Source organism: Erithacus rubecula, assembly GCF_903797595.1.
Source record: "Erithacus rubecula genome assembly, chromosome: 1".
NCBI lineage: Eukaryota > Metazoa > Chordata > Aves > Passeriformes > Muscicapidae > Erithacus > Erithacus rubecula.
Window position 1 is genome coordinate 70,136,627 of NC_136658.1, and position 60,948 is coordinate 70,197,574.

General features: G+C 39.0%; 1 protein-coding gene across 1 annotated transcript; it reads left to right on the forward strand.

Annotated features, from left to right (window-relative positions):
* The first annotated feature begins 17,476 nt into the window (after nt 1-17,476).
* Nucleotides 17,477-55,481, forward strand: RNASEH2B (ribonuclease H2 subunit B). Its single transcript, XM_079313815.1, is given in 12 exon segments — nt 17,477-17,585; nt 28,563-28,576; nt 28,578-28,635; nt 31,549-31,656; nt 33,913-33,989; nt 36,545-36,665; nt 43,052-43,116; nt 44,330-44,435; nt 47,495-47,573; nt 48,340-48,382; nt 53,324-53,404; nt 55,355-55,481. Coding segments are annotated over 12 exon segments (921 nt in total). The 5' UTR covers nt 17,477-17,524; the 3' UTR covers nt 55,463-55,481.
* Nucleotides 55,482-60,948: the final 5,467 nt, after the last annotated feature.

Sequence of the window (60,948 nt, forward strand, 5' to 3'; positions counted from 1 at the left end):
CTTTTCTGCAAGACAAAAGGGCACATGGAGTTACTGAGAGATGATGTCAGTGGATTTGCAGCTAATATTCACATGCTGTCTTTTCCCCATGGTAGCTTACCTCTAGTAGCAAGGCAAAGCTGCAATACAATTAAATCACTTACGGGAGAAATCTCCCCCAGACCCCTACACAAGTTACAGTGGCCCTCAGCTGCCTCTCAACATAGACTCTATTGTTTCATTCTTTCTGGAAAAAATAGCCTAGCAGTTTGACTCTTATAGTTGGTTTCCTGCAAAACCTTCCAATTCATTTGCCCAGAAAAAAAACCAAAACCAAACCAAACAAAAAAACCACCCCCCCCCAAATAAAACAAACAAAAAGAAAACAAAGAAAACAAAACCCCAAACCAAAACCCCCCAATTCACCAACCAACCAAAGAAACAAACAAACAAAAAACTTCTTTTTTTTAGCTCTAAATAAATATTCTGAAAGTACATGCCACCTAAACCTGTTCTCTGAAATCTCTACTGGGATAAATGCTGGTAATTTGTAGAGGATGGCATAATTTGGTAATAAATTAGAAAGACATGTAGATAAATGCCTGACTTCATACACTTTTAAGCTCATAATGATCAGAGATGGACAATACCGCCAGAACTCATGCTGCAAACAGCAATAACTATGTCCACAGAACAAAATAGTGGAAATAAAGGGACAAGGCACACACATGCTGAGAAATCATTGCTGAGACTAATGCCTAACACAGCAAATTAGGCATCCTGAAGTAATACACATGGAAAAATTAAAATGAGCAGAAAACAGAGAACTGACATATGTCAGGAATTGTATATTTTTCCCCATGCAGGTCACACACCTAGGAGCTATGTGCTTTACAGGAAACTGTCAGTTTAATGCCTTAATGCTGAGAGTTCTTATCTACACTCTGCCCAAATGTCTGGTGGTTCTGGTTTGCAGTTCATAAAAGCAGTTATTCTGAGAGCAACATTTTATTTGTGACCCATTGTCTTTCCAATTTCCATTGTTTTCCCACTGAAAACCCCTAAAAACACATTATGTCATTTTTTTGAGGGTGAAACTATAATAGCTCATCTTTTTTATGCATGTTCACTATCTTTTCTTATTGTTTGTCTCAGGGATCTTCTGTTAAATGAAAAATAACAACATAATGCAATTGAACAAATGCCACTAAATTCTTATTACTAAATACTCAAATTTTAAAAATTACAATGATTATACAGTTAAGGGTTAGACAGCATAGAAACCCTGTAGAATATGTGAGAAGTGAGGCTGGTTTAGTGCACACACTTACATAGCATGGCTTCCTCAATATTTGATTTGGAGCACTAGGGACATGGGATATGTACCTCCACAATAAAGATGGGCGATGAACATATTGTTCTTCAAAAGAGGGTTCAAAACCTCTCTTCCAGAAAGCTCCGACATTGGCATTTGGCATTCCAGTTAGGATCTGGATCCTAAAGATGACTATTTACTGGTATTTATCTGGGAGCATGTTGTGTAAGCTCTTGTTGCAGCCAGTTGAAATCTATTTACTACTGTCATTGGAGTTCCTAAATGAGAGTCCCTGGTTGCATAAAAAGGCATCTATATAGGCTGGCAGATGTGACAGAAAGTTAGGATAGGGCTTATGGCAAACCAAAACCCTGCAGCAGCAGCAAGATGCTACAAATGCTTTACTATCTGACTCCTGATGGTGTTTCAACAACTCAGTGAAGCCCAGTGACTTCTGGTTTTGGCTTCATTGTGACCATAATAATTGCACTTTTTGACATATTGTGCCTTTATTGAGTGACCTGGTCCTGATCCTGACATGCAGGATAATTCTGAAGCAGATGTATAAAACACTTTCAAAGGGTAATGATACCCTATGATGAACAGCAACTAAAAAACCAAACAAAAACCAAAAAACAAAAAAAAACCACCCCAAAACAAAACAAAAAAAAAAAAAACCAAAAAAAACCAAAACTCCAAAACCCCAAACAAACAAATAAAAACCCCACAATGTTCTTTCAGACTAAGGGCTGCTCAAGCACTGGTGGCAATCCCACTTTGGGAGGGAGGTTACACTGCATGACCAGGAAATCTCTAGACATCTCTTCCAACTGAAATTTCTATGATGCTAAGGGCCTGAATTAGTCATTCCTACACAACAGAACATCTTTATAATCTCTTCACAAGATCTGTTCCAATCTTGAGTGGAACCTGAAGTCACTACTTACATTTTTCATGACTTTTTTTTAATCTGGCTTGGTTCAACAATTCCTCTGCCATGGGCTGTGTCTCTACATTTGTAAAGGGTCCAGCACACCCTCTGTGCCATGCAAATAACAGAGTCTCAAGATACTGCAACTATTCTTCAACTGGATCTAATTATTTGGAGGCCTTACATGGAGAAATATCTCATCAACTTAAGGAAAAGCAAAGTATGAACTTACAGCTGATCATATATTTAAGTGGTTTTCAGAACACAGGTAACCAGGAAAATAGCAAATATTGATTTTAACCAGACCAAGACCCATGTTCCATGAGCAGCAAATTCTTCCTGATTGTAACAATTAATTGTATTTATATAATCTTTTGACAAGTTTGAACTTTTAGGAAGTGTGACGGTGTGCTGCTGCAAATGGAAGGAGATAAGGCTGATCTTGAGAACAAGTTATCCCCACCTCTTTACTCCAGCTCCTTTCCTGCCTTAGCTCCAGATAGATCTCGTCAAAGCAAACATAAAAGAGAGAGGAGTAAGCAGGGTAAATGGGGGCACTGATTGCTTCTGAGCCTCTGTTATTTTGCAGTAGAAACAGCACTGCTGAGACAAGCCTAGAGCAGCTTGGGCTTAGAGGTTTCACAGATTTACCCAGAAACAGCAGGCAGCAGGGAAAAGGGGGAAGGGGGAAGGAAGGGTGGATAGTATCAGTGAAGTAGGTGTGTTAGTTAGAAAGCACCTCAAGGGTGTTCAGCTTTGGGGGGGCTCTATTGCATGGTGTTAGAACAGCTGCATCAGCAGCAATGCAACAAAATAGGACATTTATATGTCATTCAACCTTTTCACCTCAGAAATTAATTTCAGAACACAATGCAATAACTGGATGTAATTGAACAGACATCCAGATTAATATTTGTGTTTGCAACATTTGATACCTTTTTTTTTTTTTTTGGAGAACATGGTGTTGGATTCTCAGTTGACTCATTCATTGTGCAAGTATCCCCTAGATTTCCAACCACTGACATTTATTTCTTTTCACTTAAAGTCCACATTATTATTAATATGGTCAAAAACATTAGTAATGTTGGAAAAAATAAGTATTAAAGTATAAGAAAGAATATTCAAATCAATAATAACAAAAGAAAAGAAAAATATGCAGTACATATTAAAAATGAAAACAATTGTTATAAATATAATGGCCTTAAATGTTTGCTTTTATGTGACAGATGTTTTTAACAAAATGTCTATGTTGGCAGTTAGAGCACACTTATGATTTTAATTTGTGTAATATTCCCTTTTAGTATTGATGTCTATTTACAACATCTGTGAAGGGTCTGTAACCTGAATGTGACAGGGAAAAACTAACAGACTGCTATTGGAATCTTTCCACTGGGTCCATGTAACAGACTATTAACAAAAATCTTAAATAGCTATTCTAATCATCAACAGCAATCTTACACAAATTATATCAGACCCAAAGGACCCGATTAACTTTAAAATGCCTTACAGACCTGAAACATAAATTTTGCTCCTCCTACCTTCCTCTGTAGAGTCAAAATCAGATCATATCACAGGCACTGGGTTTAGCTAGGCACACACAAAATCAGTATGCAAGGCAGGCTGCAGACACGCAGGCAGGGTTCCACTTTCATGACAAGGAAAGCACATTTCTGAATATTAAAATTAAATTTAATCTTCTTTTTTTTTTTTTTTTTTTCCCCTGTTGCTGTTCTATAAATCTTCAACTGGAATTCCCATTCTGTAACAACTCTTTCAAACAGCTGGAACTTGGACAACATCCTGGCATGGGGAGGCATTAATATGTCATTGAAGTGATACCACTGATAGAGGCAGATACAGAATTTCTGCTGGAGGAAAGCCAAGTCTTACCAAGATGATTTCACATAACAGAAAAGTGTAAATGAGAGAACATGAGTTGGGGGTTTTTTGCTATTAATTTCTTAATATTTGCACCAAAATTTGAAATGCTAACTGTTATTGTTATGTCTCAGAGGTCTTTTCCACAGAGTTCTTGCTTGTTCACGCCTTTTGAGTCAGGAGCCAAGATTCCCCCACCTTTTGCCACTTAGGCGCTCTCTTTCCCTCCCCTCCCACACATACCCTTTGTTTGACCCCATCTATACTACAATAACTATTTAATTAACAACAGTTGTTAAATTTGTTTATGGCCTGACCTTGTAAGTTTGGCTGGCCAGTTAATATGGAGCCAAACTGTTTTATATCTCGGTTACAAAAAAAGCCTAGGTAGAGACCTCAGCTAAAGAGCTTTTTTTAATAAAAACTGAAAACCAAAATGCAAAAAAAAAGGTCATTCCATTTGTATTCCCCATTGGCCTCATCCACTGAGGCTGTCCAAGCTGCATTATAACCAGGTCTTTGACAACAGAGCCCAGCAGCCACTGACTGCTAAAGTTTTCTATTTCTCATGGAGTAGAGGAGAAGGGGGGCAGTCCTTTGAAAGTTTTTATTTAAGGCAAAGCTTTCTATTTAAGGTAAAATCTTTCTTCATCTCTAAGACTGTTTTACTTGGCATTTGGAAGTTGGGTCTAGTTTCTGTAAAGGTAGCCCTAGGGTCTAGGACAAATCTGGGTCTCTGCTGGGCACAGCTGCTTCTGTCTGAGCTGCTGATATGGTCGCATGGGTAGGAAATTTCAGGTGTTCCTTGCAGTTACACCTTCTTTCTCTCTCACTAGACATATTTCACTTCTCTGTTTCTATCTTTTTATCCTTCTTTGCCAAAATCCTCCTCATTTCTTGTGGGTTTATTTACAATTACTCTTCCCTTTTTCTGCTTATTGTCCCTCAGAATTTCCACATTAAATCACTTAAGAGTTGAGCATAGAAGTCTTAGTTTAACCAAAAAAAAAAAGGTGTTAGCTTTGTTTACCTCTCTTCTCCTAAGTGCATTACATGTAGAAATCCTGCGAGGCAGAACTAGGATAGCCTCCCCAAGGACTGATAGTGACCTAGAAGTGTTCTATGTAATGCACAAATTATATATTGCACAAATAAACCCAGTCAGCTTTCCCATATTTCTTAGGCTTTCTTCTTTTTCAGAAATATTCAGATAATAGTTTTAGCACTTCAGTATTTTTAATACCCCAGTGGAAATACCTCTCCCTGAGTCCAGGATGGTTCCCCAAGCATTCTGCTGCTTAAGCAAAATTCACTTGTAAAATTTTATTTCAACTCTGTGAAAAAAAATGTGACTGCAGATGGGTCTAGAGCCACACCATAGAAGGCTTAGAGAGTATTTTCATGGTGTAGAAAAAAAAAAGAAGCAAAGCCTGGCTGCAAGTGAAGGAACTCACCCATTTGCCCTCTGAAGGCAGTTTGGTTGATAGTAGCAAGGAGAACTGCTCTTCCTTGTGCCAGTGTCAGTGCTCACAGAAGAGGACACAGCACTCCTGTGGATTCTGTCCATGGAACAAAGCCAGCCCAAGTGATCAGAGATTTGTTAGCACTTTTCATGAATGCATACCTTGGCCAAACTGGCACTTAATTAAAAAAAGAAAAACAAAAAAACAACCAAACAAAAAGAGCATAGGTGGACAAACAGCCAGGCATTCCATACTGTGAACGTCAAGGTCTTATAGTAAAGTCTTCAGACATTCACTGAAGAAAACTAAGTGTTCTTCCTCCTAAACAGCTCAATTCTTCTGTTGTGCAACTGAACTCAAAACAGGTTTCCTGTGAGACCTCTTCTACTCCCAGTCAACTTGTGGTTGAGCCAGCACAGTGGAACTGCCATCAGAGTTCCCCTCACTCCTGCTTCACCCCAAGAGGACGAGAAGGCACAAACCTTCATTTTATAGTGTGCTCTTTGTTATCCAAATGTGCAAAATATTTCAGCTTGAAATCAGTCAGACTTTTTGACTACAAGGATCCACTGGTTTCTTCTTTTATTCAAACAAACTTATTTCAAATTCTGTCACTATCCCTTTGAACCTGCAGTTTTCCTGTGCCCTTTTGTGTAATGAGCTGTATGTGTTCCAAAATAGTCAAAGAGAATTAAATCATAAAACAGTAGATCTCTAATCCACCTGACTGTCAAGGAAAATTTTAAAAAGTGAAGAATAAGCTCTCCTACAGCAAAGTTTCTCTCTACAGTCAGTGGAGATGGGTTAATACCTTTGGATCTCTCTAGATCTTGTCTAGAAAAATTAGATGTCTAATCTCAGAAAGGCAGCAAAGGTCTATTGTTGCTTTGGTAGGGCAGAAGCACTGAAATAAGGCTGGCTCTCTGTCTTTCTTGAATTTAAGCTCAAGTTAGGTCCCTCAGTTAGGCAGGCTTGAGCCCCTCTCAGGCATCTATAAAACAATGAAGTTTTCCTGGAGGACAGAGGTGCTCAGGAAACTTGCCCTCACTGAGACACGGTGAGCTCAGCTATGGCAGGGCCTGGGGCCAACAGCACACCCCAGCTCCGAGTAAGCTGCTGCATGTGATGAGCCTCAGCTGGCTCAAAAAGTGCAGAGGACCTGGGTAGGGGAGCTGGGGTTATGATGAGGGAGGCTGAAGATCAAAGACAGAATTCCATAAGGAACAATTTGTTCCTTTCAGAATTTGTTTGCATTCATTAGTTCTGCCCCGCACAAAACAACTTATTCAAGTGTGTCAGTTGCTTTTGTTTACTCTCATAAATGCCAAATGCATTCCAAATTCAACTGCTGGAGTAATGGGTAAGCCTGTCCTTAACCATACCAATTGCTTTTCCAAATGAAAATCCTCTGCTGTAGGAATATATCTTTTGTGGGTGGATTTGCTGATATTGCAGTCCAAATGCCTAATTCTTACAGGAACATTCATTGCACTGACTATTGCTTACATTTTTAATCTTTCTTTGGCCCCTGGCCATATTCTAAATAAATGAAACATGCCTGTATTGTTCCATCCAGCAGACAGATGATAAAAGGTCTGTTTCAGACTATGGGCAAGTCAGTCCTCAGCCAGTCATTTCTAAAGATATGGAACAAGTACAGCAGTCTTTAAGCTTAATACAACCCTTTCACATTTTAAATCAATTTACAATCTTTCTTTGTAATCAGTTTGGTTACTTCCCAAATCCAGTACAGGGGATGATTTATTGCCAATTCTTCATTTCTGGTATGATGTTCTTGATAAGGGTTATGACAAAGACAACAATTCTTGATCTGTATAGAACCTTTGAAACAGCATCTCACATAGGTCCCTTGTTTCTATAAAGCTATGGATGGTACATAAACCTTAACAAGTTATTCTTCTAATTATCTGCCTTGAAGGTCACAAAATACTGTTAATGATGTTCCAAGTAACAGGGACTCTTTGCCTCACAGAATTTCCCTTGAGAACATACTTGGCTGAAATCAAATTTTATGTATATTAACAATATAATCTTTTTGCAGAGCTCACAAAATAAGACTTAGTTGCATTAGTGAAGACACAACACTTCATAAGCCAATACATAATTCAACTGAGAATACTGATTTGCAGTCTGAATTAAAGGTAACCTGAGAGTATAGCTAGTTTCAATATGATTAACACATGCAGCAAGCTAAAAATTCACCAAATACCTAATTGCCAGTAAGATTTATTTTGCACATGAATTCAGGAGACTTTTAAAAGATAAATAAAAAACTGTTGAGAAGTAAAAAGTTTTATATGGTATAGTAGCTGAAACCATTAACCCAGAAACAACTGAAAATCCTAAATTCTTAGGTATATCTTCACATTTCCACAGAAAAGACTCCTTTTTCTTCCTAAAAATTTCTACTGTCAGAAAAAAAAAACATGGTCAAGGATTCCTGCATGCCTGACTGTCCATTTGGAGCCATGGGAATCACTTTGCCTGGGCTGGTTGTTCTGGGTAAATGGGCATTGTGCATGTACCAATACCTGCACTCATCTGCAGTTGTTACACAGTCTATTTCACACAGATGCAGATCTACAGTAAGTTTTCTTCATGTGCAGTAAGTCTCACACTTCCACAAATGTCAAACTCACAGTGCATGAATGGGCCATGCCTATGAAATCTTCACCCACAAGTCCTAGAAATAGGTGAGCCTTGCAAGATTTATTTGACTACTGACCTGTTGTTCCTGCTTGCAGTAGTCCTATTTGGCAAAAATTCTCACTAGGCATGTTATGAGCCATAGTGAGGCATGGCTGTGTCTAAGCTAGTAAATAAATCAACTAGAGTGCCTTCCATGGACTCAAGGGAAGAAGCTTGATACTGACACTGTATTAATCTCCCAAAACAGGGTGACCCTGTGTGGTGGATTCACCCTGGCTGAGTGCCAGATGTCCAGCAAAGCCACTTTGTCACTCTCCTCATCAGCTGGGCAGGGTAAAGAAAATAAAAGGAAAGGCTTGTGGATAGAGATATGCCCAGGGAAAAATCACTCAACAATTACTGCAATGGGTAAAACAGATTCGACTTGGGAAAATTAATTTATTGCAAATCAAAACAGATCAGGGTAATGAGAAATTAAACCAAATCTTCAAACACACATCACTTGCTGTCTCTTCTTCCAGGCAGGGCTCAACTTCACTCACAATTTTTCTACCCCTGGCACGGGGGCATGGTGAATGGGGGCTGCAGTCAGTTCACTACAGATGGTCATCACACATCCTCAGCAGGATGATTCACTCTTCCCTGTTCCAACATAGTGACCCTTCCACAGGAACCAGTCCTTCACAAACTTCTCCAACATGAATCCTTCCCCTAGGCTGCAGTTCCTCACAAATTGCTCCTGTGTGGGTTCTTTTCATGGGGTGCAGTCCTTCAGGAAGAGGCTGTTCCACTGTGAGTCCTCATAGAGGCAAGATCCTGCCAGGAGCCTGCTCTGGCACAAGCTTCCCATGGGGTGGCAGCGTCCTTCGGGGCATTCTCCTGCTCTGGGTAGGCTCCTTCACAGGCTGTAGATGGATCTCTGCTCCACTGTAGATATCCATGGGCTGCACCAGGGGCTGTAGGGGAATCCCAGCTCTGGTGCCTGGAGCACCTCCTGCCCCTCCTTCCCCATTGACCTCGGTGTCTGTGGAACTGCTGCTCTCACATAGTCTCACACCTCCTTCTGTCTGCAACAGTGCCGTTTTTTTCTCCCTTCTTAACTCTGCTATCCCAGAGGCACTACCACTGTCACTGCTGGGTTCAGCCTTGGCCAGAGGAGGGTCAGTCCTGGAGCCAGCTGGCATTGGATCTCATGGACATGGGGAAAGCTTCTGGCAGATTTTCACAGAAGTGACTCCTGTAGACCCTCCTGCTACCAAAACCTTGCCATGTAAACCCAAGTCACACTGCTTACACTGCTTATTGGGCAAAGTCTTGTTGTCCCTGGCACTGTGCTGGTGTAGTGTCTGGTAAGTCTATTTCTTGGCACAGGGCTAAGCCTGGAGTTGCAATCTATTAGACAATGCAGAGGGTTTCTGGACAGCGTTCAAGGCCATGCTCCAACTCTGTGTATTTTACTTCTCCTGATATGACTCACAGATACAGTAAAGAAGCCACAACCAGGAATTATGCAAGAAGCAGAAGACATCTGTGTTCTGTGGGAATTGGCCACTCCAACAGTGGAAGAACCAATAACTTATCTTAAATATGTTTCTTTATTTGTGAGGGCAGAGTTTGTATTCTGCATTAAATGAGGCTGCTTGGACTTAAAACTCAGGTATCTCACACTTATAGAGTTGCTTGCTCTTTCTAAATCCACTCATACCTGTGCCTTCTGCTTGCAGCTCACCCTGCTTTCACTTATAGGCAAAGTTCAGTTCTCACACAACCACTACACTGCCCACACTTCTGTCCCCTTGAAGGGATTTCTATGCTTGACCACAGATGGGCATAAGCAGAAAACCCCTTCTAAAATAGTTGGGTTTTAGAACAACAAAAACAAAACAATGTTCCGAATTCACCAGTGAAGCTAAATTTCTAATGAATTTGAGTTCTGTAGGTGATTGAATTTTCCTTTGAATTGTAGCATAAATTCAAGGTCTTGTTAGACATCACACAATCCATGCACATGTTAGCCATTTTACAAATGCTATTATTCAAAGCTGGGAAGTCATTAGGAATATTCACACCTACATATGTTGTGGTTTAACCCCAGCTGGCAGCTGAACACCATTGCAGCTGCTCACTCACTCCCACCCTGCCAGGTCAGGAGGAGAATCAGAAAACCTTCAACTTCATAGGCAGAGGTAGGAACAGTTTAACAATTAAAAAAACCCTAAAATATATCATTAATACTAATAATATTAATTATTATAATAACAATATTCATAATGAAAAAGGAGACAAAGAAACATCCCCTAAAACCAAGCAACACACAGCACATTTGCTCACCACACACTGACTGAATGCCCAGCTGGTCCTCAAGCAGTGATCTGCTTCTTTTACCCAACTTCCCACAGTTTAAATACTGGCCATGATATTCTGCAGTATGGAATACCCCTTTGGCCAGCTTGGGTCAGCTGTCCTAACCAGGTGTCCTCCCAGGTTCTTGTGCACCTGTTGGCTGGCAAAGCATGGGGAACTGAAAAGCCCTTGATTTAGAGTAAGCACTACATAACAACAACTAAAATGTCAGTGTGTTGTCAACACTGAGATACATTCTCATTCCAACTTCAAAACACATCACTGTACCACATACTCAGAAGAAAATTAGCTCTATCCCAGTTAAAAGCATGACAACAAGAAAGAATAATCAAGAGAGAGAAATCTTGGCTATGATGTTAGCACTCCACTGCCTTATGGCATTTGAACTTAAAAATACTCATGACCAAGGCATTTAGAATTTGTGTTTATTTATCTCACAATCCTCTTCTTCCCTAGACTGATGTCACTGATGTCATCTGAAATACCCTGAGGTATCTGACACACGTACATGCAACTAGAAGTTATGACAAAAGACCTATGGGAGACAGTGCCCTACTGGACCAGAAGTAGGTGGCCACTCTGCAAACAAATTGAGCCTACAGTCAACAAATGCCATGACTTTTAGGGAGCTGATGGGCTGTCGAGAGACGGGTATCTGTTTTAGGGGGAGCTGAATGTCACCTGAAAGATGTTTCTTTCCTCAGCCTGGGTGTGCACTCTTATAAAATATGAACCTGCATCAAATGTGCTTGAAGTCAGTGACCACTTACTGAGGGAGGACTCAGACATGACACAAATAAACAATATGCTCCTCTAAGCCCCACTTCCTTCGGAGACTGGGCTATAAACACCACTCAGAGTTTCCATAATTATTTCACTGCTGCTGTTGGTTCCATCACCCACTCTATTGATGGTAGAGGACAGAGACCTTTCATGGCAGCCCCAATGACAGGAATTCAGTGTGTCTGCTGCAAGACTAAGTCTGGGTTTGAAGTGCACAAATGACCATCACTGGTGCACAAACTGACCATCATTTGTGCTTCCAGATTGGCACACAGTATTTGCTAGGAAAGAAATTTAGTCTGCATGGAATTATCTCTCTGAAGACAGCATTATAAATAGTTATGTTCTTCGAGATTCCACCTGGTGGGTTTTCTGCAAGAGCATAAGCATGTTGGTTTAGACTTGTATGTCTGAAATCAGAAGTTAACTATTTTAAGTTTCTTAATTAATTTTAAGTGACCTCTGTAACTCTGTCTTAGTTGTTACTGGATAGAAGAATTATGAATGTGTTGCTTTAATAATAGAACTGCTGTTAGTATGCAGCAGGGAGGGGAAAATGGCAGAAATAAAACCATTAATCACACAGTGGTTGTTCAGAGAGAACTCCTCAGAGAGAAGAAATAGAAACACCACAGATCAACAGAAATTATAGATGTTTAAAGATGTTTGAGGAGAAGAATAAGTGGCATTTTCTGAACTATATGGATAGTATCCTAGGATTAACAGTACATTAGGATATACTAGGATACTCTAGGATAAATAGTATTCTCACAAATGTCTGGAAAATTTAGACTTCCTCAGTATCAAAGGAATGTAGTCTCAATAGAACAACACACAAACATATGCATATAGATATTTTATATGGAAAAAAAATATGTATTTAAATGGTATTCACAGATACATGTACAGTGTATGTATCCATGTATATAAACTGTGGTAGTTTTTACCTTACAGATATTACATTTCTAACCATTGATACTCTGAAAGGAAAACTGCAGCATCAAGACTGTCAAAGTACTTTTGGCTAATAATAATAACAACAACAACAATATCAGCAAAGATGACAATAATAATGCCATCATACAGCACTTACAAGGTTCACTGTAACATTCAACCTCAAGTGTCACCTTCTTTCTTACCAACCTGGACAATTTGTTTCATTGCATTAATTCATGCTCTGCTTTTGAACTGAATGTTTGCTTTCTGAGAGTGTCCTAATGGGGCTGAGGAATTTGTTGAAATACATAGTAAAGGAAGGCAGGGTTAATGTGGCTGCTATAATACTTCTGATGCAACATATTAGAAATATTAGAAAAGTTTCATATGTTTGATGTTTAAAAAATAATCAGGGGCTTAGTAGGTTTGTTTTTTTCTTCGTTGGTTGGCTTTGGGGGTTTCTTTTTTGGGAGTGTTTTTTTGTTTTGTTTTGTTGTTGGTTGGTTGGGGGACGGGGGTTGTTTCTGGTTTGGGGGTTTTTTTGGGTGTGTTTTGGGTTTTTACCAGTGTCTGAGTCATAATGAGGATATTTTGCAGCAACGTACTGCAGTGGATAAATGCATCAAGCACATTAAACAAGTGTTGCTACTGTTCATTTCAAGCCAGCTCACAATCTGTATACTCATTCAACTTTTTTCTCTAAACAGTATACATCATTCTGAGCAGCTTCTATAAACAGACCAAAGTCTGCTTGCTATAGCAACACACCTCCAATAAGTGAATTTTCTGGTCGATTAAACAGAGGAACAACAACATTTCTTAGATCCAGCATACTTGTGTCAATTAATATCTACTTGTGCTAACCCCACTATAAGGTCCTCATCCATTCTTAGGGTGAGATGGATGCACCAAAAACAGAGAGAAAGGGAGAATGATAACAATGATCATAACTGTATGTAAACTGGGGCCTCTCCCAGTACAGACAGAAATAAACTAGTGGAAAAAAGTTCATCTGAGGTATCTTCAATTTGGATATCTATCTCTAGACAGATGGGCTAACTCTGACATAAACTTATGAAGTAGGCCAGATGGACACTGCTCTGTGTCCATTTAGTGTAAAACGACACTATGTAATCAGATTGAAACTACACATTTACAGTATAAAATTAGGCAATATGAATCCAATGGTTTCTGTGGGTGTGCCTAGATTTTCCCATCTAATTCTGCATTCTTCCTCTTCGCTCTCTTACTGCTATTTGACCTGACATACTGGCATACTTTGGAACTCAGTAGGTTATTTCTATAAAGACCAAAAATTTTGTTACTTACAGGTGCACAAGGTGATGCAACCTCATTTAGTACAAAGGACAAAGTGATTTCTGCTCAGAGTTGGTTAGAATATTTTTTGCCATTGCTTGAGTGCTTTTAAATGAATACTCTTATTATCCTTAAAACTATTTTCAATAAGAGAAGTACTTACTTAGACAAATGCTGTCATGAACAACTATTTAAAATAATTTTTTTTCAGCTTGACAGATTGACTTGAAATTTCAGTGAGAATTTCAAATGATGTTTTATAGTACATACTTTATATGTACATGTTTTATATGCACATACTTTGCAATGCCAGTATGTGTTCTTTCAGGTAAAAATGCCATCTCTGTGTCTGGCCTCCCCATTTTCAATTTGCTTCAACGCCACACATGCTTTTGAATAAAACCAAACAGAGCAACAATTTGGCCTGTGATTAACTTAGAACAGTGTTTTGAACTAGATAACTTAACATGAATCATAATTATCATGGTACATCAGCTAAAGCTACGTGTATCACTAGCCCTTTTACTGGGATTAAATGTAACCCTTGCATCCCTACATACAAGCGACCCTTAAATGTGCAGAGCAATGGAGTTAAAGCCATGCATGAAAATGTTTGAACCACTGAAGTACAAACTAGATAAACTTGGCCCATATTTGTTGAAATGGTGTAAAATGAAACATAATTATGTGAAAAGATTTTTGTCTTTTAAACAACAGACGTTACTTAACAATGAATCACACTTCTTTCTACACAGTCTCCTGTTTCTTACTCTGAGCAAAGTTTAAAAGTGCCTTCACTTAAAACTAGTGTGGAGGAGGAGGAAGGAGTAAATTCTGCAGCTGAAGGTAGACAAGAGGTAGCATTTCTTTGGCACCAAAAACTAAGTAATTTTTGTTTGGCAAAAAGGGATGCTTGCATTTGCACAGATATTTGCATTATGAGAAGCAGGCTTAGCAAAAATGAATGAACAGAGCACACAGGTAAAGTCTGAATGCAAATCAAACGGCTCTGAAATGAGGAAAACAATTGTCCTCAAATTGGGTTAGGGTTAGTCCCATACTGGATGCATTTAACTTTCTGGACTTAATGAGTCCTATGGATCCAAATGAGAATACCCATGTGCATGAAATTAAGATTTGAGTATTTAAAATGATATCACTGCAGCAGTTCAGATCAGTCCAGTGTTTTAAACGTCAGCATTTTCTTTCAGGGAGATACCACTACAGTTTAAAAGTGTTGGCAAGCCTGAAAGTAAAGGACTTAATTCTTAAGCAAATAAGATTTTAGTATCATCAGCTTTTGACAGAAATCCCTAATAAGTTTATCTTTTGCTTATAATAATATAGTATATCCTCTGTTTATAAAGGGGAATAATATATATCAAGTGTGCATGAGTAACAACAGAACGTTTTAAATATTTAATATGTATAAATTACTGCATTATTTTTATTCCAAGACTGATGTCATTCTAGAGCCTTTTCCAGGCCTATTTGAAAATTTCCATTTGGGGCATTTCAAAGTATCTGAGAAAAACATTTCTATCTGAAAAGTTCCTGGAAAAGGACATGACAGATCCCAGGGCAAATATACATCTAGAGATTGTGGGAGATGCTCATAAATCAAAATAAATGAACAGCTGAAATGTCCATTAAACTCAGTTGATGGTAGGAGTACTCAGCACCTCTGAAAATTAGCATGCTTACCAGGTGCCTAAATAAGGATGGATTGGTGCTTTGAAAAATATGAGCTTAATAAGTCAGTTTTGAAAACATACAGCAATGTTTGCTACAACATTTCCATCACACACAACAGTCAGGAAGGAAATAGGAGCTCTGGAACAACTGCAGCTTATGCTTCTAGACTTGATCCCGACACATGCTGCATCTGGAGGCTTGCAGACTTGGATTCCTGGCTTTTCCAGAACTTTGTTAATCTCAGTGGTGTACAACATGCTGAGATTCATTATTTTCAGGACTAGAAGCCAAATTTTATGGAGAACCCTTTTTTCCACATGGAAGGCTTTCCTTCTAGGAAGGTTTCAAACACAGCAACCAACTCTGTTCCGCTCTTCCAGTGGTATTGTACAGATTGCAGTGGAACTGGTGAGCTTCTTCCTCTTTGCTAACACGAGTAGTGAGGAGTTTTACAAGACCCATCAGCGAGTGCTGCAATCCAGGCATACACCATAGCAGATTGCAATCACTCTGAGAGCTAGTGATTTCTCTGGGGACTTCAAAACACATGGTGCAGTGCAGTCTTTGGCACTTAAATCTTGCCTTACTTCAATCAGTGGAAAAAAAAGTCAGAAAAATTAAAATAAAACTAATTTAGATTAATGTAATCTCAGTGATGAAGGTATATGCTCAAACTTCAGGAAATTATTTTTTTCAGCCTTACATCAGCTCAGCTGTTTCGCATATGCTGGCCTTGGTTAGTTCTGCTCTGTTTCAGGGAATAGATGCCAGTATGTTTTTAATATTTGTTTCATATCTCTGAGATTTACAATTGATATGTATACTTTAATACTTTTGATAACATAATATTTATTCCTAAATCTCTGGGAAGGTGGCCATCAATCCAGTCTTGTGTGTGTAAAGCCAAGTTTACGTACATGTATATACATGTGCATAAAAATATTCATTTAGTGTTGTGGCTATGGCTCCTCCAGTGCGATCTGGAGGTAAAGAACTTATTTACCAGGATCATGTTGTACACTGGGTAGGATGAGAGAATATGAGGGAAATGTGGCTCTGCCCTCGACCAGCCTTGCAGGACTGAGGTTCCATTGAATGGCCAAGAGTGGCAGGCACTCCTGCAGAGGGTCTGAGCAACACCCTGCTTGGTCTTTAGTAAGTCCACTGACAGAGACTCCATAGTCATTCAGGACAGCCTGCTCCACTAAATTCACATTTCCTTATGTTTAAATGGAATTTCCTTCAGTTTGTGCCATTTATGCCAAGTCCTGTCACATTATTATAAATAGCTAACTACCACAGTACTGACATGCCATGAGATAGAACTAGATGTGGCTGGAGAAGGGGGCCACACAGAGCTAGGGCAGCACTTTCCCTGGACAAACACCCGTGTTCTGCTTCCCGGAGATGAGTGTAACACAGTGTACACTTTTAGCACTGGAATGATGAAGCCAGGAAATGGGCATGGACTGCAGAGGGGGATTAAGACCACCCAAGCCCCCCAAAGCCCTTGGAAACGAATCTATACGGAAAATGAGAAACCTGTCTTCAGGGTGGAGAAAACTACCCCTCAAAGCCTGGGCAGTCGCCCCTAGGACCATGAGCTAGACCAATGCTGGAATCAGGACTGCTGATCTTTTTCCCCCTCTCTTTTCCTCTTTCTTCCTCTCTGCCCCTCTCTAATTCATCTTTTCCTTTCTCTCTTCCCTTTCACCCTACCCCTATATCCAAAACCCACTGCCGCGTGGCTACATAGTAGGCCAAGGACTAACGAAACAATTTCCACGCCAAGTGTGCAAATCACTAACAAAACTCTTGCGGTCCCCGTGACTTCTGTCGCTCCTTTGGACCGCGACCGTTTAAGAACCTCGGCCTCTGCCTTCTCCTGGCGAGTGGGACATCCCTCCCGCCCGAGTCCCGTGGGGCGGGACACAGGAGAGGCCTCCCCGCAAGCAGGCTGCGGCTGCACCGCCCGCTCCCTGCGAGCAATGGGAAGGGGAACAGGCGGAGCGTCCGAGCCAGGGCCGGGCCGGGCCGCGCCCCGCTCCGCCCGGCCCCTTCCCTTCCCTTCCCGGCCCGAGTCAGGGCCGCGCCCCGCTCCGCCCGGCCCCTTCCCTTCCCTTCGGGGCCCGCCCCGCCCGCCATGTTGCGGCGGCGGCGGCGGGAGCGGCGGCGGCGCGGGGCGCTCGGAGCATGCGGGGCGCAGGGAGCGAGCCGGGCGCGCACCCCGCGCAGTGGGTGCTCATTGCCCCAGGTAACCCGGCGGGGTCGCTCCGCGGACGGGCGGCTCTGCCGCAGCGCCGAGCGCTCCCGCCCCGCCGGCCGGCTGGGGCAGGAGGCGGGCGCCGCTCCGGGGCCTGGGGCGGGTGCCGGGGCTGCTGCGTGCGGCCGGGCCCGCCCGGCTGTGCCAAGGCCGGGTTGAGGCACGGCCTGCCCGCCAGGCCCGCACGGTACCCGCCCTCCCCTCTCCAGGGACCCCGTTTCCCGCGCTGGATCAGTGCGTCTCATTTATGTGTGTCAGTTTCGTTTTGCCACCGATGTTCCTGGTGGGGTCTCGCTGTCCCCTACCCGGAGCTGGCCTTGCCTCCCTCCTCTCAGTCCCTGTATTTTTTTTGAGGAAACCGTTCAGTGCCTTAAGCCACAGCTGTCAGACAGACTTCAGTCCTAAGCCAGAGATCTCCTCAGCTCTTTATTCTGAAGCAGCAGAGCTCCACATGGCAGCTCTGCAGGTGCAGATGTGTATATCCATACACGTATATCCTCCTTGTAGTGGAGGCTTGCTCTCTCCCCCGCAGCCCTGAATCCATGGGAGGATGCCTTAGCTCCTTTACGTGTATTTCTGCCTAGCATCGGGTTTAAACAAACAGATCACAACATGTTTAGCTCTCAGAGAGGATGAGTGAAACAGGATGTGTTCAGATGCCAAGACATTAAGAAGAAGGAGACATATGTGTCTTCTTCTGATTTGGTTTTTAAGGAAATGCGACTTCCATGATTATCTGTGGACTTTTATCACTGCTTTGTGTGGTGGCATTTTCTTACCTCACCCATAACTGAAAAGTGTTGGTAACCAAACCTGATAAAAATCAGGAGCACTGTGGAGTATTTTCTGAACTTTGCCTGTGATGATGTGAGAAATGCTGTAAATTGCACCACTGAAGGAAAGGTATAGCAAGAGATTCGTTCAGCAAAGATTGAAAATTAGGCAGGAAACTCAATCTTAAGGCATGCACCCATAAGAAACCAGGCTTCTCTAGTTATGTGAGAAACAAACAATTGTTAGGATTTCACTGATCCCTCTCTTCCTCTAGTTTTAACTTTTCAGTGCCACATTTTGCTATCTGACATGCTTGATGCCTACAAAAGGAATTTATAAAGTGAGGAATTCCTTTTTTTTAATATTGACTCTACTCAGACTAGGATTTAAAGCTGAATCTTGTATCAAATGACTGGCTATGCCAACAGATGTCCATACTGTGCAAATATTTACAAATATGCTTAGCTTATGCATGAGTAGTCAGTTCTGTGCAGTAAGTTAAATTCTCCAGTAAGTGTTTGCAGGATTGGAGCCAGAGCTTGTAACTTTCATGAAGCCAGACAGTTTGTATTACCAATTATGCCAGCACAGCTCTGACAAAATTTATGTAGTACTCCAGACCTGTAAGAAAGTTTATTAAGCCTTAGTTGAACTTCAAAGTGCATAGTGATTTTTTAAAAAAGTCTGTGGCTGATAAATTCAGAACTCCACAGCTGATGAGACTTGCCAGCCAAACGAAATATTTCATGATTTTATTTTTGTTTAAGCATTATTTTCAGAGAAGCTTTTTAAAGTTAATTTGTTACCACTTTTCAGAATTTTGCATTTCATAACTGCTGTGTTGAATGAGTCTCAGAAATTTTTCATTGGCTGTTTAGCAGAATGTGTAGTAGGAAGACCTGACTACTTTCAGGAATGAAGATGGTTGCAGTTGGATTTAGAGCAAAAATGTCCTTTGAGGGTAAAATTCTATTCATATGACAATCTCTATCTTCGTAATGCCTGTATGGCATTATGGTACATACATACATACATAAAACCAGCTGGTGCAAATAGGTACAGGATCTGTTTCTGGATGTGAGCTCAATGCCATTTGTTCCTGAATCTACTAAAAAAAACTTGTCTGCTTTAGTATTCAAAGTTAGGAAATTGCAACTAATTTCCTTGTTTAAGTACACATTTATATGCTGTTATATTGCATGGGCAATAAATTGCTGCTCTGCCATTCAGAGCATGTGTGATGACTGATGAGACAAATTTCAGTTTTATTTTTGGTTTTGTAGTTTTTATATTGGTTTCAGTGTTCTGAAAACAGCTCAGAAATGAGGAATCTCTTCTGTCAGGTAGAACTGCACATGCTCTGTGTTGAAGTCATGATTATAGCTAGAGGAATGCAGCCAAAGTTTGTTACCAATGGTGTGAACTGTTTTTAGAGGGATAGACTGTCATTTTCAGTAGCAAGTGATTAATTCTGTCATATTTTCAGTACTGTAAAAGTTTGGTAATTAGTGGTCTTCTCATGCCGGCACATCACAGCACAGAGTTACAAACCATATGCTCAGCAGTTGCTTTGGATGGTTTGTAGAGGTGAATGAAGGTGTGGAGGGGAAGCAGGGTTGACTGGGGCAGTCTTTGCCCTCACCAGCCCTTCTGCCACACCAGGACACTCGGGAGAATTGCACAAAGGGAAGTCCAAGTAGGAAGGGAAAAGGAGAGCATCATATCAGACAGTCATATCTGAGGTGACTTGCTAAACAGCTTCTGGGTGAGATAGCAAATTTTACCTTTAGAGATGGTAGCCTGCCCTTGACCTGGTGAGAGGTCTTGTGATGGTGTTTCTGCTCATACTTGCTTTTTTCCATGAAGACAAGACAGTTTGACATGCAAATAGAATCATGTCTTTATTTTGTTTTTGTAAGCATAAAGGTTCCTTGGCTAGGGATTGAATCACCAAGGGCAGGACAAAGTGGGAAGCCAGAAGTGTGGGAGAGGAGTTAGGAAGTGCTGCTCAGGGCGAGAAGAGGGTGGTAACCATGTTAATCACTCCAGAAAGGCTGGAAGCTGCTGATGTACATTGTGCAGCCTTACTGGGGATGTGTACTGAAAGGCTGAGAAATGTGAGTGGCCAGGAGAGAAAACAATGAACAAACAGGAAGAGAGTAGATGGAGGCATTGGTTGTTGTGGAGGAAGATGAAAGGACAGAGGTGAAAAGACAGAAAACTTGGTCATGTTGGTAGCAACAGAGCTGTGCATGCTGGGCTTGAAATAGAGTCAATTCCTTGTGCTGTTCCTGCAGTTGCAGATTAACTGTGCAGTGAATATATAGGCACCAGATTTAGCCTGGGGCAGGCTGGGCTCACAACTAGCAGTTTATTAGTTCAAGTGCTGTGCCATGTTAACACATCTCTGGTGTTTCCAGAACCAGCTTTGCAGTGCAGCTGCTTTCAGACAGTGTCTGAACTAATAAGTCCTGATGGACCAAGCTGGCTCTGTGTAGACCCACTTGGGTGTTTCTGTGCTGTGCACCATGTTCCAGGGGATTTTATTAGCTTGGCTGGAAATCTGGTCTGAGCTAGCTTTGTGCAGAGTAGTTGACATGCATGGTTAGGAGGACCTCCCGAATCTGGAGTTCTGGAGGAACCATGGTACAGAGACACCAAAGTGCTAATGACTCCTGAAGGACCACACGGGCTTCCTTGGTGGATGGCTGAGTTTCCAGATAGTGCTTTCCTGCATTTCTAGTGGTAGTTGGATAATCAAGGCTGCCACATTACCCATGTATCCAAACTCTTTACCCATGAGAATGTAGAAATTCCTGTACTGGCTTTGTGATGTTGGTCCAGCTACTGAACAGATACAAGAGAAAGAAAAGTAGTAGCTCTTGGGGATTAAAAATTGGCTCTCTCACAGCTACAAAGTTACTAATGATGTACTTTAATAGAGGAGATTCTGTCTATATTTACTGAGTATCCATGTACTTAAAAAAAAATAAATCCTGCTACTTTTTAATGTGAGTGTAGGAAAGTTCTCCCTGCCTTTTGAACTGGGCCCATGGAACTACCATTTTTATGTGTTCTCTAAAAATCATAAGAGCTAGCAGTTATTTTCTAGACTGAGAAATACTGTTGTGACCCAGTAGTATTTTACGGCTATTGGAATCTAAAGTTTTTTAATTTTAGGGCTATCTAAATCTAAAGGCAGGGCTTTGGAAAACTATCAAATACTGTGGTAAAGTCACTGTGTCCAACATAGGTGTGATCTGGGCTTTGTATAACAAATAAACATTCTTACGTAATGACTTCAAACCAGTCTTACCAAAATCACACCAGCTGCTTAACAGGATTGGTGTGAAGGACAGTCTCTTTTTCAGTATTCCTCAGGGATAGGTGTTATGTTAGAACTGGAGCTATTTATATCCTTCACTGGTTTTAGCAAAGAGGTCAGGAATTGAAGGCAGTTTTCAAAGTGTGGTGTTCCACTCTACATCTAAAGTTAAGACTGATGTATTTAATATGTTCTGTCTTTGTCTGTGTTAGGAAAATAATATGGGTTAGCTGTATGCTGAAAATTATTCTCAACCTTTATTTTTCTGAGCTAGACAAGTTTAGCTGAGCACATTTTTTCAGTCTGCTGTTTTCTTAAACAGTAAATTGATTAGCTCTTTTATTGTTTTATGGGAACTACCATATGCATAGAACTGGAAGGTTTGCAGTGGGGGAGGGAAATTTAACAATCCTATTATTTTTAGGAATTACTTATTAAAAAATAAAAGGAGCAGTTTCACATTAGACTTGGCAAATTGTTTGAACAAATCTCATATATGCCAAAAGTCAAATGGAGGCAGAAATAAATGGACTGTGATGCCAAACCATGGGGCATCAGCATGCATTAAATTAATCCTCCATCCTTTCAATTGAGACTAAGGAACTTTTGTCTCCATGCAGTAACCGAGGAAGTATTTGACTTGAAAATTTTGGGTCATAGTGAGAGAAGGTGTCATAGTGAAAGAAGCTGTGGAATACTTAATTTGTGAAAGTAGTTTGTAATAAAAGCAGAAGTAGACTGGTTTTGCATTAACATTTTTTCCATCCTTGCACTTTGATACATGCTTTCATTTAGTGTTAAAAAAAAAAAAAATCACTATCTGCTATGAAACAGATCACACTGCTGGGCTGCTAGGGTGCTTGAATGAAAAATTGTAATGAGTATCAAAATTGAGCAGAATAATTGAATACTAATACTTTCCAGAATAATCTAGGTAAAGAACTTGGAAATAATGTTTGCAATAAACAGATACAGGGGTTTTTTAGCAGCTGAGTCAAAACATCAGAAAGCCTATATAAAATACATGCACATGTTTATATACCTTTTTAATAAGGCATACGTGAATATGCTTATTTTAGAAGTTAGCACTCTGTGGGCATATTTTACTAAACCTTCCCCTAAACTGGCATTTGCATCTACTGAACAATGCCTTTTGCCTGCAGGTAATTTGCACTATTTCTTACATGTAATTTCCTAAAAGGCATACTGAGCTCTGCTGTGAATAAAGCAGATATAACTGGCAAGCTAAGGAGCCAGAAGGAAGCACAGCAAATAAAATAACTGAAAAGAGATGTTTTAATGTGTAACACCATCTCCCACTTCTGCTTTCTGCCATCTGGCTTGGAAGAGACCAACTTATGCCAACTTAGGCCTCTCTGCATATGGGAATAGGGCTGATTCAGCCAGTAATACAGCTGCACCAGTGCTGACCCTATAAATATTGAGAAGGGAAGTCTGTACTTTTTTATCCTTTCAAGTGATAACCAGTTGTTGAACTTCTCAAGACTGACCTCCCCTTTATTCGGCTGAAACTCTGCACATTCTGTCGAGCATCTAGACTCCAGTAATGGATGAATTAGTACTGTCCATTGCTGTTAGTGAGTCCCTGAACATGTTTTGGTGGTTGTTTTTTTTTTTTTTGTGGCTAAGAAGTGAATTGTGCCAGCATAAGGGGAAGCCAAAAGATGCACTCAGGTTGTAAGTCTTAAAATTTAGCTGTATTGCCTAGCTGTGTCCTGGAGCAAAAAACCATTCAAAGTGTCAAGAAGCATTTCTTTTTGAAGTTGTGGTCAAAATAGAAAACAGTGCCCTTTTGTAGATACTGTGGGTTTTTTTTTGTAGAATGTTCTAAATTATATCACACTGAACATTGTTTCCTTAGGGCCCCAAATAATAAATGCCACAATTACCAAACTGATAATAATTTTGTCCATTACAATAGGCATGGGAGTAACATGCACAGTAAAAGGGGTAAGGTGGTGAGGTAACATCAAATTTACATAACTGTATAACAATTAAGATTATTTCCAAAAAGCAAGTGTGGGCAAGTACAAACCCATACCTCTATGTAAGCACCTGCAAAATATTGGCTGTTTGCAGAGTTGAGTCAATTGCTCCCCTGAGTAATGTGAGCCAAGGAAGCAACAGTGTAGACCTGTGGCTCATCTCCTGCTTTCTCAACTCTGTAAATGAATGTATGGTCTGGTTTTCTATTTCCTGTGCACTGGTCAATGACATCTGTGTCACATGCGGAATAGGGTGTATTCTATACCATCAACTCCTGTTGTGGGTTCTGTTTCTGACTCCAGTGAGCTTACTGATAGGATTGAAAGTGATTTGCTTCTTCATTGTGGCTAGTTACTTCTCAGCTGGATGAGTGACCTGAGCTAACCTGCTGTGGGGCCATGAGGTTGCTAGTTGTGGTAGAAAAAAGCACCAGAGATGCAAAACAAGGGAGCAGTATTGGGGACACCAGGACTTTTCTATGGCTTGTGATCTCTGGATCTTTTGAAGCCATTTATGAAACTGTATCCTCAATCTGTGCATGCCAGAATTCATTTATTATGCTTGCAGTTAAATACCTTGTAACTTAGAAAAATTATCAAAAATTTGGGTGATACAAAGTACTGGATTTATTAATTATTTTCCACTGGGCTTTTTTCAGGGCATGCTGCACAACAAAGGACATGGACACTGAATTAAAACCATTTTCTTGAGGGTAGAGATTCTAAAAGGAGCACAAATAAAAGTTTATTAGATCTAACCTATCTGTACCCTTAGGCCACATAGTTTAAAGCCTTTCATAAAATGTCTGTTTAATGGGCTCCATTACAATATCTCCATCTGACACACCTTTCATGCACAGTTAGAAGTTAAGAAGGGAATGGAAAAGACTTGTGTAAGCGACGTATGGTTTAATATCTGTTTTTAAATAAAATCTTAACTTTATATTTCCAGACTTAAATAGTCCTTTTTCTTTGCAGGGTGGTGGTTGGGAAATTTATGCTCTCAGAGGGCTTTTTCCTCTTAAGCATTTGACAGATATTTACAACCTTTTTGCTTGCTTGGCTAGCAGCTTTTTGTGTGGGTATCTCATATAACTTGATATTAGTCTGTTATATATAGTATTCTATAAGCATTTTTTAAAAAGAGAAGTTGAATAAACTTTACATCATCCATAACAGTTTCATAGCTCTTAGTGGAAGTTTGTATGTTGTTTTTCTATTTATTTATGGTACTGTACCAGATAATGCTTTTTTTGTTTTAATGACGAGATTCATATCTATCCATTGTGGAAGAAACTATTGCCAGAAATCCTTTGAAAGAGAATTCATTTTCACTTCTTTGTGTTTATGTATTTTGTAGAATTTCCCTGGTTGTATGTCTGACCTCCCCAAAACAATAATATTTTCTCCTTTTCTTCAACTGCCTCCTGGAAGTGTCTGTCTTCTGTCTTCCCAGGCAGTTTAAAGAGTGACTTGCTGGCTGAGATGCCTCCTTGAGACAGAATTAATTGTTCCCCTCTGTACTTTTCTAGCAGTTTTTTATATCACTGTAGTGTATGGTGTCCTAGGAGAAAATTATGCTGTAATGGCACATGTTAGTAAGCTGACCTGACTGTGGGTCACTGTTGGTAGAGAGTATACTGTTCAGAAAGGTCTTACCTCTCTCCCTCCAAGTATTCTTGTAGATGAACAAGTTTTTCAGGGCTGGGCTATGTGAACTGTTATATTAAGCATAGTGGTAATTATCTGATGTTTTCCTTTAGAATTTAACAAAACAGCTCCTGCTGTAATGTTACTTTTTTCAGTTTATTTTTTGTAAGGTGATTTCTTACCTGGAGGTGAACTTTAAAACTGAAAAAGAAATTTCCAACCTAGTTTAACTTTCAGTTTTGCTAGAAAATGCTACAGTACTGCTTTTTAAGGAGTCTGTGTTTACTTAGCTATAAGAGATCCTTGCTGAAATGCAAGGACTGATAAATGTAATGGCATTAAAGAAATCCTGTTACCTTTCATGGCTAAAGTCCAGAACACAAATAAGTTAGGTTTGGACACCTAACATCAAAAATCCCTTGCTCAGCATTTTCCTAGTCATGAAGTATTTAAATTCAGATAAATAGGGCCTTCTTTGCCCTTAAGGCCATATTAATACTGCATCCAGTTTTCCAAGCAGGCATTCTCCCAATTGCCTCTTTTTTTGTCTGCCAACTTGACATGTAGTAAAGCCAATCTATAAAAAAAATATACTTCAGATGCCCCTGGAAATGGAGTAGAATACTGCCTACATTTTGAGGAAATTGAAAGTTAAACTCCAAGAAACCACTTTTGCCTTTGCCTGGTCCTTCCCTTCTCCTTGTGTGTGTTCATGTCCCTTCAGACAAACTATTTTCTGTGGCAGTTGTGTGGAGAGTGTGACAGACACTGATCCCATCACCATGACATACTGGGGCAGCAGCCTGCAGCTTGGACTGTTTGTTAGGGTTTGATCCCTGCTGCCCTCTGTGCAGTGGGGAACCCCTTGGAGCACCAAAGAGCTCTGTGGGCAGAGCTGTGCTGCTCTTCACAAGGGAACAGCTCCTGGCAGGGCCAGAGGGGCACAGTAGAGGATGCTGAGCCTGGCATAGCATGGGGCAGGCTGGGATGGATGAAGGAGAGTGGTTATCTGGGTTGGGAAAGTAGAGGATTGATGAGGAAGAGAAGGGATGCTCTATCCCTATAGTTGTCTCCCAGGCTTAGCAGAGATGGATAAATTCAGTGCATTACTAGCAGGTTAGGAAGAGAACACCTCAACCCAGTAAAGATGCAAATGTCATTAAAACCAGCAAAAAATTAGGAAGAATTGTCGACTTAATTGCTGACAAGATGCAACTTCAGGCTCAGCTGGACTCAATCCCAGTGTTCATCAATCTATGCAGGAAGAAAGCAGAGCAAGTGAGCGCTGAAAGTTCCTTTGGGGTTTTTTTTGTTTTGCTTTTTGTTTTAAATTTTGAAACTCACATTTACTGTGTATATTTTAATATGTTCATGTGAAACACATCAAAGTAAACACATGCAGTATGTTTCTTTCACTATCATTAATCACTTCAGTGTTTTAAAAAGTAACAAAAAATACACTAATGTTAAACTGTGGTCAAGATTGAAATATACACAGCTCTAGAAATTGGAAAGATGCCTTTGCCAGGGCAAATGTAGCTTGACAACCATGTGTTTATGTATCAGCATATGAAGCAAGTCTGGTTAGCAAATATGGACTTTTTCCATTAAAAGCTCTCAATTTATATTGAAACTTTTTGAAGCACTTTTTCAAGCCACCTGAAGGCTCAGTATTGAAGGGAAGAAAATTACTTTAAATTCTCTGAACAACTCTGAGAATTATTACCCTCCAACACTTTTATCACTAAACATAGTTGTTTTTTGTGTTCTGCATATGTCTTTATCTGGGCAAGTTCTGTTGGTGACACAGCTGAATAACGAGTGGATATGAAGATTGAGAGTTATTTGGGCTTTTTTTTTTTTTTTTTTTTTTTGTGGGGGGGGGGGGTTTGGGGTTTTTTTTTTGTTTTGCTCGTGAAGTGTTAGTGAACAGCCAAGTGTGAGAAGTCCACTTGTCCTTTTTAGATACGTTGGGGCTTTCAGCCAGGGTGGAGGACAGCTACTTTTGGTTGTTCCTACTTCCCTGTTTGCCAAAGAATTGTGCCAGTTCCCTCTTCCCAAACCTGCTTGATGTTACTGAAAGGGGAAGGACAGTGTGGCACTTCTGTTCCTTTGAATAATCATGCAGTCTGCCTCTTCTGCTCCTCTGTGTTTTCCTCAGCAGCACCATAACACAAACATCAGCCTGATCACTGTCAGTCCATTCTCTGGGGTCTGGATACTCATTATATATGTGAAATGTTTTAGTAATTTTCCTTGCTCTGATGAATGCCTGTAGGAAAGGAATTGGGGCAGAACTGGCAGTGTGCAAGCTAAGAAAGATGATGCTGTCATGGTGCTCTTTACTGAGATGTGGGAAGTTGTTTTCATAAATGCAAGTTAGACTTTCTCTGCAAAGATAACCTGGCTAGAATATAATTAACTGGGGATACTTATAGACTGGGGAAATGTATAGGCGTGTTTTTTTGTACTTGAGTCAGTGTCCTTGTGGTAGCTGTTTCCTTCTTTTTTCAGTTTCACAGAAAAAAATGGTACTTTTGTGGGTCTGCTTTTTGTCTTCTGTTTGTTCAAAGATACAGGAAAGAGAATAACTGTAAGGGGCTTCAGCCAGAGGTGCTGCATTCTCTCAGCTTTTTTTTCTTGTGGGGAGAATTAAATGCAGTTTATTTTTCAAGTTTACACATAAGAGATAAATAAGTGTGCATGTTTTTCACAGAAGTAACAACTAGAGTAGGCTAATTCCTAAATAATATGACTTAGTGAAGGCTTTAAAGGATAGTTTCTTCCCATGTGTATTTTACCTTTTGCACTTTTTTAATGTCCACATTGTGCTTGGCCTAACTAACCAAAGCATTCTCATTGTCTTTGTGACTAATCAGGGCAGCATATCAGTTCATCTTGCTTAACTGGGATGTCAAATTTAGGAGCTCTCTTGCCTGAATGCTCTCTAGAGGGAAGTGGTTTTCAAAATCTAAATCATCCCCAGGTGCGTATCTTTCCTGTGACAGATAGAGAGTGCCAGGAAGTCTGGAATTATAATTTAAGTGCCTTGATCAGGTAGGATGAATTTGGGCTGAGGCATATAATTTTTAGGCAGATGTGTGTGTGTGTTTTCAAAAAGTGTCAATCCAATTAATTCTGAATGTCTTGAAGAAGCAGATGTGAAATGCTTCACAATTTACATGTTCATGACTTTCTCCTCTCCCCCTACAGAGGCTGCTATTGACCCCCCCGACGACACCTGACAGCGAACCCTTGTTTACAAAACTGCGCAACCCAAGCACAGGCAAGTTCTGGAACTGTGACATGAGCCTGTTCAAATTCTGGTTCATTTTCTCCACCACCAGAAGATTCATATTTCACAAAGCTGAAATAATGATGATAGGTACAAGTCTTAAGTGCCAAAGATACTGCTGGTTATGCCAGATGGTTAATGCTGTGCAAACATTTAGGATTTCTTTTATAATTTTAATTGGTTGAACTGTTTATTCATCAGGAATGCTGGCAGCACAAAAAAGGGGTGTAATTTAAGTTCTGTTTTTAAGTGCATTAGTTTTGGGGAGCTTACAGTGTTGGGTGTTGAGTCCAGGCTTTTTTTTTTTAATCCAAATTTAGGCTTCTCAGCATTCATCTTATGCTATAAAATAAATAGAGTGAGAAGAAGTGATTCAGTTGTACTTACCAAGCTTTTTGGGTCTTTTCATTTTTAAATCTAATTTTCTTTTCCTGCCCAGGTCATGGTGTCTGTTTTCTCCTTAATGGAGGATGAGGCACTTTGAATTCAAAATACATTGGAAAAAACCAGCAAATGCAGCCAATACGATGACACTACCATCCCACATTTACTTTCTTCTAGTCAGATTGTTCTTTTTGTCAAGGATTTGTAATTATTCTTTGATTAATTAATAATTGCAGTGTGCAATTCTGCAACAGAAACTTGCAGTAAGCCTATATTAGGGTTAACATTCTGTTTGAAAAACATTTTTCATGCTGCATTTTTTTTTCTTTACCTAAGCTAATTTCTTTCCTGTAGATTAAAGTTTTATGGTTTTGGTCTGAAATTGACTGCTTGTATTTATATGTATTTACATATATGTGTATAACTGAGTCTTCAGATGCATTTTAGTGTCACAATATAGAAACTATTTTTGTTCTTGAAAGAGAAAAATTGTCAAAAATAATACTGCAGAATGTTAAATCACTTACTCATCATGTTACCTACTTCTTGATTGCTCAGATTTACAGTGGGAATATAAAGCCCCATCTATTTTCCACCTGTGTTACTATTTCCTGCTGTAGCATATTGGCTTTGTAATTTATGTTTTTAAAAGCATCGATGTTAATTTGTTTTTCTCTGTGTAAAAAGAGATCTGTTTACCTTGTAGAATCAGACATCTTGGGAAAGTTTTCTGGGGAAAACCTAAACTGCAGTGATTGCCTGGGTGTGTTCCTTTAGAATTTGCAGGACCTTATTTATAGGCCTACATAGACTTTGAATCATGTAGCCTATTATAAATACAAAGTCTGAAAATGGAAGAATTGAGAACACACTATTAATGTATTTTCCTTAGCTTCGGCTCTAACAGATGAATTGTTGATGCCAGATACCGTATAAGTAGGCACTGAAGGACTCAGCACACTGTAGAATCCATGCTAACCCCTTTATTAAATAAAAGCATGCTTCGTCCTTTATATAGAGAGGTAAAAAGCACAAATTTCTATCCCTTATGAAGACTATAAAGTAGGATCAGGCTGCAATTTGGAAGTACCACAGGCAGCATTGGTGAAGTTGTGAGCAGAGCTGCCCCAGTTCTCTCTTCATCCCCTGGAGTTCCTGTCTAACAATACTGTAGGCAACCTGTGGCCACTGTCCTTTTAGCATAATGACATAAATTAGGGAGCTGTACTTAGGTAATAAGAAGGGTAGTTTTCCCAAGATTTCATAGCTCACCACTGGATTTAGCTAGCACACTCACTGGTAGGACTCTTAAGTTGTTCAGTCAGCACTCTCTGAGTAGATTGATATGGTGCTGATCAAACTGTGGTGCAGACCCTTGTTGAGGATGCACATGGTAATGATTGAAACCTCTGCTCCCCCTTATGACTACTCGTTGCTCCTCTGCTCCCCTACCCAAAAGAAAAATTATCAGAGTGCTGAAATTATATCCTTAAGTGAGGTTAAACATCTGGTCAGCCTTTTGGATAAAGGGAAAAAAATGCATTATCAGTAATTTTTGGGATTTCATGTATCTGCCCATTTTTGCTGACCTCCCTCTGCACCTGGGGATGTCTGCAGACTGAGAAGAGCAGTGCTGATGTCAGCTTTCAGGGCTTGCACTGAGGCTTCTCTGAGCCAGCCCATGATCTGCTAGTCACTGCAGCTTTGCAATTTATGTGCTCTGAGCAGGACAGCCCTGCTGCAGTTGCTCTTGTTTCTTGTAGATGGATTGATAACAAAGATAGAAGCAGCCAACAGACTCAGCTGACCACATTTCAGTGGCTGCTTCTGTAGTTGTGGCAATTTGTCATTTCAGATATGGAAAATGCCAGTCCTGTTTGCAATGTGTTTGTCACCCTTTCATTGTAACCCAAAACTGATGTGAAATGGTAGAGCTGTGTTATGGGATGACCTAAAAAAAAGCTTTCCTTTTCCTTTCCCAACTATTAAGGTTCTGATGGGCATTTCAAACCAATTTCTTCTTGCTTCCTTGTTTACTTTATATGTCTACCCACACAGAATCATCACAATCCATTTTGGGGCACAAAAAATAAAGAGTATTTCGAATTGTCCATGAAAGGTTTGAGACTTTTGTTCCCCTAACCCAGAGTCTGATATCCTCAAGACAAACATGATGGAAGGAGAGAGAATTCTCTTGTTTTCCACCTTCCCCATTCACTGCAGAAAAAAGCTGATTTCTTGAGTGATTTTGATTTGGGTTTGGATCAAAGGCTTTGTGTTGTAAGATGAACTATTCACACATCTTATTTATTGATTCAAATTCAGTTTCGTTTATAGAGCTGGTAAATGAACATCTGTATATAATAGTGTTTTTTTGTCGAGCTCTCTTTGTAGTGAGTTTATGTAGACTGTGTGTATGTTTGTGTGTCTATGTATATAAGGCACATTCTTCAAACATATTGGGTATTCTTTTGATTTTTCTGAAAGCTTACAAACACAAACCAGATTTCTTTTCAACAGGAGAAGCAACCCTTTACTTATTCAATAGTGGTGCACAGCAGCTGTTTGAAGTAAAAGCTTTTCATGAGGAACGTCGTTCCTGGTTTATAGGTCAGAGTGTTCAACAGGGTGAGTTGGATAATGTGTCTTTCTCCCCTCTTTAACTAATGTTTGTGCACAGACCTTCCCTCTCTCTTCTAGTAAATTTACAGGTGTTTTTCCTAGTTGTTTGAGACATGCTGCATCACCACCTGATAGACTCATTTGCTGTGTGGATTTAACCAGGGCTGGGGGCTTTGTAATTTCTCTTTAAAAGGTTGCCTTTGGCAGCCTCAATTAGACAGATGTTCATTTGTCATTTTCTGAAGGGGGAAGGAGGGATGAGGAATTCAATTGTGTTTAAACTGAAGTGCTGTAAAATAGTTAGCTTTCCTTGTCAATCACACCAGCAAGTCCTCTGTGTAAGTTAATAGTATTGTCCTATGGGAAGGGAAGGAAAGGACTGGATGGCCTTAGCTAGCTGAGCAAAGTGGTGTGTTAGAGCTCCAAGCACTGCAATGTATGGTCTTGCATTCTTTAAATTACCTCTGTAGTCTCCAGCCTAAGTGCTGGGTTCTCAGGAGAGGCCTGCTGTCTGAAGCTGCCATTTCAGTGTTCTCTCTGAAGGGAGTTGGTCTGTACTATCCTGGACATTCTCTGATCCTGCTCACCTTTCTGAGAATGAGGAGGAAACTTGTGTAACTTGCTTGTGACGGCTTTCACAATCCCTTTTCAGTAAGGATGTTATTGTAGCAGTGTTTCTCTGCCAGCTTGTCCACAGACCAGCACGTCCTTAACTATTAATTCAGGAGATTAAGGTATATTTATTTTATTCCCTTTCATTAGAGAAAAGTCCATTTATAGTAATAAATAAAAGCAAACCTTCCAGACATACGCTTTCTTTAACAGTAATATCCCAAAGTGTGTGCTAACTTTTAAACATCCTCTGCAGGCACATAAAGCAATGCAAGCAGTATGTCTCTGAGCTTTTCCTTGCTCTGTCTTGGGGGTGAGCCAACAGACTGGGTCTGCTCCCTGCTCCCAATTATGTCCACATTGTATTCTCTCTCTCCCTTTCTAACCTTTATTTTGGCCCTTGGGAAACAGTTGCCTTAAGAAATCATGCCCTGAGTTTTCTTTAAAAAATACAGTGGAAAAATTGTTCCTGAATGTTAGGGCTGCTGTATCTCTGAAGCAGTCAGAAGAACAACAAAAAAATCAGTGTGTTTGCAGTTAAAACAAATTATCTGATTGTCTGCAGAGAAGGGCAGAGATCTTTATACACCTCTGGTGAGTCTGAATCTTTAGAACAAATAAAAATAACTCTTCTTGGAGGTTTGGTGGAAAGCTTGTAAATGGAAGCTTTGAGGAAGAGGCTAGTGCAGTTTTTTCCTTCCAATTTCAGTATCAAAGCTTTTGTGTTTGTAAGTAGTCCTGATGCTTGCTTTGCCTCATGTGGAGCTTCATGTTTTTAATACACATGGTAGGTTGGATATCAGCTTTGCCCAAACTACATTCTTCCCATGTGATCTTTTGTTAGTTTTAGGGTCATCATAATAAGATTTCCTTTTCTTTAATTATATTCATCATGTGATTTAAAACAAAGAAAAAAATTATTATTATTTGCTTTTGGTTTACTAATTACTGTCAAATTGTCATCAATTATTTGCTCTCTTTAGTGAATTTTCTTGATGTGACGTTGTTTCCAATTATTTGCAGTTATACAAAAAGCCTGACTAAGCCATTGTCCTGCAATGAACTCCAGATGGGCAGAGGTGTCTGTTTCAATGGGAGACCAAATTCTTCCTTTGTGTGTAACCTTGAATGCAACACATTGAGCCATGTTTTCTGATCTAAGTTTATTTTGTTCCATTAGTGGACTGCATCAGATTCTTCCTTTACAGATGAAGACAGCTCTCACCTACCTAGCCCTTGAAATTTTTTCTTCTCCTGCCTGTCTTCTGCCAGAGCAGTGTTGCCTTGCCCATTGTTAGTGGTGGAATATTGCTAAATATATCTGGTATCCCAAACCAATTTCTGTTGCCCCCAAATCTGCCAATAGAGGGCAGCTTCAATTTAGCTGATTTTAATGCAATCCAGAAAAAAGGCAAAACTCAGAGTACATGAAGCAGAAGTCCCAAAGTGGAGCTTTTGCTTTGATTTATCAGGGTAGAGAATTGAGTTATGTCTGTATTTTTAATATAAAATTACAAATAGAATTTTTCTGTTTGTTTTATTAAAATACTGGGTTACTTACTAAAAAAAATATTGTTCACTTTCCTAAAAAACTTCCTAAAGCTCCAAAAATATATTTTGTGAGCTTACTTTTGCATGTCTGTCACCTAGATGGGCGCCTGCTGTTTGTTACACCAATGGACCCCTTATTTCTGATACTTTACTACCTCATAAAGGCAGACAAAGAGGTAAGCCTGCTTTATTTTTTTTCTCTGGAATCCTCAGGAGAAAACATTATTTCTGACTTCAATTCTGCAGAAGTTATGTTAATTTTACAAGGAGTGGCTTCCATAATAATGGAAATTTGCATTTAAAGTAGAATTATCTTAATACCGAGAAGTATTTTTGTTTGCATCAAGTTTTTTGGTCGGTGAATTATGGTGCAAGTATCAGTTTTCAATCTCAACAAGCACTATTCACCTTAAGATAGGAGGATCTTTTATCTTTTTGTGAGAACCTGTCCTGGAACTATTGAATTTAAAATGCTGATATGTCATCAGATTAAAATAAAGTAGTGCCCTTTCTGAAGCATCATAATGTGGTTATTTTGGGAAAGAAGGGAAAAAGAAAGAAAATTTTGGATGCTATGGAGGAGGAAGGAGGAGCATTTCTATGGCAGTTTGAATTTGAAAGGAAACAATATTTTTAGAGATGCCATATCATAGACCAGTTATGGGATGATCGAATATCCAAAAGCTGGGTAACTATAAAATGGCTTCCTTGGTTTATCAGGGGTGTAACAAATCCTCTCTTAAATTTCTGACATACATCAAAATTCATAAGGGAATTTACTGATTTTTTTTTTATAAGCAGCCTGTGAGAAAAAGGACACAAAATAAAATGGAAATGTTGATTTTGTTGTTGTTGCTGTTATTGTTGTTGTTTTACTTGTTGTTTTTATTGTGGTTTCACTTTATGCATCCTAAGAGTTTTTGCTCTAAAAGTTTTACAAGGTTGCTTGCTGTTTTCTGCTTTAGATTGCAAGTGGAGAATGCAGGAGAACAATTTTTTTATTGTGAAGATACAAAGTTTTCCTGTACCTTTGCAATAGTAACTTAATGTTCTGTAATGAATTTTTTAATTATATAAGATATAGGGTGTGCAGATGTGTTCTCTGTTTCTGTGGTCAAGATGGTCCATCAGGAGAGGTCATTTCACAAGTAGTTGAGTTTGTTCCCTGGGCACTGCACTCTGCATTCATCATCCCTTTGAAAGCTTTATACCAAACTTCAAGTAGGGGAGTAGTAAATCTGCTCTCTTTATGTGGAGGGGTGTTGAGGTAGCCTGAGTAAATGACACCTACAGCTGCTGTTTCTGTGCATAGCATGAGTCCTGTGCTGCCCTTCACTTCTTCAGTACATTGTTTTCTAGGGTTTTTTGGTTTTCAAGGCCAGGCATGATGCCAGATAAACGCATAGAACTGTTCTGGGTCCTAAAAAAGGGCAAATGCATTCTGCAGTGCCTTGCCTAAGTTAGTGTATTCTACAGTCTAGTGGCAAGGTCAGCCTGAGTGCAGCACAGTCATTTCCAGCTTGAACTAATGGATATCACTGGATTCCATAGAATCATCCTTTGCACTGTCCTTTGATTTTGATAGTGTGAGGCAGGATTCCTTGAGGCAGAATTGCTTGGTGTGTCTCTGAGCAGAGCCAACTCCTATACAGCACCTTTCTTGGCTCAGGCTCTGTGCCCATGCATGATGTAAATGCAGCTGTCTTGCTTTGGGACACAAGCAGGTTATCTATAAAATAGAGCTTACTGCAGTTTTATTTTTGTGTCTCTTAACTTCTTTTTGCCACGGTTATTGTGCCTTTTCCATTTTATGGAGAAAAAAACCTCTAAACACTTTCTTAGTTCTGCTTTTTGTGTTTTTGTTTAGGATTTTTTTCTTGTTTTTATTGTGATTTAACAATAGATGGTTACTTTTATTAAGCCTCTGAGTGTCTAGCAAGAGAATTAATTAATAATGAAAGCAGTGTACCCCAAATGGGTTTTTTCATGCTGACCAGTATAATGAGTTCAGCCTTGGTTCCAGAGACCATGCACTCTCTAAGCATTAGAAGCTCACAGAGTCTTTGTACTGATGCACTAAAGGATCTTTCCAAAGGGAAGGTTGCCAGTTGTGCCAAACCATGCTGAATGATTATGCATTGTTTGGCAATGGCAAAATTTGTTTGATAGTTCTGTCATGTGTGGGGCTACTTAAGTTGTGCCAAAATCACTTTATATCCCTATTCTGGCCAAACTGGAATTGACTTTGCAGAGGTGAAAGGTTAATATTGTGTTCCAGAAGCTGCCCTGCTCCTTTGAGATTTATCTTTGTGGAAGGAAAAGCAAAATTTGAATGGAAGTTATGACACTGGGCTTAATCCAACAGGTTTTGGTCTAAAACACTATTGGCACACACTGACTTCTGTGTCTTATGTCATCTTCCAAAAAATCCTGCTGTACTTCACATTAGTTTCTCCCCATGTTGTTTTAAATGTGGCCTTTTAAGTGCAGTGTTTGAAGAGTTCAACATTTTGCAGGTATTTACTGGTCTCAAATAAATATTTATAGCTTTCTTTGTAATCAGTTTCTGAATGTGTCATGTGTTACTGTTCAAAATATGATCTTCTTTAAATCCTTCATTTTAAAACTATGGCCATTGCATGCATATATATTTATATACATATGTGTAGTGTGTATATATGTGTCTTAACATTTTAGTAATGCTTTTGTAATCCCTTTGATGTATTTTCAGCAGCAAGGAAAGTTCCAGCCACTTGATCAAGTTGTGCTAGACTCAGAATACCCTAGCTGCCCGTTGCTGCTGAAGTGTGCAGATGTTAAACAGTACATACAGCACATAACAGAAGAAAAAGGTGAAAAAAAGGGGTAGGGAGGAGGGAGGGGAAAAAAAAAAGCTACTCAATTTGTAAGTGTCACCTCATTACAAGAGAGGTTTAAATATTGTTGTTTGCTTTACCAAATAACTGAAGTGCTGGACACAGCTGTACTTCAAAAACAGAAGCTTAGCTTAGAGCCTGTCGTTGCAGTCTTGTGAATAGAAATGTGTGGATCTCAGATTTTCTGCTGCAACTCTGAAAACCACATGCAGTCTTGTTGCTAGGTGTCATACAAATGATAAACCAATCAGAGCTGGCTTTTGACATTGCTTTATATGTTGTGAACTCTCTTTGACTTGCATGAGAATTTTGCATCTCTCTAAATTCCCTATTTAGTGTAGGATGGTCTGGCATGGAAGTGGCCCATTTTACTTTTTTTCATCTTTTCACAAAGCCTTGAAACAATAAGTAGAAAAAAGCTGGAGAAGAATAAATATGCTGCTGAGAAAGGAGAACACAAGTTTTCTGGCTCTGCATAATTTAGTGCTGTGGGTTTAAACTTAAAGACTTAATTGTTTTAAAATACAAAACTTGATTTGGATGCATAAGTATATGAGAGAGAAAACTCAAATGGAAAAAGTTAGCAAGGTATTAATTCTGTACATAGTTTCCTCAGCCTTTGTTGAGAATTCCCTTTGGTGTGAGGGCTTTAATTTTATTTGAGGACAGTATATGCTTTCTAGGGAAGGGACAGGCACATGACATTGTTTTTGCAGGTTTGCAGATAGCCAAAATGTGCAAGACCTCAGTTTTTATTTTCAGATCCTTAAACAGCATTCTATTTAGGCTAGTTTACTCTCTGATAGGGAATGGAGATTTCCCTACATGCACATGGAGATCTACAGGAGAACATACAGGAAGATTTTGCACCACCAAGTGCAAAACTAGTAAGCTCTGATTTGTGCACTAGAGCTCCTCCAAGGAGTTGAGGTTCAGGTTAAAAGACAGATTGGAAGCTACAAACATTTGGAATTTGCTTTCACGGAGCAAGCTGATCCTTATCATTGATATATTTATATATATATAAGAAGAAATATTTTGATGATCTACAGATAATTGGGAAGTGGCTAAAAAATGGTGATGAAAAAATAAAATCTGGTAAATAAAAGACCTCCTAGCTGTATGGAACGTTAAGGTGTTTGTGGGGGGCAGAAACTGTAAGTTAATTTAAGTGCACAAGTTTAAGTATTTTGGGCTTGATGTGGTGCATGTGCAGTAAGGAAGTTGCATTTGAGCTTCAGGGACACATTTGCATTGACAATGCTTACTTTCACAAGGGAGCAGAAAATCTAGGTGGCAAGGCTATTGTCACATTCTGTTTGGGACTGGAGTAGTTGGAATTATGTGCTTCCATAAACACATAATTGTGGAGTATTATTACTATTCCTCCTGCATTTCCAAAAGAACCTACAGAAATATTAGTTACATTTTGTATCATTTGGACTGAACAATCTTTCTTTGGGTGAGTTCTGACTTTTAAGAAGGCTTCTGTAGGACACATGCATCTGAAATGCAAAACTCCTTTTGCCTTCTAATGAAGAAAGGTATTTCCATTAAAAAGTATTTAAGCTTTTGGGCAATTGCTGTGCCCTACAACTTGTCTAACCTGGGATAAGTAGCCAGAGTGAGAGAAGAGTTATTAAACTTCTGTGTACAGAATGACACAATCATCAAGGTTGGAAGAAACCTTCAAGATAGCCTAGTCCAAGTGTTAACCTAGCACTGCCACTCCTAAACCGTATTTTCAAGTGTCACATCCAGACTCCTCTTGAACACTGTTCCAGAGACTGTGATTCCACCGCTGACCTAGGCACTTTATTCCAAGGCCTGACCTCCCTTTCAGTGAAAAAATGTTTCTAATATCTGATGTGAAGATCTCCTGGTGAAACTTAAGGCCATTTACTTTTGTCCTTTCAGTTGAGACATGGCAGAAGAGACTGATCCCCACTTCAGTGCAATTCCTTTCTGTTCCTGTTAGGTAGAAAGAACAGTAAGATCCCCCCTGAGCCTCACGGAGAGTAAATACCCCCAGCACCTTCAGCTGCTCCTCATCAGACTTGCACTCCAGACCCTTCACCAGCTCTGCTGCCCTTCTCTGGACACACTCCAGCACCTCAGTGTCCTTCTTGTAGTGGGGGCCCAGGACTGGACACAGGATTTGAGGTGTGTCCTCATCAGTGCTGACAGGGACCATCCCTGCCCTAGTCCTGCTGGCCACACTATTGCTGATACAGGCCAGGGTGCCATTGGCCATCTGGACACTCTGCTGGCTTGTGTTTGGTGGCTGTTGACCAGCACCCCCAGATCCCTTTCTGCTGAGCAGCTTTTCAGCCACTCTGCCCCCAGCCTGTAGTGCTGCAGAGGTTTGTTGATTGTTGACCCAAGTGTAGGACCTGGCATTTTTCCATGTTGAACCTCATGCCATTGGGTCTCGTCTTGTAAGTCCAGATCCTTCTGCAGAGCCTTCCTACCCTGCAGCAGATTGACATTCCTGCCCAACTTGCTGCCATCTGTGAACTGACTGAGGGTGCACTCAATCCCCCCATATAAATAAAGATATTAGATGAAGAATTGGCCCTGAGGTCACTAGTGTCTGGCTGCCAACTGGATGTAACACAATTTTCTGGACCTGGCCATCCAAACTGATTTTTACCCCGTGTGGAGAGCACCTGTCCAAGCCATGGGCTGCCAGCTTCTCTAGGACAGTGCTGTGGGAGACAGTGTCAAATGCTTTCCAGAAGTCTAGATGGACAACATCCACAGCCTTTCCCTCATCCACTAAGTGGATCACATTGTCATAATGGAGGTCAGCTTGGTCACCCATCTGAGAAGGTGAAAAATGGTGTGACATCCTTTTGGCTGTCAAACCTAAGTCTGCATAGGATCTTAGGACAAGGTCTGGATTATTTTTGTGAAGGGGCACTTCCTCCAAACAACAGCCTTTGGACAGCATGTTCTCCAGACAAAACTTCTAAAAAAAATTATTTGCTCTAGACAAGATCTTGTGTCTTAGTCTAACTTCTGTATCCATTCTGATACTGTAATTGCAGTTGTTATCTGTCAGAGCATCCTCCCATAAACTCTATTCTGCTAGACAGTAGTGAAGATACTTCACTGCTTGTTTTTTTTTTTTCCATTTTAAGTATGTATTATGGACACCTATAAGTTGCCAACAAATTATATTAGCTGTTAAAGATGTGTTCACTTCCTGAGTTTTGTTTTGAAATGTGAGGTGAACAATGCTTCAGTCATGAAAGCCGTACACACATGCACACATCAGCTTTATGTGATGTTCTTGGATTTTCCCAGGCTTTTACTTGCATGTACATGCTACTTCTTTTCTTGTTCAGGTTTGGGTTGGGTTACGATGGGGCTTGTTCTTAGGATTTCTTTCTTCTTTTTAGAACACCAAGAGTACTGTTATGCAACAAACCCATTGGCACTTGCTTGCCTGTCATGCACACATCACCTTTCTGTTTAATCCACTTCTATGTGTTTCATATTCTCATGTCTTTTATTGCTTGTAAAAAATACCAGCATTATGACTTCAGGTACTCATTCTTTTCTGGCTCTTAAGACCTGTTGTCTACTTTGTAGCCTTTCTCATTTAAGGAGTAGAGCATTAGGGCAAGAAATATCACTTTTGGTGAGGCTTCTGCAGCTCTGTTCTGCTTGACAGAACTTAACAACATAATTATTTCACTCTTCATTTAGTCTTAAGACATTTAACATCTGTCTAACAAAATTCTTACCCCAGAGCACTCACAGTTTACACTTACTGAATTAGCAGAAAATCCACCTTCCCTGGCCTCATCCTTGACGGGCGCTGAAAATTCATTTAGCTGAATTAAATTCTGAATTACCTGCTTTAGTAGTTGTGGAAAGGGTGTGTTACAGCTCACTAAGTCTGGGTGAGGCAGGTTGTTTGCTAATAAATTCTGACATTGGATTGAATGTACAGTAGAGAAGGTTTAAGAAAGGGTTATGAATTCCAGTTCTAGAGTGTTACTCTTTGTTTCATTTTGCAAGGCAAAAGCTGTACTGTGATTTTGTCTGATGTGATTAACATGAAGAGCCAAGAAAACTTACCTGATTAGAAGAACTAAATAATATTGCCAAGCTTGTATTCCCAGAAGGTAGGAAAAAAGGGGCCATATAAGTTTCAGAGTTATGGAAAACACTGAGAAAATGGATTTTAAAATGTGCTTTAGGCAGTTTGCTCAACAATACATCAGGGAAACTTCCAAGTCTACATAGCGATTACCCGATCACTGAACATATTATTTAATTGTAGAACCACTTATATTCCATCTGTATTTCTCAAACCCAATCTTTCCAGATGTCTCAGACCAGTTTTATAGGCACCAGACACATTAGGGAACAAAAGGCTTTCCAATATATACTCATATTATCAAACGTAGTCACTAACTCTCACCAATATCAAATGTGCATCACATGTTAAATCCACGTTCCAATATTGAATCCTTTTGTCAGCAGTTTGTGACTTTCATAACTCTCTTTAATTCTTCAGAGGTCTCAAATATTGTCAGTTTCTAGAGTTTAATAGTCAAAACTGTCAGGCACACAAAATATTTTCAAACAAAGTGATCTCTGAAGGGTTCAGTGTAATTATTTTTCACATGTTTTAATGAAAATGGCTTCACAGTTCTACATTTCCTTTCCCTGAGTCACTCTGAATCATGCTGTTGTGGGAGAGTCTGCCTGGGAATCCAGACTAGAATTACTTTTCAGTATGGGTTGGGGGATGGTGCCCTGAGGATGTCCCTTCCTCGAACTTTCTTAGATAAGAGAGGAATCTACGAATTGTACTCACTGTACTTAAACCCAAAGCACGTTAGCCCTTTGTGAAGCAGGTTCAAGTATCCAGAGTGTTCCTCTATTTTCTGCTTCTTTTTTTTCAGTTCCATTTAGAAGCACCCAAGTCCTAAAGCCTGCAGCCAACAATGTCACAGCTAATTGTTTTACCTGTAGCTCATCAAAAAGCAAAATGTGTATTAGTGTATTTTTCATTTCTGCTCTGAAGAGTTCTTGGATTTTTCTTTTGTACAACTATTGAGACAGATTCAAACTTTTATCTTGCAAACAGTTTTCCTCGACCTCTCCATACCCCCTGCCATGCATACAGAAAGAGCACATAATAGTTCACTGTTTGTCTGCAATTTGGAAGAGCCAAGATAAACCTCAAAAAAGGAAATGCTGAAGGAATCATAAATAATATGTTGTTGTTTGCCAGGGGAGAAGGAAAATCCATGAAATGAGTGTTGGAATATGACACTGTATCAGTAAATGACATGAAACAGATGTAGGTATTTCTGGGAATGGTATACAGGAGATTAAAACTTATTGAAATACCTGTTAAAGACAAAGACTGAAGCAGCAGGCTGCAAAATCTCCTGTGAAATCTTATTAGGCATCTGATTTCATTTCCCAAATGTAGCTTTCTGTGAGTTAATACTGAATTTTTATACTGAAATTTCTGTGACTCTTTGTAATTTTCTCTTTTGCCTGGGTGTTTTGAACTCATGTATCTCCAGATAACTGATCACATGTGAATAGCAAGTGTTCATGATGCCCTCATTATCGCAGGGGAAGCACTCTCTGAAATTCTTATATCATCAAGTTAATTTGTGTTGTTCCATAAATCATGAGTGAATCATGTACTTCCTCCCACAAGGAGTGAGTTTTGCTATTTTGGATTCTGTATTTTCTTTTAACTTTGTATTGAATTATGTAAAAGGGGGATAGAAGTAAAAATTCTGCTTTAGTCACTCTGACAGGAGAGAGGATAACTGATAGGGAAAGGGTTTATTGAAGAGGTATAGCTTCAGTAACCAACTTTCTGTCCTAGCCCCTTACTAGGTGCTGTAATTCACTATAGAGATTTAAGATAATAAAGATTTAAGATAATATGTTGTTTAAAAAAAAAAAAAAAGAGAAAAAGAAGAAAATTGCGGAACCAATATTTTGTGTTGTGATCTGTGTAGTTAAAGTCATCAGTCTGACGTCACAGGGCAGTGAAGGTGAAGTGAAACTATAAGGGCTTGAGAAGAGCCTTCGTGAATTAAGAAACCCAAGGTTGCACATAAATAAATGAAATCTGTGCTTTGCTGGATTAGGTCCTAATTAAGGAACGGTCAAATTGTTCAGACTTGTTCATATCAGCTCAATCTGTTTATTTTTTTTTGCTTCCAATATTTTTGAAACTTATTGCCCTGATATCAAACATCTGCAAAATGCAAATTAACTTTTATATTTTATCTAAAAGTTAAAATATTTTAAAAGTATTGAAAATACAGTCCAAACCAGACATTACTTTTTTCCTTTTGCTTGTTTTTTCTCAGAGATTGGCAGTCAGAAATTCCACAAATACAGCCAAGAGAAGACACTGAAGTGGTTAAAGAAAAAGGTATTGTGTTTCTCTTTTGCTATAAAAGTTGCTGTATGTTTAGAATGGAAATGCTTATTAGCTTGTCCATATTTGCACTGGAGCCATGTGCTGTGCCTCAGTTGAAGGTATGTGTCTTGTCCAAGAAGGACAGGCATCACAGTAAAGTTCCTCCACTTGGGAATGTGATCAAGTGTTAGAGATATTAACAAGCTTGTTGCATTTCTCTTTCTGACGGGACTGGCCATGAAAGAGGCTTATGGGGTGTGGGTAGGAAGAAGAAGCTGTCAGCTTATTGCTGTAGGCTTTGCAGAAGGTGAGGAGGGGCTTGTTTTGCTTTGTCCCTTTCATAGATAGGCCAGAGGAGAGTTTCAATTGTTACACCTTCTAAATTCTGCTGTGCTTTGAAGTTGGACAGAACTGCCTTGGTTTTGTGCTACAAATGTGTTTCCTGAAGTTTTGGCAGAGTCCACTCAGAATAGTCCTGGTTTGGTTGCTATTATCCGGATCCAATCATGCTGTTCAAGAGGTCTGTACAGCATGCCAGAAATAAACTAGGGTTAAAGCTAAGCTTGATGGGGTCTTTGTTTTGGTATAAAGAAGGTGAATTTCATTTTACTCATGCACATGTGCCCTTAATGTGATGCCACTCTATAGAAAAAGACAGTATGCATCACATGCTGAGGAGGTCTTGTCATTTAAATTAGTCAAGACAAGCACAAAATCTGGTCCACTTTGTGCAGTGATGAGGCATGGGAATGAATACCTATTTTGCAGTGATTACCTGAATATTTGCAGTTCAACAGGTGCCTGTTTGTGTAGTTGGAAGTACCTTCTCTCTATTGGATCCAGCACAGCAGTGCCCTGTAAAATCTTTAATCTTTGATTTCCGCCAGGACTGCCTTTGCCATCCTGCTGAGCTCAGGGGTGTTTCTCTGAGCAGGTGTATTTCTCACCTGTATAATCACAGCAGTTCAATCTGAGTAGCTCAGCTCATCTTAGGGTGCTGCAAAAGTGGTGCTTGTGTTGCCAAGGCAACATGTTCAAAGACGTGCTAGTTTCTTTGGGTTTTCTGAGCTCATCTGCTAGTTATTACAAATGTATATTAAATTTCACCACAGTCCATAACTTGAGTGTTTTATATGCTTGAAACAAAATTACAAGAGCTTTGTCACTGCATTAACATGTGCATAACAATACTGATACAGGCATTTCATTCTTTGGTTTTCTCTAGGTTAATCAAACAGTGAAAGCACTTAAAAGCAACAATATATTGGTAGGTGAAAGGGTCCTTGCAAGTACATTTATCGACAGTAAACAGATCACAGATGCTCAGGAAGGTAAGAAAATTAAACATGGTAATTAATTCCATTTTTGTAAGTCACATAAGTAGAGATCAAACTCATGATTAGAAACTAAAATGTATTGAAATTGGGCTTTGCAGTAAATTTATTCCCTGTACAGAAAATTCCATGTAAGTTCTGACTGTGTGCCTTTTCTAAGTGTTTTGGTATCTTCATCAGATGACATTGTAATTAACAGTAGGTCTCAGCTGGGTTTCTCTTCTCCACAGTTCAAGGAGGAAACATTTTTCTTAGTGAAATACATGCTGAAGTGCTTTGCTGAATTGAGACTGTGTTAAAGAATAGGACACGTAGTTATAATATATGTGCATTCCCAGCCAGTAAGTGTGTCTGTGTTAGAACATGCTTTTTCTTTCATTATTATTTTTATTAGGATGCATAGAATGTTAGCATATTAGCATTCATAGAATTCTCCAAAATGATGAAGGGATCTTAGGAAGTCATGTTCACAGAGAAAAGGATTCTGGTCCAAACATTACTTTATGCAACAAATCTATGAGTTAGATTATTTTTGTCAGTGCACTGGCATTTTTACAGTCTCAACCCACTACAAATGCACAAATATGTAATTATTAAGGGCAAAATATGTACTAAATTGTAACAGTCCTGTTACCATAAAGTCTGGTGGGATCCTGCTCACTTCTATTCACCATTTTTCTGGGGAGGGCAATGTCCTGAATGTGACTGATACAAAATTCTGTACAGAAACCTGAAAATGGACTTGGAATAAAATCTTCAAATGTTAATGAAAATTAAGAACAGTTTAGAGCAAGATGAACCGAAGCAATTGGTTCTTATTACAAAGACATTCAGAAGTCTTCATGCTATTGAAAATTAAGGAGAAACAAAGTAGCTTGCTGACAAAGTGGAAAATGAGCTGAGTGATGAGCCAAGTAATGATATCAAAGGAAACAAGATAAATGAGATTTAAAAGGCAAATAGACAATTTTATAGAACAGAGATTGTAATATATGATTTTTTAAAAGAGACAAAGTTGCAAATGTTGTGACTAACTTCACAGTAGCTTTTCATCTTTCTTCGACCACTATTTTTTAAAGAAAGGGGAAGTGACCTGTCAACAACCATGTTGACTATGCTTAAATATTGTTTTTCTGAAATTTATAATTAAATATTTCATCTGTAGTGGTTTTTTTTCCACCTTACTCTTAATTTATAGTGACATGATTGTAACAGTCTTTTTTAAAACCTTGGGTTTTATATTTGAGAGAGCAGCATTGAAATTGGGAATACTGGGGTTTAAAGTAGGTGAGCATATGGCAAGGTGAATGAGAGGAAGTCAAATGGACATTACTCAACACTTATTTCTAATAAGACTCATTTTCTTGTCTGATCCTTTCATTGCTGTGGTGGTGCAATTTATTTCTATAGAGAATTGCTTTCATAGGGGTATTATGAAATTTCAGTACCTTAAAATAGGTGGGTATATGTAGTTAGCATCTACAGATATTGTAGGGCAAAAATAGGGGAGGATATAATGAGAGCAAGTAGGGGAGGTTTATCATATGGGACTTGAACATTTCATTCAGAAGACAAAGAAGGGAGGTGTGCAACTATTCCTGATGTTTGACAAAAGGTTAATAACAAAGCTAGGCTGGTGTAAGAACACAGACTCTGTAGGAGGCAAATAGTGGTATTTTTGAATTGGTAAAGGAAGTCAGTGAAGATTGCTTCAAGTCAGAAGTGCAAAGGGAATGGATTTTCTATTTAGTATGAAATAATAGCAGTTGACTTGGACTGCTTCATTCAGTGTCATAATGCAAAGAGTGAAATTACAGGATTATTTTTCTTAAGCAATAAATTGGACATATTAAGTGCTGAGGTGAAATTGTCTTGGGTTGGAAGTATTTCTTGTTCTCTCCTGACCTTAAAGAGAATGAGAGTCTCCTGATGCTTAGAGAGTGAAAAATCTTTGATCAGTCTAGGCAGTGAAGGAAGGAGGAGGGCAGATAAGTGATAGTAAGAATTTATTATCAGTATAGTTGAAATGTGTATGCTGCTGTCAGTTTGTTAATGCTTTCTCCTACAATGCCAGTTTGCATTGTGCTTTTTAGGTTAAAAAAAAAATGGGGAAAAAAATAGATAAGTTTATCACTGGCACTAAAGTAATAGCTCTTTGCCACTTTAAGGTTGGTATGCCTTGTGCTTCTGAACTCTCTACTTATGGCATATGAGCAGATAAATTGGCCTATTGGAGTTGGAATTCAGAGGTGAGATTTTAATTTAATATCTACCTGGCAAATGCTTCCTGTGCATGAGTGCAGTTACTCCCTAGCAGCCTCAACAACAGCAAGTTTAGAAAGTCCAGTCCAGCTTGTGTAGAACGTGACAGGAAAAGATCTGGTTTAGGACTTCATGTTATAAAAGGGTCACTTTTTTTTTTCCCCAGTCTCTCAGAAAAACATTTATAGCAGGAGTACCCTGTACTGAAAACAGCTTCTAGTAGTTCATATTTCCACAGATAATTATCCTGTCTTGCCAGTGATGTTTAGATAGGCCTTGGCATTTTCTATAAAGTACTGAAAATTAAGTACAAGACTTTGAAATAGACTCATTGTCTCATCTAATTGTTTTCAGTTGAAGCCAGAAAATGTTCTTTAGTACTGAAGCCCTTGCCAAATAATTGTAAGATCCAGATGCTTTAAAATTAATGATTGCATGTTCTGTTGAGTCAGCTTTTTACTTTTGCAGGTTTTTAAAATTTAATTTCTTCGGAAAAATACATGATATCTAGTACTCTCACAAAGTGAACAGCTTTTGTAAAGTACATGCACCAGATATTAATAACATGTGCTGACAAAGTGAGTGTAGAAAGTCTTTATTTTTTAAATAAACCTCTAAGTGTCATGTAACATAAACTACTCAACACAGAGAAGCATCACAGTGTATCCATTAGGAGTCTGTTAGTATTGATTCAACCTTGTGCCTCGTGGTAGTACATGCAACATGGCTAGAGCAATGTGACTATGTAACATGAATGTTCTTTTTCCTTCCCACTCCCTGTCCTCCTTCTGAAGACTATGTACGGTATGCCCATGGGTTAATATCAGAGTATATTCCTGAAGATCTGAGTAAGGAGTTGTTGAAATACTTGGGGTAAGTATTGTTCCAGCTAGCCTGTAGCTTTACATGGCATAGATTAATGTCCATTTGGTCATTTCTGTTAAATACAGGAATTTATTCATCAAGGTTGCAGTGAATGACACAATGAGATGATATTTGCCACACTTCAAACATGATTTTTCAAATGTAGATTATGGGGTGTTTTTTGGCTTTCCTATGGTGTTAAGGACTGTGAGCTGGGGGAGATGTAATATGAAAGTCAGATATGTCTGTAACCACCATTGTGTGATGAAGCCCTGAGTAATGTATCCTATTTTAAAGCAAGTGGGAAAAAAACCCAAGAAAGCAGTTAGTCCAGAATTGTCAATCACAAAGGAATTGAGTCTTCATCCCCAGTCCTCTTGTCCCTGCTCGCTCAGTGCTGCTTGGGTTTTACTTATCTCACATGTGTTAATTTGTATTTAAATCTAGAAGGTGAGCCATATCCTGGTGTTCCATGCCAGCAGCAGACTTGGCTTGGATCATCACTGGGACTCTGCACCTACTCATCAGTTCAGTTCTGTTCCAAGGCTTCTCTTATGGTGGCCTTAGGAAAAGGGTGCCATTTGCAGCTTGAAGCCCCATAGCTGAGCAGTTTCATGAGTCAGAAATGCAGTCCATGAGCTGGGTTTTTTTTTGCAACTGCTTGCCATGTGTGAGCAGCTGATACCTAAGCAGCTTTCATGAAGGCAGATTTCCAAACTTTAGGTCGTTCAATTCATCTGTCTTAATTTTTAATTTAAAATCTTTTGTTCTGCAGGCTCCCAGAACTTAGAACCCCAGTACCAGAGCCACCACTGAAGGTAGGAGAACTTTAGATATTGATATGTTTGTTGTAAGTTAATTTTCTGAGTTATTATTGAAACTGGACCAGACCAAGCACTGGGTACAATACATTAAATAAGGTAACCTTGTCTAAAACAACACAAGAAATTTACCAAGTAACTCATATTTTTAATAAGGAATATTTTGGTTGGTTTTCCTGTTTAAAAAAGGGGAAGGAAAAAGAGAGGTGTATTTTATGGTTTTGGTCAACAGTCTTTTTTATACATGTTTGCTTATTCAGTTTTATTGAGGCTGGTGGGACAGTATGACCTCATAGGTTTTCTTTTATATATAATTTATGAGGACCCTGAAAAGGGACCTCCTGGGTCATGGATTCCCAGACAACCATATTGGATAATCTCTCATACACTGACCATTCTTCACTGTAAGTCTCATTAGGATTTTTTTATTTCCATTACTTCTCTTGGAAGAATATTCTATAACCTCATTCCTCTGATGCTCAGAAACCTTTCTGTAAATTCCACCTTGAATTTATTCAGGGCCAATTTATTTCCCTGCCCTTTTGTGCTAACTTTATCATTGTTTTTTGAAACTGGAATGGCTCTTTTCCCTCCCTAACATTAGTTCTTTCAATGTGTAAAGGGAAAACATATATGCTTTATGTTTTCATTTTGAGAAGGCAGTTTGGTTGTATAAGATGGGTTCTCCATTCCCTCATTGTGGAAAAATTTCTTTGCACCTATTCCAAGATGAATTAATTTTTTTTTTTTTTCAAAACAGGTGACCAGAAAAATGTGTCATTATTTCAGACAAAACCTTTACTCCTATAATATCAGGCATTCTTCCCTTCTTGTCTTAACTAGAAATACTTTGTCCCATTACAGACTAGAATCCCATTTGCCTCTATTGATGTGTGATCAGATAGCTCTCTGTTGTGCTGTGAATAGTTAAAACACATAGCTGTTTTTTTTTTCCACTAGAGTTTTTACTTGATCAGTTCTCAGATTTATAAGAAATTCATGCAGTTAGTTTCTGTGTACATGATCTTTTACTTCTGTACATTTAATCTGGTTTTAATGTTTCCAGAATTGAAGGTTCCCTGACTTTCAGCAAATGTTAGCATTCTGTTACTGTCTTTAATTAGTAATTAACTAGTAGTCTCCATCTGACCCAATGGCATCCCTTTCTGCATTATTTGCTTTGGTTTCCCTTTTTCCCAGTTTCCCACCTACCTTAAACTTCTTACACAGTTGTTTACTGTAATTTTAGTTGCTTAAGTGGCACCATGTCAAGTCCTCTGGCAATCCTTCACATTCTGTCGCCAGAAAATGTGTTATATTTGAGAAAATAAAGACAAGTTTGTAGGCATTACCTTGCTTAGATTTTAGGCTGAGACAGGCTGAGAGAGTTTGGGCTGATCAGCTTGGAGAAGAGAAGGTTTCAGGGAGACCTTAGAGTACCTTCCAGTGCCTTGAGGGGGTTACAGGAGAGCTGGCAAGAAACTTTTTATAAGGACATGTAGTGGCAGGACAAGGGGCATTGGCGTTAAGCTGAGACAGAGGGCTGGTTTAAATTAGGTGTGAAGGTGGTGAGGCACTGGCACAGGTTGCCCTGAGATGTTGTGAACTCCCTTCCCTGTCAGTGTTCCAGGCCAGGCTGGATGGAACTCTGAGCCACCTGGTCTAGTGGAAGGTGGCCCTGCCCATGGCACAAGGGTTGGAACTAGATGATCTTTAAAGGTCCCTTCAAACACAAACCACTCTATTATTCTGTGTTTCATTTAGTCTTTAATTATTCTTCTTCTTTCACTCTTTTCCCCACTCTCTTCTCCTGAGTCCACTCTCTTCTCCTGAGTCCTGCTATCACTTTTTCTTCCTTCTTACATTAGAGATGGGTCCTTGGCTATTCTGCACTAATGTGGTCCCTGCCTGATAGAATATATGCCAGATTCTGACTCTCATCTTGTAATTTCCGATGCAGTCTTCCAGCTGGATCAGCATATTGAGTTTTACTTCTATCTTGAATCGAGTGATTTCTATTCTCTCTTCTGTCCCTCTTCATCTTTATTGAAAATGATTTTCTGAGGCAAAGGAGTTCTTCCATTTTGGGTCCACACATAGGTTAACTTTAATATCTGTCCAATCCCTACAGTATAGCAGCTTCACTTTCTCTTTCTTAATTCCCTTTTTGCCTCTGTGGCTAAACAACCTTGTACTGTTTAATTTCCTTTCCAAGGTTTAACTCAGCTTGACGTTTTGGCAGTTCTCACTTAGTCCCAGTATTACCTGACCCCTAAACTGATCTTTTTTGAAAATATTTCTTTTCCCCCAGTTTTTTTTTTTTTCCATCCGTTGCAGAATTCTGTTTACACCTAGTGTCAGTTGGATTTTTTGGGAGATGGATAGGGGGTGGTGGAATATGTGTTCATCTGTGTGAGCAAGGAGCCACATTTATAATGTTTAGTCTGAGAAGCTCTTTCCTCCAAGATTTTCACCTTGTTTGAAGTAAAAGATCCAAAATCACTTCTTCAGTCTTTTTCTTTTACCTTCCAGGTGTCCTCCTCACACATCAAATCCCTTTGCTTTGCCTTAGACAAGTAAGGCATATGGTTTGCAATGTTTGCTCCCTTAAAACCAATAACCCCACTTTTGATTATCCTTTCCATTTAATTTGAGCTGGGCAGCCTATGTCTACTGAAAGGAGGTTACGTACCACACTGGCTTTTCCTGCAATGTCCCTGCTACTTACCGAAACAAAGTCTAAAATAACCTCATTTCTGGCTGGTTCAGTGACTGTTCTGTTTAGCAGTATGTCAGCTAGCACATAGAGGAATAATTGAGTCTTACTGTTATTAATAGCATTTGTTCTCCAGTGGATATCCATAGATATGTTATTTCCATGTGGCTGGACAGTTGTTCTGGCTGTACAGTTACTTGGCCCTTTGATTCAGTTAAGAATTATCTTTATGCCTTGTAAGAAATATTAAGCTCACATCAGGAGCCAACTGATAGTCATTAGCTATATAAGCATGTTAAAACAACTGTATTAAACTGCATGTGATGTACATTCCATATTGTGTACGAATAGCTTTTATACCGTTGGGATAGTTCTGAGAATCTATTTTTAAAAGCAGTTTTATTTCAGCAGTTTGGTTGCAGAGGAAATGAGGCTTAGAACTGTTCAGTTGTTGGGTAGTGAGGTCTTGTTGAGGATCTGATTAATTTCCAGAGCACTGACCAGGGTGTGTATGATGTTTCTGTTGCAACTTCAGAGATTAAAACACTCCTTTATTTCACAATCTCAGAGGAGTAAGGTAGGCTTATACTTGGAAACTTCTGGTCTCCCTCAGACCATTTTTAATCACTTGTATTGACATTTTTTTTCATGAGGACAAGGTGTATTAACAGACGTAATATATTATTATTGCAAAATAAAAAGGTTCTAACATGAATTTCATGTTTTGGAAAAATAATTTCATGTTTGGACATTACATTAAACTCTGAAGGGAGGAGAGATGTAGAAACTTCAGTGATCAGCCGAAAAGCAACAACACATTCTCTTTCTTGAACAAGAACAAACTGGGTACAGCCTGGACTTTGTGATTTAATGATGAAATCAAAATTGCATGTTCTTTGTATTAATTATAAGCCATTGATCTTGTGTTGTAATCATTGCACTGTCCAGTTTGTCAGCAGAGGGAGTCTGGCCATTGGCAGATGATGAGAGGCATTTACTTACAAAGAATATGTAGGCTTTGCTACAACTAAACAGCAAATGTTTTGCTGAAACGCAAACATTTTTGTTGTAAGTTTTAAAAACTTGTTTATCAGATTCCAAAAAGAGTAGAAAAGTAATTCTTCATTAGATTGTCATTTGAAAATGTAATCACAGTGCAGTAAACAGCCTCCTAAAGAGGCTGATCCAGATTCCATTGAAATCAAAAGAAAAGGCTGCAGTTGGATCTGGTTCTAAGAGCTGAGAAATCTAGGCTGCAGACCTGGCTTCTGTGCCAAAGAGGGAGAGGAAGGGGGGGGAGAGAAAGAGAGAGATATCACAAGCACCATAAACAAAATGAATAAAACAGGATCTTAAAATGTGTGGTACCATCCAATTTGCTTGCAAAATCACTCTTTGGCACAAAAGCTGGGAAGGCCACAGTCTAGATTTCACAGGATATTAAGGACAGGGTAGTAATATCAGATATAATAATAATAAAAATACAGTGTTGTAAAATACTACCTACTTTTTTTTTCTCTTTTGGAAACATACCAGAAAGTTTTCACCTTTAAACTAAACACATGCTCACAGTTTATGGAAAGAAATATTCATTTTTACAGTCTGATCATGTGAAGTGCCGAGAATCACTCACATGCATTATTTCTGAAGTTAGAAGGCACACAGCACATGCAGAGTCAGACTTCTTAATATACTGTTGGATTCAAGTGATGAAGCAGTCAGTGGAGCTATGGCAGTGTTTCACTGTTGCCAGCCCTTAGAAACTAATTAATTCTAAAGGCTGTGAACAGACAACAGACTAGATGATGATCCACTTGTGTTGGCCTATAGCTACAACACTGGAGTTGCTGCTCAGGTTCCTGAGATCATGAGCCCACAGTTCCTTGACTGTCAGACACTAACTTCCAACAGCTGCTCCAGAAAGTTCTCTTTAAAATAGACTGACACCAAAGTCACAATCATGGCTGATTTCAGAAGGCTAGGAAGAAAATGCTTCCCCTGGCACTGAATGCTCTCTTCTGAATGCTGTAAAGGTGGTTTATAATCACATGTAGAGAAGATGATTGCAGACAGAAATCTTCCACTCTTGCTGCAGATTCTTCAGTTGGTTGCCAGTCCTGTTTTGGTGCTATGGTTACGTTTTAATGCCAAAGCTTTGAACTTCCATGTGTGTACATCATAAAAGTGGTTCACAGAACAACTTCCTCACTCTAACATTTCAGAAAAGGAAATTGTCAGATGTCCCTGTGGAACCACAAGAAGACTATACTAAATTTAACAGCGACAATCTGAAAACCAAAAAGGTAAGCAAGCCTTGCATTCATACATGTTTTGCTGAAGTGTAGATTAATAGCAAATACTAGCACAGAGTGCTTAACTTTCTCCTTCAAAACACATCACAAATACAAAACAAATACAAAATTGTCTGACATCTGTAGTTATATCTTTCTGAACTTTTCTTTCAGGCTTTATGTGACTTTGACAGTTTTAATTTCCTATTCTGAGCTGTTTTGTACTGTTACTGCTGGGCTGTATTTCACCAGTGAACATTCCAGTGAGCCTCACAGACTCAGACACAAGTGTTAAGGTGCTTAGCTAGTGTTTGCAAAGCTCTTTGGATCTTTAGATGAGAAGTCCTGTGTCTTAGTGATAGCAACTGGTAAATTTCATTTACTCAAAAAAGAAATGGAGATGGCAGCATTTACTTAAATTCCAAAAGATGCTAGGACAGGCTTTATTTTTACCTAGAAATATTGCTTGTGCTCTTAATTATGTCAACTTAATGAAGTTAAATCAACACAGAACTTACTGATTCCCAGCTCCAACGCCTGTTTGGAGGCCAATCCAAATCTGAGTCCAGCGGTGCCTGCCACTGTACTATTCCTAGGAGAGCAACAGAGATGTGAAAAGAAATAGATCCTCTCTGTGTCTGCCAAAGCTGTGAAGCTTGTACTGGCTTATTTCTCTGAACATTGAAAGAAAATGAATCTTCCTCCAATCCGTGGGGAACTGAAAAGGCCCGCTGTGCTGGTCTTGTGACCTTCAGTCTAATGCTGACTACTCGTTATCCCTTTGCAAAGAGAAGCAGCTGGTGGCAGATGCATTCCTTCCTCTCCCCAAAACTCCAGATTTTTTTTTGTGCTCATTGCACATTCTAGTTTGAAAGCAAGAGGATTGCCCCCATAAGTGAAGGTGATAAATAGCTTGGAATCCCCCCTCCCCACATTATATACTATAGCTTTTGAACTTACCATAAAGATAGAAATAAATTGAGGAGAGATAATTCGTTTTAACATTAAGTATGATTTACTTCTGAAATAATAATGCACATTGATGAGAGAAACTGGGAAAGAAAAGATAGCCCTCAGACTCTGTACAGTATACTACGCTTCTAAAAACACTTTGGCAGTGGTTTTGTTTGTAGAGTAACACAGACAATCATACAGTTGTTGCCTATCTACATTGTATCCATAATCATTTAGCTGATCCCAAGTACTGTTACTGGGAAGCCCTGCAGACTGAGGAGTATCATAAAGAAAGGTCAATGCAAAGTTTTCTTAACAGGGAAAGCAGCTAAAGATTTAAAACATAACACTTTAAAATACAAGAATAAAAAGAGTCAGCTGTATAAAATGTGGTCCATAAAATGTGTTTTAGGTGTAGAAGTCTGGAAAGTTGTCCCAGTGGCCTCAAAAGTGCTTTGCAAATGTTACCTTCTTCATTCCTAGTTCTTCCATCTCTTTTCCCTTTATTTCACTGTGCACAGGGTGTTTGATAGTAAATCAGTGTGAATTATTCATCATCCATAATGCAGGTCTGTAATTCAGCCTGCTGACAGCATAATCATGAGATTGAGCCAGAGGGTACAGAATGCATCTGTTCTATTGCATGCATTATTCCTCTTAATGTACACTCAGGGATTATCCCAAAGTAAACGTTTGATTTGGGATACCTCATTCTGCAGAAAGGAAAGATGTTTCACTTCCTTGTCCTTGTAGTTGGTTTTCTGTCTTTGTTTGAGGTTAAGTAATTCATGACAAGTATTCTTCAGTTTGAATAATCTCAAATTTATTTTTTAATGTTTTTCTCTTTTTCTCCTGCAATTCAAAGCCTGCATAACATTATCTTTATGGCTGTATACTAAAAAAACAATTCAACATACTGCTTGACTTCTGTATTTAGGAGTTTATAGCATCTGTTTCCCCCCTATGGAGATGCTGTTTAACTGTTTCTGTTTATCATTTCACTCACAGGCAAACACCAAGATGTCTGCAGCACAGAAGGCTCTGGCCAAAGTTGATAAGAGTGGAATGAAATCCATTTCTGCTTTCTTCGGCTCCAAACCTAAAACATCAAAATAAAGACTTGTTCTTGAAATAATTTTATACAGTGGTTATTTTTATGTTAAGCTAAAGATGTCTCCTGGAGTTTTTTGTTAGTATAGTGTATGCAGGGCATGTCTGGGTACATGGTGGAGTGTGATGGAGAGGTCTGTGAGCTGGCAGGGCACAGGGCTGATGGGCCTTAGTGGGACAAGGCAGTACCATGATATCAGATATTCCACCCTGGATTGGGAAGATGGCTCAGATGCATTAACATGGTGCTGTGGGCTAGAAGCAAGTCTTAGCAGGGTATCATACTGTGCTGCTGCTCCTTCCAGAGCAAGCCCAGTCAAGCCAATCATGGAGTTTTCTCCATTATACTTCATTCTAGGCTGAAAACTTGTCTTTCTTTGATGATTTTTTTTTTGTTTTAATTCATAAGGAGCATTTTTTTTAAATTTTCTTTAGTTTTTTACTCAGTATTACACCAGAGTAGGATGGCATAATTGCATTTTTATTTTGACCCAAATATAAGTGCTGATGAAAGTCTTGTCATTGGTGGCATTTTATTGAGGCAAAGATACTCTCTGTATTGGGATTTGGGTTGTTTTCAATATGCTGGAAAGAAATGGCAATGAATGTCAGTGTACATGTCATGCAATAAAGTGCTTTGTGTAACAAACTTGTGCTTGCTGTATTTGCTGTATGCTTCAAGAGTTAAGCTGGGTTTCAACACATTTTTTAAGTGGTTTTGGTATTTTCCTGTGTATAAATTTTAATCCTTAAAGAGTTCTGGCATCTCTCTGGCTTTACGTGATAAATCTCTTAGCACATAGCAATATAGGGGTATTTTTATGTTTAGTTCCAAGGTCAAGAGGTCCTTATGAAAATAATCAGGGAAAAATTGATTTAAAGGCAAGAATGGGTGGGATTTTTTTTAAGAAGCCTGTTTGGCATTGGATTCAAAGTTTAAATGTAAGTGTCTTAGATAAGATTTAGTTGTACAAAGTTTTGCACAAGGTGGGACTGTTACTTAAAATGCTCTACCCATTCTTTTCCATGTTCTTCAATCATTACAGAGTATTCCTGTGTATTTAGAGGGATAGCTGATGTTGCAGCTTCCCTCAGTCACAGAATTGAAAGAGAGATGGAGTCACTGGGATCATTTGTACAGATCTGCACAGTACTCAGTGTCATCCACCAGTTATTGTACTGAGTCATCACTGTGGATCAACTACAATGTGTGTTTTTGAAATACACTCTTAATACATGCCAGCCTTTGCTACTTCAACTCAGTAAAGAATCTGCTTGTATCCCTTGATAATGCGAGTTTCAGAAAAATTAGGAAATCCCCCTTTTTGAGTAACTGCACCATTTTTCTGCTTCAGACTTACTTGCTGTCATTTACAACCCTTGGATTACAATGGTGTCTGTTAAGTTAAAAAGCTCTGTGGTACTCTGTTCCAACCAGAAATGATAGAGAAGCCCTGCCATGTTCTGTGCAGTTTTGTAGTCGTTGTTGGGTTTTGTATGCCTTTCAAACTGTTTTTTTTTTTTAACTAAGTGTCAGATGTAGTTTGCAAATGGACTGAGGGTGCATGATTGGAATTCCAGATAGAGGAAAATGCTTGGAAATCTACAGAGATACTATCTCTGATAATAAATAGTGTTTGATGAGCCCAGAATGAGCAATTGTGGTTATGAACTGGAAGGGTGAAATTTTGGAAAACATTCAACTCACTAGTTCATGTGAGTAGAAGGGATGCAGAAGTGATGGCTATTTTGAAAAACACCCATCAAATATGTAGGATAATGCTATGGGGGGGAAAAAGAGAAAAAGAACAGGCATGTTCTGTCATGTTAATGGAGAAGTTCTGTGCAGTAAGCAACAAGTTAGGGAGTATTTCTGTAGAAAAAAAGAACTGTGTGTCTATTAATGAAAAGCCAGCTCTGAGCACTAGAAGATGCTGAGAAAGCAGACAAGCATGGGATGGGTGCTTGTTGGAAAACCAAGAATGGGAGAGAATTATGCTACAAACAGGAACTATGGGGCAGAACAGATGCACGGTAGAAGATCTGGGTATTTAAATACGCTAGTTTTAGGGGTTTGGGTTTTGACAGGTCAAAAGTTTTGTGAAATAAATTTTGCAAATGTGTGTTTTTATTGACTGCACTGTTCAAGAACCTTCTACGAAAAGGTCCCAGTTTCTCTGGTCAGAATTTGGGACAGAGAAAGAGCAAATCTGAGAGAGATGAGAGTCCTTTTTGCTGACTTGCGATCTGGGATACCAAGTTTTTTTTTTTTTTCTTGCTCTATACACACCTTTCATATCTGCTGCTGTGCTCAAGGACTAAATCTAGAGTTCTTCCTCTGTGCAGGGCTACATTTTGCTTTAGTGCCACATCTCGACTTCAGCTGTCAGCTATGCTGTAACTTACCACAGTAGTAATTTTATTACTGACTGTGTTTTTGGTTGAGCGGGAATTTGTGCATGACAAAAATATAAGCCATTTCCAAAAACCATTAGAGCTTTCACATGAAAACAAAAACTCTTTTCCCCTTTAGGAAAACATGAAATACATTTAGTAACTTCTAAACTTCCTCGACATGTAGCTGTAAGAAGTTATGAAGAGCATATGGTGCCAAGTGCATAAAACAATGTTTCCTACCACAATAAGGATTTAAATATCATTACCCTGCCTGGACAGCAGTAGCAGTAGGTCATTATGAAGTGCTGCTTTTCTGTTTCTTCCTTGGTTAGCATAGTATGGAGCAATATGCCAGCATTATTATAGAAATACGGTCTTACTTTATTTCTTTTTCTGGGTTAACATGACATCTCTACATGTTCATGTAAATATCTGATGAGCTGTGATACTTTTATAGTTGTTTATCTGGGATTAAATAGCTCTTAAATTTTCACTTTTTTAGACTTTGCATAGCAAATGGACTGACATCACTGGGCATGGAAAACAAGGAAATACAAGCACTGATTTAGGGATATGTAAAGGTCAAACTGGCACATCATTTTCAGTCTTAAGTAATAACTTCGTTCTATTTGTAGAAGTGATTGGTGATTTGAATATTTTCAGTGGAAGAGGTGGCACTGTTGGCAGAATTTGCATTCGTATCTGAAATCTGTAAGGGTTCAGTTTGCTTGTTTTCAGGTGTTCAATTGCATCTGACGTGATGTTTATTGGAGCAAAATTAAATGCATGGGTGGTTATTTGAATAAATTAATGTTTTTGACTAGGGTTTTCTCCTTCCTTTGTAGATGCCTGAGAAAAGACGTGCAAAGAAGAAATGAAAGAAACATAAGGAGACTCACTTATATTATTGCAACTTGCCATAATCACAAAGCTGCTTTTGAAGCCTTTTTTTTTTTACGCACTTTCTGAAAAATAAATGCTTGACATCGGACATGCCCTTTTCCAAGAAAAAGCAAATCTCAGCAGATTAGCATTGTTAAATATGCTGTGTGTTAAACATACAGTGCTTCAAATTTTATAGCTTGCACACGATTGGTCTATCAGGCCCTTCCAGGAAAGCACTTATGAGCACGCCTAATGCTAAGCACATGAGCAGTGATCCCAAAGTCAGCCGTGTTGTTCGTGTGGGTAAGTGCTTTGCTGGATCAGTGCCTGCAGCCCTGTTAGGTGCTGAGCATCCTGATCCATATCCAGCAAAGCACTTAGGTCCATGCTTATCTTGAAGTGAAAGAGCCAGTCTAGTATTTGTGCATTAGTGTTCACCATAAAATCTCTCTTGGCACAATGACTCGTATGCTTAAAATTAAGCACCTGCCCAAGTATTTTGCAGGGTCAGACCAACTGCATCCTTGAGCAAGTTTTAAATACTTGATTTTTATGAATTTTTTTTTTTACTCATTTTTTAATAGAATGCTTTTAGTGACCATAATTACAAGTTTTAGAAGCTGTATGGCAGAATATGTTTGTATAGCATGTTCTATGCAAATTTGTCCTTTTTCAAAATCAATCCAAAATCAGAAAAGTGGCCTTTTTGGATGAGAAGTCCAATGTTCAGTCATAAAATCAATCAAAATGGAAAAAAACCAATGTTAACTCTTATTAGGACATTTACATTTTTTAAAATAATTTCACTGAGTTTGATTTACACGATTTTGTCTAATGCTGACCTGTTTTACAGAAGGTGTCACCTGGCTGAGGTTTTGTAGACAGTCTGACTCTTAAGTGCTAAAGCTTTGGGTAAAGATTGTGTGCTCAGAAGGGCAGCTGGAGAAACTGGCTTTTTAATTTTACTTCTTTTATTCTAAAAGATTGAAGCCTTACAAACATGTATAGAAGAACGTGTACATTTTGTGTTAAGAACTAAATCAAAACCTGTGTACTTCTTCAGGTTAAAAAGAAAAGACCTAATTATCCTTTTTTTTATTAATGTAAGTGACACTTTCTGTGGAGTAAGCTTCAACCAAAATGTCAGCCTGAGTCTACGTAAAAAATGGGGAAAGTGGATGCTAATGATATCCTGAAGTGATTTGTCATATGCAGTCTGATGTTCTTAACTTAAATACCTGTATATCAAACTACTATTAATGTGTAACTCTTCTCTGGAGAACTTTTTTAAGTTAATAATTGACCGGACTTTGAACAGAATGAATATTTACTTCTGTAAATTCCAGCTGTGACCCCAGTTCACAGATGCCTGCAGCAAATGACCAAAATACTTGGTAATGCTTGAATATATTTGAAATGTTCTAGATAAAATGTAAAGGAATATTTTACATCAGCTGTAGCAAATTTCACCTAACTTTGAGTAAAGAAGAGCTCCAAGAGGAGTTTATTATGACATTGCTGAAAACTTAATTCAAAGACAGAGGCAATAGCTTATTCAACTTTCTTTTCAACTGATTCTATTCATCTCTGTTTCAGAATATGGAAACCTGAACTGTTAACTGTTTAGAAATCATATATGAAAGGAAATGTAATCTGAAAGCCTGTTTTAGGAATTTGCACTGAATTATTTTTGTTAGTCTGGTGAAGCAATGTGCACTTTCCCTTTTTATGGAAAAAATATTTATTTTAACATTGTTTTTAGGAATACTGCAAGAATATTGTGTGGGTCCAAAATGAAATTTCTATTTTTCTAGCTTACATTAAAAAACACTTGATATATGAATTAAGATGATATATATCAGTATATTATTCAATATTTTTGTAATATTTTAATTAATGTACAAAAAAGAAATAAATGCCTTTGGAATAATATGTTGATTATTTCTTCACTAGTACCACAGAGAAATGCAAAGAAAAATGCAGTGCAGTCAAGCTACTGATGTTGTTACCCTCCAGAGGGTAGTCAGTAATTCTTGAACTGAGTTGGAGGAAATAATGAATCCTGATATAAATATGAATCTGAAAGTTCATTAAGACAGATTCAGTGATGCAATTAGGCTAATCCCTGAGGACCTTACTATACTGGTGTTCTGAAGAGAAACCATCTCTGTGTACATAGGGTTGCTGGCCTACATACTTTGGATATTTCA